The sequence below is a fragment of the Nilaparvata lugens genome, chromosome X (genome assembly GCF_014356525.2).
Source record: "Nilaparvata lugens isolate BPH chromosome X, ASM1435652v1, whole genome shotgun sequence".
Taxonomy (NCBI): Eukaryota; Metazoa; Arthropoda; class Insecta; order Hemiptera; family Delphacidae; genus Nilaparvata; species Nilaparvata lugens.
The window spans coordinates 35,067,696-35,139,784 of NC_052518.1; the positions used below are offsets into that span (position 1 = coordinate 35,067,696).

The 72,089-nt window shown below is 35.1% G+C and overlaps 2 protein-coding genes and 1 long non-coding RNA gene across 4 annotated transcripts in view; 2 read left to right on the top strand and 1 right to left on the bottom strand.

Annotated features, from left to right (window-relative positions):
* Positions 1-18,413: 18,413 nt before the first annotated feature.
* On the bottom strand, positions 18,414-27,407 carry LOC120354980. The gene is made up of 2 exons (XM_039443198.1): positions 27,208-27,407; positions 18,414-19,476 (listed from the first exon to the last, which is right to left on the bottom strand). The coding sequence occupies exons 1-2, from the start codon at positions 27,376-27,378 to the stop codon at positions 18,706-18,708; spliced, it is 942 nt and encodes a 313-aa protein (XP_039299132.1). The 5' UTR covers positions 27,379-27,407; the 3' UTR covers positions 18,414-18,705.
* A 12,838-nt stretch (positions 27,408-40,245) lies between these two features.
* LOC111052829 lies at positions 40,246-46,852 on the top strand. Of its 2 annotated transcripts, none has more exons than XR_005573353.1 (3): positions 40,246-40,462; positions 41,977-42,064; positions 45,526-46,852. It is a non-coding gene; the product is annotated as an uncharacterized LOC111052829 (long non-coding RNA). The 2 variants fall into 2 exon arrangements; XR_005573354.1 differs by having other exon boundaries at positions 40,250-40,462; positions 45,562-46,852.
* Positions 46,853-61,814: 14,962 nt separating this feature from the next.
* Positions 61,815-72,089, top strand: part of LOC111052827 — a 10,457-nt gene continuing 182 nt past the window's right edge. The window contains exons 1-2 of the mRNA XM_022339628.2: positions 61,815-67,975; positions 71,733-72,089. The exon at positions 71,733-72,089 is cut by the window's right edge and continues 182 nt beyond it. Coding sequence (XP_022195320.2) covers positions 62,309-66,535 — 4,227 coding nt within the window. The 5' untranslated portion in view covers positions 61,815-62,308 and the 3' untranslated portion in view covers positions 66,536-67,975; positions 71,733-72,089. The remainder of the gene's footprint in view (positions 67,976-71,732) is intronic.

Here is a 72,089-nt window from a genome sequence, read left to right on the forward strand (position 1 = left end):
ATTGTTTGCATTTGCAGGAAGTACGAAAAATGCTCAAAATGTACACTTCAAGGTCACACATAGGCCACAATGAATTTTTTTTTGATTTTTTTTCAATAGCATATTCGGTTTTGACTCAATGAACTTTAAAGCTTCCACCAAAAAAAACTTGAATTTTTTTTTGTTCAAACAGCCTTAACAAGAGAGAACAAATTAGTAAATTTATGGATTATTATCTGTGGAAAGTCACTCCTGGAGTCTTCTTTGAACTTCTGTTTGTACATCAAGTGCACAAAAGGTTACCGTTTTCATCAAAACTTTTATTTTATTAATTAAAAATCAGTATTGATCGAGCAGTCGTAGCAAGTAGACGTAGTTTCTGTTTTAGTGAGAATAGTTGAAATAGTGTATGCAATAGTTAAAGTGCTGAGTTCAGTGTTTTAATTGTTGTGCGCGAGTTCAGTGCCCTGCGCCGAAAAATCAGTTCAGTGCTGAATTATCATCTAGTCCAGCTAAGGAATGTAAAGAATGTGAGGAATGTCGACTCCCAAAAGATTGCCAACTTTCCTTGTGCCAGAGTCAACTTACACCGGCTAAGAGCGTTGATTCAGCGTCAATGACTGTCAACGTCAACGTCAACAGTTCCCCAAAATCGTTTCTAAAAACGAACCAACTGAAAACCGCAACAGAGCAGTTTTTGTACAATGCATGGAAAGAAGTCACTTGTCAACAGAGTGAAGAGAGAGAAAGAATGAATAAGCTGGAAAAGGAGTTGGAGAGTGCACGGTTGGAGATCAATCAGCTGAGAGAGATGTTTTCTTCAGCATCTTCAACAACACAGAAGATTCAATCATCAGCTTCAAATACAATGCAACCAGCATCGTTTATAAGTAGCAATAAAAGTTATTCACCACCGAATTGGGAGGAAGAAGAAAAAATGGTGGCATCAGAGACTGTATGGATTCTCCCTAAACAAAAGAAGAGAAAAATCCGTGACTTACTAGAAAAAATAAGGCCTGCCACTGAGTCTACAAGTATGAAACCGACAGAAAAGAAAAACAAGCCTCCACCAGTCATATTAAGCAATGTTCAAGAGTATTCGAAGATTAAAGAGGCATTGAAATCGAAAAATCTCAATTTCAGTGCCAACATGATGAACAACAACCAGCTAAAATTGAATGTTGAAACTGAACAAGAATACAGAGATTTAACTAAGATGTTAAATGAAGCTAAATATGAATGGCACACGTACGAAAACAAACAAACTCGTCCAATTCATGTCATGGCTAAAGAGCTTCATCCATCATGCGATCCAGAGGATATAAAGAACGATCTTCTAAGCAGAGGCTTTCAAAGAATCAGTGCTGTCAACAAAATGAAAAAAGTGAAGAAGGATGGAAAAGAACACATTATCAGAATCCCAATGTTCATGTTAACATTCAAGAATACTGAAGATACAAAAAAAATATATGAAATTAAACATATTTGCTATATGAAAGTGAAAATTGAATCAATTGGAAGCAATAAAATGATTCTGCAGTGTAAACGTTGTCAGCGGTTTGGTCATACTCAGGCATACTGTCAACATGAACCTGTGTGTGTGAAGTGTGCTGGAAAACACTGGACCATTTCATGTACCAAGGCTAAAGAAACCCCTGCCAAATGTTTCAATTGTGCTAAGGCTCACCCAGCTAACTACAGAGACTGTCTTATCGCTAAAGAACTTCAGAGAAGAAGAACTGAAAAAGACAACATAGTTAGAAGAAGTAGCGGAGTACAACCCAACAGAGGAAATTCAGTTCTAGAGAGTACACTGGAGAAATATCCTATTCTCAAGTAACAAAACCCACTCCAAGCCTACAACAGGAGAGTCAACCAAAGCAGCAACAACAGCAACAACAACCAGTTGATGTTAATAAGGTTTTGCAGGAAATTTTAAACAGTTTAAACATTCTTTCTGGACGACTTGACAGCTTGGAAGGGAAGAGTAAGAGTATCGAGAAGAAAACTAAAAAATGAATATTACAAGCCAACAAGATATTAGGATTGCCACCTGGAATGCCAATGGAATAAATAATATCAATGATAATAGAAAACAAGAAATAGAAATATTTCTAAAGACCCGAAATATAGATGTGTGCCTTATCTCTGGAACACATTCAACTGAGCAGACTCACTTCAAAATCAATGGATATAATGTTTACGAAACTATTCATCCTCAAAATCAAGCAAGAGGTGGAAGTGCTGTAATAGTGAAGGAGAGTATTAAACACTATGAAGACTCCAGTATTCAAAGTAATGAAATACAGCTAACTGTAGTTGGAATGGAGTCTATCAACCAGAAAATACTTGTTGGAGCTGCATATTTCCCACCACGTTACAATTTAAAGAAAAATGACCAATATCACAATCCCCTCCAATCAGAAAACCAGATGGTACTTGGGCAAGAAATAACAGAGAAAAGGCGGATATATTTGCTAATCATCTGGAAGAATTCAAACGAAGAAATCATCTAGAAATCATCTAGTGAAATCTTTCAGCCAAACAACATTCAATCTGAAATTGATCCTGAAGAAGATATAATAGATGATTTAGATACAGAGATTGATCTAGTTTCTATGAATGAGGTTCAAGAAGAAATAAAAAATAATCTGAATACAAAAAAAGCACCTGCGTTTGATCTGATTACAGGTGAAATCTTGAAGAAACTTCCAAGGAAAGGTATCATCATGCTAACATATTTATTCAATGCATCACTCCGATTACAGCATTTTCCTTCAATTTGGAAGGTGGCAGAAATCATTATGCTGCAAAAGCCTGGAAAATGTCCTCAAGAAGCAAAATCGTACCGCCCAATATCTCTTCTACCTGTAATTTCAAAGCTTTTTGAGAAATTGCTAATGAAGAGATTGGCTCCCATCATAAGTAGCATGAATCTGATACCAGCCCATCAATTTGGTTTCAGGCAGAAGCACTCAACCCTGGACCAAGTACATAGAATCAAAATGTAATAGAGAATTCATTAGAGAAAAAATGTTCCTTGATGTGGCACAGGCATTTGACAAAGTGTGGCATGAAGGACTGATCAATAAACTTCATAAAATTCTTCCCACTCCACTTGTAAAACTTTTAAAATCATACATCACTAACAGATTGTTCAGAGTAAAGCAAGGTGATAACGTCTCTGAATTAAAGGAAATAAGGGCTGGAGTTCCACAAGGTAGTGTTCTTGGACCAGTTATTTATGTGCTGTACACAAGCGATCTTCCTGAATTGGATGCAGTGACAATTGCTACTTTTGCTGATGATACTGCAATACTGGCAGAAGGGGAAACAGTACAAGAAGCAGCCACAAAACTACAGAATGCTAGCAACAAATTCAGTGACTGGACAAAGAAATGGAGAATCCGATTGAATGAGATGAAGTCCATTCATATCAACTTCACAAACAAAAATATCAATGATCTGATTCATATAAATCTAAATGAGAATGTAGTACCACACAGCAACACAGCAAAATACCTTGGAATGACTCTTGATGCCAAGTTGAAATGGGAAGAGCATATCAAGATGAAAAGGAGTGAGCTGGGACTCAAATACAGTAAAATCTATTGGCTGTTGGGCAGACAATCACAACTCTCATTGGACAACAAAATATTGATTTATAAACAAATTCTAAAACCTGTCTGGACGTATGGAATTCAGCTTTGGGGCTGCTCTAGAACATCTAACATCAATCAGATTCAAACATTCCAAAACAAAGTACTGCGGAACATGGTGAATGCGCCCTTGTACATAAGGAACAGCGATTTGCACCGAGATCTACACATCCCCTATGTGACCAGTGAAATAAGACGATTGGCAGCCCATCATGAGTCACGTCTTCATCAACACGACAACACCGAAGTCATCCAACTCCTAGACAGCACTGAACTCACAAGGAGGTTGAAGAGAACAAAGCCCTTCGAGTTGGTATAGTGCTAGTAAAGAGAAAAAAAGTATAAATTTAATAAATGTGTAGCGAAAGAATTTAAAGTAGAAGAATTATAGATTAGAACTGTAGGCTTGACTGGAAGACTTTAGCAATAAAAATTAATATTTTAGGATAAGAAATAAGAGAACAAAATTATTGGTTAGTCCTAGTGACTAGTTTTAATGGAAGTAATAAAAAAAAAATTAAAAATCAATTAAATGAACACATTAGCACAGATTTCAATGCTATGACTGCAGTGCAATGTTTTGGTCAAACCAAGATGGCCGAAAAAATGCGCAAGCAAGAATGCGCGGAGACAGCCAAACTTTGTTTTGCCTACTTCACAAACGGGGCCGCGGAATTGGAAATATCTGGAACTCAAAATATCAATGTTTATCAATATCAAATATCAGTATCTTATGCTATAAGGCCCTTATCCTATAAATGTCCTATGCTTGAAAACTGTTGCTGGGTGGAACGCCGAATATTTGTCAGACAATGGAATTGGAAATATCCGGAACTCAAAATATGTTGCTAGGCGGAATTGGGAGTATCTGGAACTCAAATTATTTGTTTGTCAGATGGCGGAATTGGAAATATCTGGAACTCAAAATATCAGTGCCAAAGTGGGAGTACTGGTAATGTGTTTGTTATTGAGAAATGGTTCAAGTCTGACTTATTTTCTAGAATGATATGGACTAATTAGCCCATTCAGGGTAATTTATAGCTCATTATATATTAATTTTGGACGTGAATATTGGACTTGAACTTTAAACAGTAGAAACAACTTGGCTGATCTTTTTGGACTTTTTTTTATTATCAAAATTTGGGAATAGAATACTTTTGGACCTGGTCTGTCGTTCTTTTTCAATTATATTCATATGATTTGCGATTGCACCAAAAAATAAATGGAAGTAATATGATATTTTCCAGATAATATAATATTTTCTAATGGAATATAATACATAGATATTTATTATTTTTTTAGGAAATTTAATATGTTATCAATATAATAGCATTACGTTTATAGGTTATGTTATGAATAATAATAATAATGTAAGTGCAACGTACATTTGCATTTTGCAACAGAAACAGCTTCCAGTGCCTACTAAAGATCTACATGGCCAGAACATAGAGCTGATCAGCTGTTCAAAAGCGTACACTTCAACCCGTGTTTACATTGAAATCCCTATGTCGAGTGGAATTTTTCATTAATAAACACTAATAATTCAACTGATAACTACTTTTTCGAAAAAAGGGTTCTTATTTTATTCCACCAATACAATTTTTGTCCTTCATCATGAATTTCAAGGGTAGTAATCATTGAGTTCTCTTAATATTCTTAGTTATTGGTTAACCAATTTGTAGGTTAGCCTTGTTTTAAATTAGCTTTTTCAAATTGAAACACGTATTTCAATTATTGTCAAAAAATATAGTGTAAAGTTGAGTTGCTTGAGCTTTGAATTAGGTCTACCTATTGTTTTTTTTTTCAATTTTGATTACAGTATTGCTCAATTTCTACGAGAGGAATTACAATCACGGCTTTTGTAGTATGCTAATATTTGTAGCTTTATTAGATTTAAGGAATTTTTAGATAAAACATAATTTTTTTGAAAAGGTAAATAGGTAGGCTATCACTCATTTTATTATATAAGTCACTATTGGAATAAGAATTCTTCTCAAATCATAACAAGAATTGCTTGAAATAGAAAACTTTTGCAGTGTTGGTTATCTTTAGTATTAAAACAGAACATACAGTACGGTATTTCTAACAATATTATTATAAACGAAAATAATATGATCAATGATTATACTGCTAGCTTACTCAGTAAAGGATTTTAATATTCAGCCTGATCCAGTAACTTACATATCATTTTTATCTAATCTGTTTCTACTCTTAACAGAGTTTGACACAATTTGAAATTTGACGATTCCCCGATCCAAGACCATGAGGAATACATCTTACTCATCGGAAGTAAGTACCGGTAAGTAGTGTTCTTTATGGGTTATGGCTGATCGATACAGAGTAAATAATAATTTGTTGTAGAGTGAGATATCAGAGTTCTTGTATTTATATCATATGTAAGACCATGTCATAACATGAAAAATCTATGTATATTCTTCAATAGTGCTAATGAACCAAAGATTTATTCTTGGTCACAAAAGTAATAATATGAATAATATTCTGAAACATGAGAATAAGGGTATGATCACATTGAATGGGTATGTGCAAATTTTCGTCGAATCATGCATGACCCGGAAAACAAAATTTGAAAAATGCTATTGAAAGATGTTGTTCACACTGAACGCAACCAAGTGCATGCTTACAGTGTGAGTGTTCCTCTTGCTCTTTTCAGATATTGTACGTTTCTCATCTGCAAGCTTGGTTATGCATAATTAAGCGCGCTCTTGCACAAATTATATTAATATTTATGATGGTCTCTTCCAACATGCAAAGGCTAGAGTCCCCCAGCTGAGTTAAGATTATCTGCTAAATGGCAGGGGTATCATTATAGCGCAATTAATAATCCAATTCAGTGTTGCTATAAATTTGTCATTTCATTCCTTGAACTGTTATTTCATATTATGCTAAAAAATTGTATAAAATTTGAACATTTTCTGCTCATTAGGTTTTGAAAATGCTGATAAAACACAGATAAACACGGGAAACGCCAATATCTAGCACACCTTCTAGGCCATGCAATAGCTTACATAACTAATACTAACATACCTGAAATTTTGTACCAAACGTAAGAATTCTCTAAAAGCTAAGAAAATGCTGGTAAGAGCAAAAAAATCGCCTATTCTGGGCGATATAGAAGTCAATAAGGATTAGCTATTTTGAATTTCTAGACCCTATAACTGAACTTGTATTCAACATTTTTCTGTCAATTCTTGAAAAAGCGCATACTGTATTGGCCATCTTTGAATTTTTTTTCAATTACGGTCTCAGTCACTACACCTCCGTCTTTACAGAGGTAGTGTCTTAGTGCGCCTCTAGAAGGTTGAACATTAACTATATTTCATTTTGATAACTTTAAAGTGAAAAAACACTCATATTCTTTTGGTGTGGCGACTACCGTTTCGAGTTTCTGTTCGGCTTGAGAATGTACAACACACCAGCACTAAACGGTCGTTGTTACACCAAAAGAATGTGTTTCTTCAGTTTAAAGTTATCAAAATACAATATACTTTGTAATAATATTGGTAAAAAATATGGATAATCAACAACAAATCAACTGAAACACGACTTTCTTACTTATCCGGGTGAGTAAATAGATTAATGGGTAAAAGAATGAGTGTCATTTTACTTCTACCTAATATATATTAATATAAAATATAATGTCAAAAAACTGATATGTTTATACTTCATTCAGTTTTGAAGCTCTGCTATTCGAATTACAGCACAATCTTTAATAACTTTTGCTTTATTAATTAGCCACAGTTGTGGGATCAGAGGAAACACAGACCGTAATTCAAAACACTACTAGCAGTTATATATATATATTGTAATATTTATCCTACACGATTCAAAATCAACACTTTTTTACTTGAAAGTTTTGAAAAAATAATGAATTTAGTCTTAAACTCCAGAATAGAGTTGAGCGCACCCGTAAATACATTGTACTTAAATCCGTTTAAAAAGAAACTAATTTAGATTATCAACAATGTTTTTATAATTTATTGTTGATCAATAACATGATAATTCTTATTCATAAACCATGACTCGGCTAAACTTAATACTTTTGTAAAAGAAGTAAGTTTGAATTTGAATAAGCTATCTTGAAACATGTAACCTACAAATTGGTTAACCAATAACTAAAAATATTAATATAATTCAATGATTACTACCCTTGAAATTTATGATGTAGGTTAAAATTTGAATTGGAAAAATGAAATAACAAGTCATTATTTCAAAAAAGTGATATCAGTTGAATTATTAACGTTTATTCACGAAAAATTCCATTTAACATAGGGTTTTCAATGTAAACACGGGTTGAAGTGCGAGTCGCCTAAGAAACGCGAATTTCACTAGCAGACTTTGGTAGCGGAAACAGTGATAAGACAGAGCTACCAACTAAACCTGGTAACCGCTACTGTAGCGGATGGATAGCGGTTCTTGTTAGCTGTTACCTTTTTATCACTTCCTATTCCTACTTAACCGCGAATTTTTAATTTCAATTACGAGTTTCATACATTGCGAGTTATATTAATTTACTAGGAATAAATTTGTTTGATGGATGAATTACGAGACTAAAATTTTGATAAAATATGCTGTTACGACCATGCTGAAATGAACAAAAAATATGATTTGACTGACAAAATTGATCTTTTGATAATTATTGAGATTTAGTTTTTCAAATGCCAGGTTCGATTATTATTTTTCAATAAGCTACAAAACTTAGCCTACTTCATCAAATAAAATTGAATGATGGTGGCTAATTCCTAGATAAATAATATCCTTCCTTATTTATCCAGCATATTGTTGAATTGAAAATTAGAAAGATCTAAGCAAGTCTAAGCAGCTTATCACCAAATAAAATTGAATGATGGTGGCTAATTCCTAGATAAATAATATCCTTCCTTATTTATCCAGAATATTGTTGAATTGAAAATTAGAAAGATCTAAGCAAGTAGATAAATAACATTACATTTTAAAAATAATAATTGCAATATGGAAACAAAGTTACCATATATATTCACTTCTCCTTATATGGCCATCAAAATTGATAGAATGAATGAAAATTCTTAAGTAATTTATTGAAATGTTTGATTATAATATTGATTAATTTTTCAATTACAGTAACTTAATTAATTGAAAATGACAAAGAAAAATAGTCAATTCATGTCCTGGTAAATTGATGAAACTTTTTGAAAGCTATATAGGTAACTTACTTGCAATGAGAATTTTTATTTCATTCCGTTTTCAGTAATATTATGAGGATTTTTTTCATTAATATTACTGCCAAGCAGGGCTAGATTCAAACCGGTGCACAACAGAGCGGAACACTATTAGTACCTACCTAGGCATATATTCAGCAGTTTAATTTTATCCCAATTAATACATTTAAGAGAATTTAAATCCTATTCTAATCCTGTAAATGTTATGTTTGCTGTCTTTCAACTAAAACTGAAACATGAAAATGAATCGTCATCATGATGATACCTCCCTTGCGTTCGCTACCTTTCAGCCTGCCGCTCTGCTCTGCTCCCCACGCCACGCATCAACCAAATGAGTGGTTGACCCACCCGCCACCAGGGTGCGCCTCAGTCGCCGCCACCCATTCCTGCGGTTCTATTGGCCGAGCACCGCCGGCCAATAGCATCGCAGGTGAACTCGGGGACTGTGAATAAAAGGGGGCTACTCAGCTACCCTCGATAGCACTTGCTCACTAGCAGCCTTCCACTGAAGAGCCAGAAGAGACCACCAGCCGAGACCACTACCAGAGACCACTACCAGCCGAGACTACTACCGAGACCAGGAGCAGAGCAGCGAGCAGGCCAATGAGGGAACCACGGCGAGACTAACCGCAACCTGAGGTGTCTTCCTTGTCTACTACCCAGCCGATGCCTAGGAGGAACTGAGCCGGCCGCCGAATCCAGAAGAGGAGGGCCCTACATCGGCTTCGCCAGGTGGAGGAGAGGCTGAGGCTGTACACCGCCGCGCCAGCTGCGCCCCAAGACTTAGCGCCCCAGCCTAACAACTGGCGCGCGGTTCTGGATGCGCGGGTTGGGTGCCGAACCGACATCGGAGTGTGTGCAGCGGAAGCCTACGACCCTGCCTGCCCGGGGTTTGACCGAAGGCCCCTTCTAAACGAGGAAGTGGTCGAGGAGGTCCTCCTGGCGGAGATTCGGCACGACCTCTGGCTAGTAGATCACCCGGTCAGCCCTCTCCGTAGCCCGGGTCAACCAGAGTGGAGACTGCGAACCATTGACTTGAGCCCCTGCCGGCCTGCTCTCGCACCAGACGGACCTGCCCGGGACCCTCGCGCGGCGTGGTATCGCGCCAGTCGACGACTACTAAACATCTAGCCTGCCTTGGTCCCTTTTCAGGGCCACCAGCAACAAACTTGACCCTTTCAGGGCCACCAAAAGCCATTTTTCTCAGACAGTGGTAACAAACCCCTCGCTCGACCCGACTGACTAGCCCAATTGATGAACGAGCCACACCTTCCGCCATATCAATGATATAAAATACTATTGACCTAATGCTGATGATTTTTATTTAAACCTGACACAGGAAAAATTTCGTTTGAATAGTAATCAAAATTGATACAAATTGACCAATTTTATTAGATAAAGAAAAAAATTTCCTGGGGGAAGACTACAGTATACTCCCTTTCACATGGGAGGCATTCCATACCCTCCCGGAGCATAGCTCCGGTACTTTCTTGTGTCAAGTATCAAATAATTAACTATGCTTTTTTAGATTTCTATTTAAAAAAAATATTATGCACATAATTATACAGCCTACCTGTAAGGGCCTGCAATATAGAATGCAGTTATTATATAAGATATTATATCTTATCGCTCAAAACGATGAAAGATTCACAGCTGCTACCGTACTCCTTTAAACCAGTAACCGCACTTGAACTGGCTCTGCTTAATAATCGAACCCCACCTTGGAATAATATTATATCATATCCATCAAAAATATTGATAATTATATTATATCCTTTCCATGTCCACATCATCATTTCACATACTGTACCTGCTCTTTTGAGGAACACATTCAGTAAAAAACTTCCACAAAAAATTGGAAAAAAAGACTATCATAAAATTTTTTAATTCTTAATAACGTATAATTCATTTGCGCTCTTTATTTATTGTTTAAAAAATTATATTTTGGTTTTTTATATCGACATCTTCTTTACTAATTGAATAAAATCTCAATGCCCATTGCAACTTCAAATTCAAAATAATTAATCACAGTTATATCTATGCAATATGCAAGTGTAAATAAGACAAAAAAACTCACATCCCTTAAAATAAGAGTGCCGTCTCTGGTGGATGTGCTGCCACATTTCCACTTGTTCGTCAAGTAAATTTAAGGGCTCATTTCCAAGCTCGGGATTTAGCTAAGTTCTAGACTTTAAACAGCTGGAGCCAGAAAATTGGCTTTCCGAAAAAGGGCGTATTCGTAGTTTTTATGGTAATCTTCATTTTCTCATTTCTATAATTATCGGAGACGTTTATTGCCTTGACGAAATGATACATTTCTGAATAATCCAAAATAGATAGCTGAAACTTTACACTATTTTCTCTTTATTTTATTTTGTGTTAAATTTTATAGTTTTTCAAAATTTAATTTAAACGTGGACTACGACGACGCCCCATTTTGGAAAGCCAATTTTCTGACTCCAGTTGTTTAAATTCTAGAACTTAGCTAAATCCCAAGCTCAGAAACTGGCCCTAATATTTTATATTTTCAAATCACTCCAATAATTATTCCAGTCCGTTCATTCCATTCAGCTGTATGTATGAGTGAATTAACGAAGTTGATAAATTGTGACCCATTAAAAAAATATGATTCCACCTCTTGGCAGGATATAATTAGCAACGTCCCGTCCGAATCCCTCCTCACAGGGATAATAAACCGATTTTCAGTAGCCGCTACCAGGTCTAGTAGACGCCAAAAGTGGATTTAAATAATAACAATAGAGTACTTAAAGTGAGAAAACGGAAAAAATGACATGAATTCAATAATTATAATAATAATGCTGTTTAATTCATAAATAGTAAAAATAGACTCAATTAAAATTTTACGATATAATTCTAAACAAAAACACTTATTTTAGAGGCAAAATAATCAAATTGTTAAAAAAGATCACCATTACACTACTTCAACAAACAGAGTGCCCAAATATTAGATTTTATCAACTTGTAGGTTATACAATTCAAGAGATTTAGGTTATTACAGAATGACCCAAAAAGAATGGTCGGCTTTTAAGTGATTATAACTTGAATAATTCCCAACATACATTTTATTTCTATATATTATGAGCTTGTTCAATTGTCTAATTTCAGAAAACGTCATAATTAACAAAATTGCTTCAAAGTCGTCGACGTTCCATTAGGTGGCGTGATTATCTTTTGGCCTTTGTTTGCCGCTCTTTCTTTACAGTATCACGTATGTTAATTATGACGTTTTCTGAAATTTTACAATTGAACAAACACAGAAAACTAAACGTAAATATAAATATAGAAATAAAAAATATATTTCTAAATATAGAAAACTAAATGTATGTTGGAAATTATTCAAGTTATAGTAATTTAAAAACCGACCATCCTTTTTGGGTCATTCTGTATCTTACAGCAACACAAAACAAGTAAAAACACAACGTTCACATTACACATATAAGGAACTAATTTTATCATCGGAAGAAACATAAATTATCAGCCATACTAAATTGGGATATTTATTGGGAACAATATTTTCAATAAGTCAAAATCACACTGATTATCCAGAAGCGAAATGCTAGTTGCAATTCAATACAGAAGTGGAATTAGTGTTAATCTAGCTCTAGAAGATCCACATTTACACGTGACATTTTGAATGAATAACGAAAAAACACATAGAAAAAACTGGTTATTTATCTAGTAATCAGTCTGCTACTATTTACATTTTATATTACATACTACTATATTCATTTCATTTACATTCATGACAGACTGGCACACTGTCAAACGAGAGAAGGAGGTCATTTCAAGCATCTTTTGAAATGAAATGTTAGTAGCAGACAGATTACTAAATAAATAACCATGTTTTTCAATGTGTTTCGTTATTCATTCAAAAAAGTGTTGATTTAAGTTTCATTACTTTACCTATCATTTCTTTACAAACTAAAACTTCAATCAGCCGCCATTTTTGGTAGAATTATCATAGAACATTTTTATTGATGCCATCTTTCTAGTTTTAAAATGATGTAGCACACAATGGGTGTTAACAATATTAGAGTTACAACCCCTAAGTCACCCCCTTCCTTATGAGGGGTTGAAATTCAGTTGTACGTCAAAAGGTAGAGTATTCGTCCAATAACTTATCCTGAAAGTTACAGTATTATAACTACAACAGTCTCCAACTTATTGAAGGGTTCCCATACATTATGACTTACTCTGTATAAATACATTTTCAACTCAACTAGCTTAACTATATGGTATGTGTAGAATAATAGTTTCTTCGTGTAGACACCTCTCCAGCCGCTTCCAGTAGAATGAAATTATCAATTTGAAAAACAACTTCCTCACTTTACCAAAAGCGGCCCAGAGAGCCTTGTTTGTCAGCTATCTTGTTAACAATAAGCTAATACAAAAGTGGTAAGTCTTTTTTCCTATTACATGAATATTAATTTCATTTATTGACTGATGGAAATATCGGTATGGATCGCTAACGATTTTTCATCACTGTATAAAAAAAAATTATTAGAATAAATTTATGTTTAAGTAACTTGAAAGTAAAGCAACTATGAGACATAATTATAGGACCGGCTTCCGAGCTCGAGATTTAGCTTAGTTCTAGACTTTAAACAGCTGGAGTCAGAAAATTGGCTTTCCGAAATAGAGCGTAGTCATGGTTTTTAAGATATTTATTTTCTCATTTCTAAAATGTTGGTAACGTTTTTTCTTGACTAAATGAAGCATTCCTAAATAATTAAAATAGCTGAAACTTTACACAATTTACTCGTTATTTTATTTTGTGTTCAACTTTCTAGTTTTTCGAAGTTTAATTTAAACGTGGACTACGACAAGGCCCCGTTTCAGAAAGCCAGTTTTCTGACTCCAGCTGTTTAAAGTCTAGAACTTAGCTAAATCCCGAGCTCGGAAACCGTCCCTTAAAATATTTTTATGGTAAACTTCATTCGCATTGATCTGGCAAAAACCCATGCACAATTCTGGGTGATTCACAACCGGACAAAGATAATTCAAGAAACATAAATTCGGGTTGACCGTCACCTTTTCAAGTAATTCATCTAGCACTTCAATCTCAAGGGTTTACTATAAAATGAGGATTATTGACAAATCGGATATGTTATCAATTGACTTATTATAGCATGGTGATCCAAGTCTGAGCAGAAGTAATCTATGATGGAGCCTGGTTTATGATGATGGTGATGGAAATTTGATTAAGAGATGACATCACTAGATGGTGATGTTCTAGGTTGTGTGGTATAATAGCAAGTTCCGTTGAAGCGGCGACAAACCAGTTCAACTGAAACAGGAGAAAAAGCAAGTAGAAACAACAGCAGAATACCAAGGAATAATAAGCTTTTAATGAAATTTGTTATTACTTCATTACAAGGCATATAAGTGATGGAATTATTAAATATTGAATATGAAATATTAATATATGAAATTTCTTGTAACCGGTGGAGGGTTTTATAAGCCTCTTCAACTCGCACCGTACATAAAATTATGTAGCCGAGAATCTCTCTATACGATGACTTAGTTAATTTTCCAAAATATGAAATATATAAAAATACATGTGGTTCGATAGACATTATACTACTGCTGCGCGAGGTATATCGAGGGGATGTTTCTTCTCTTCAATAATATTTGCTAAAATTATACTGCTATGAAATATCTTTTGAATCCTTGATTGGTTTGGGAGCTTATAGTGGGTTCGTTCATTCAAATGCACAGATTATTATCATTATTCAATTGTCACCTAGTTTAGCAACTAGCAACTACGAGCCAGGAACTACAATGGAAAATATTAATAAAATTTAACTTCAGGCTTATTAAACTAATCAAAACTAATAAATAAAATCATGTCACATTTCAAATTTTCAAACAAAACAAAGTTATTCAGCAATCAATTCAGGTCAAGAAGGCATATTCAATTTTTAATTTCAATACTTGGGTACTTGCTAACTTGCTGCAACTACTGTAGGTTTGGGCCTCGGTCATTCTATGAATTTTGAGCTATATAAGAAAACAACAAGAGTTTGGCACTAACCATTTTAACAATATTCAAACTTGGACTCTTCAGAAACACTCAAATACGATTTAAGAAAACTCACTATATTTGAACTCACAGGCACAAATAATTTCCTGATTCTTCTCCTACTAACTCTATTAAATTTGATTTCCTATTTATATAGATAAAAATTACTGATAACTGAAATTTGTCAATTTGTCCCTCTGAATGGGAAATTGAACCATTCAGAGGACCGAGGCTCGCACACCGTTACACGATGTTTCTCTGGTTACATCTCAATTCGGACTGTGGCCTTTTCACTGAAAATTATTCCCCTTCCACTAGCGTTGAGCATAACTTTCAGTGGAAAAGCCAAAGCTGCAAAAAAATCAACGTTTGTACAATTCCCAAATACAGAAGCTTTTTCGACATGAAATTGAAATTGTATTTGAAAAATGCTCGAAAATTGCTTTAATTTCGACAACTAAGCAACAAGTTAGCAAATTCAATAAAAACATGGTCAATTCTCACACTAAAAGCTCAAGGTTCAACACAAGGTAAAAATCAAAGTTCATTCAGTTCAATAACCTGCAAAAGAATATAAGATACACAGAAAAAACAACTACAATAAAATCCACTCAATATCACACTATTACATTTTTCAACAATATAAGTATGAAATATTCACAATACAGACAATTAAAACTTACAAAACTACAATATGAGATATCCAAAAACTGTATAAAGATTTCCCTTTTGACACTGCCAACTGAATGAAATTTTGTAAGTTGTGATTACAGTAGGAAAGAAATTCTTGTTAGGATGTAGTAAGCTTAATGAGCTCACCCATCATCTTTCGTTTATCATCACTGCTCATATATTTTCTATGATATGCACAACCATTCTATAGTGAGGTCCACGTTATAATGGCAGTGGATAAAGATAGCAAAACAACATTGCCGATCCTCTGTCTTGTCAATGCCTTCTATAGACGGTAGCTAATTATTGATATAATATTAACTGTCAATTCTTGTTTAAAATATTCAATTTTATTTTATTAAGCACAAAATTATATTTTCCAATGATTTCATACTGAATTTTAATGATGAAGATGAAATATTTTGTGAATTTATTATTAATTCAACATTGTTAAAAGACGATCTGGCAACAGAGCAAAGCGAGAAAAAGAGCGCTATCTGTTTTGTTGAATGATAGACAAGGATAGCAATACCATTGCTAATCAAATACTGCCATTAAAACGTGGACCTCACTATAGGAAGTTGAGTGGTCGCTGAAGAGAATGAATTATTATTGTTTGTAAGCAGGATTATACCAGGGTCATCTTTTTCAACCTCCGATCTCATATCATAAGACACAGACGAGCGATAGGGGGGCAACTTTCACAGAGCTGAACAGTTTAATATCATTCCCACCAAACGCCCTGTGATCGATGCGGCCGGATCGTCAATTTTTGTCGAGTTATAGAACCACATACATGGCCGCCTAACTTGAGTCTGCTGCTAAGTGCTAGTTACGTAGCGTTATTAGTTTTTGCAAGCAAAATGCAAAAGTTCAGCATAAATCTAAAAAATATTTTCATAATGTGTGGTTACCGGAAATCAGATGCATTTATTTTGAGTACCAAGTACTCAATGAAGTAATGTGAGTAATCAAAGTATCGTTTGTATTGAATACGGTAAGTATTGAGGGATAATGGCTGCATCAAGTAGACGCTTAATACCAACATAACGATATCACTGAAGAGAGAAAGAAACCGAGAATTAACGGGCCGTTCATAAGATTTAGAGCCAAGCCATATGAGACGTTTTTCAGACGAGTCGACAGGGCAGGAAGCTCTCAGATTGACTGATTGGGTAGGCGTTCGGAAATCAGCTGATTATTAGCCAATCGGTGCTCATTCCAAAAGTGTGCTCATTCCATTGTCCTAAAAAAGCACATTTAATGGGTGGGGCTGGCCTCACCCACTCAACCGAATGCTTTCGAAATGATGCCAAAAATGTGCTCTTAGAATATGCACTTTTAAAAAAATGTGCTCATTCCCTTGTCCTAAAAAAATACCCTGAAAAGGGGCCAGCTTCAAGCCAGCCTCACCCACTCAAGCGAATGATTTGAGAGTGGTACCAAAAAAATGTGCTTTGAAAAAAATGTGCTGAACACCCTCACTGTGAAACCGAGTTTATTAATGACGAGGGGGGTGGTGGTGAACAGTCTGAGCTTAATATCATGGCTACTAGTGAAGCAAATCTTAAGAACAAGGTATCAAATGAATGTGCTCGTTATGCATTTTCAGAATATGAAGTTTTTCAAAAATGTGCTCATCTCCATTAAATTGAAATTGGACGAATTTCTAAAGTTGTTTGGCGGGGGGCGTCGTGGTGAACATTCTGATCCTTATATCATGGCTTCTCATTAATTACTGATGTAATTAATGAGTTCTATAAAGCTTTACCACATTGTTGGAGAGTATATTTGTTGAACCTTCTAAATAAGGTTTTCAATAGTCAAATAATACCACATGAGTGGTGCAAGATACTAATGTTGTACTACACAAAAAAGGAGATCCCAATGAGCCTAGCAACTATAGAATTATTACCCTAATTAATACAATTGTGAAAATTCTTACAACAATAGTTGAGATCCGTTTGTCGTTGTGGGCGGAAAATAGCGGTGCTCTTCCAGAAGGACAAAGTGAGTTTAGAAAAGATCGAGGCTGCATTGATAACATCTTCGTCTTACACTCAATACTATTTCAAAATGTAGAATTCCGACATAAGACTTGTAATGGAATTGATAAATTGATGGTTGAACTAATTTGATTTATGATGTAATTTAAAATTTGTAACAAAATAATTAATATTGATTGTATTCAACAAGAATTACAGGTCCTAACTCTCTAGGAGTTGGATACAGAAATTAATAAAAGATAATGCTGTTATATTATAATTGAAAAATAAGATGTACTGATCAAATAAATGAGGGGTTAAATATCGCTTGGCTAACGAGAGGTTAAATTTGGATCTTACTCTTTATCTCATGAGAAAGGTTTTAATTGTAAAATAATTAAATGTAGAATGAATAATATAATTTTTATTGATAATTTAAAAAGAATTATTTTCAAAAGATAAAATATGATTTCAAATAATATTGACAAGATATACCCTCAGATAAAAATAATATAATTAATTTGGCACTTACTCTACCCAAATGGGAGACCCTCTCAGTAGGGAGAAGTCGGGCTGAAAGTCAAAATTACCGCAAGCTAAAATTATTATTATTATTATTCACAATATTATTCTAATTGGATATTTATATGTAACATAACTTTCAATGAATACCTTAAATCTATGTGAGTGCCAATTCATAAGCTAAATGCAAGTGATATAAATTACATTATAGTGAACTAATTCATAAAAATCAAACTTAACACATCAATCAACTTCAAATCAACAATTCAATACATTCATATCTGAATAAGAATTGAATGGAAAAATTTCAATTATATTGATGAATAAAATTAAACCTACAAAATCTACGAAAGTAATAAAATTGAATCATAATGCAAAAATTAAACATCAAGTCCGAATAGTATTCGAGTAAGCAAAATAATATTGTGGAACCCTTGAAAATAAGAATAATAATAATAATTGAAATAGTTTATCTTCTAATCTGGGAAAATATTTGAATCGATAGCATAAAAGAGTAAATGGATACAATAATAGTGAATAAGTAATTATTATTTGCATAGTTTCCTATATCCTAACCCATTATTTTAATGATTTCATTACATACTACTTTACTAAAACACAATATATTCTTAAAGCTCCTGTGGGTAGTCCACAATTGGAGTACGTTTCGGGACTCTCAGTTGATTTGCTTTCTTCTTAATATAATTTTGAAGACATAAATACAAGAATATAACAGTTATCAGTGTTTGCCAGACAATAATAATATAAATGATCAGTTTATTGTTCACCCCTAACAAATCAAAGTTATTTGGCATTTCAACATGATGGAAAATGTCTTCTGAGAATGAGTTGTGCTCTTCAAATTTTGAAAAATTCAAGTGCCAATTTTCATTTAAGATTTCTGAAAGGTTTAAGTACTGAGGCAGAGTCTCATGTTTAAAAATTGGGATGCTCAATTTAGATAAATTTGTCCACATGTGAGGAATTAAGTTATTAATAGCTGGAGAAGGATGGGAACGGGAGTCGCAAGGATAAAGAGTGCTTATCAGTACGTCGCCGTTGTCGTCTTGAAGTTCGCAGTTGCAAGGGATGTGGAGTGATAGGGTTCCTGGACTGTTGCTTGGGACCTCAGTTGTTGAGTTTTTACAGCGAATTGTCGTCTTTTTGCCGGTGTTGTGGAATAGGAAGGTGTCTTCTCGTAGGCGAGTGATTAGGGTTTGATTGTCAGTTGCTTTACAATCAAATTTGCAGACTTCTCGTAGCTCCGATACGTCTGCTTCTGATGTTAGAAGGTGGAGACAAGTGGCTTGGGTGGCGGAGTTCGACATCTTTTTCCTCGGAATCAAGCAGAGGCCTTTCTGCTTGAACTGGCAATCGTCTTCTTCGTCATCTGACAGGATTTGCAGTTTATTTTCTTCTCTAAGTATCAGGTGATGTTGGGAGGTCAAACGGCAGGTATGACCATTCCAATGAAGCGGGATAGATTGCAGGTGGAATAATGAAATAGTTGAATTTTTCTTCTTTATTGGTATTTTGAGGTAACCAATAGTTCGTTGTCGGATTTTCTGCAGGATGTTAGTTTCAAGTTTCGAATTTTATCGTTGTCTTTTGTTGATATGGTGAAGTTTCTCTTGTTTATTTTCTTTTCGAGTTCTTGAAGTCGATTGTTTAGGTCTTCTTTTGAAATGACGTGATGAGAAAGTTGTTGATTGTAGCATCTCATGTCGATTTCATTGTAGTTGTTAGATAGAGTCATCATATACATGAAAATAGTAGTCCTCAGTTGTGTTTTCAGTACATCGGTTGTAGTATTCCCTTTCTGAAACTTATTCTGTTGGGTGAATGATTCTTGCCAAAGAATAAGGTCATGCTTCATGTTGTTCAATACTTTCTTCACGTTCTCTGCCATGCCGTTCATCTTGCGTGTGTTGTCTATCAATTCGACATGTTCAGCGTGAACGAAGTCTTGAAGATTACTGAGATGAGAAGTGATGTCGGTTTCGGTTTTCACGTATGCGCCCAATTCTTCGTCGGTAGCTACTCCGCAACACCAGTTTAGGACCGCCCCGATCGTATCGATAGAGCGTTCGCGGCGTGGTAGTCGATTTTCGCTCTCAGCTGGAGTGTTGTCGTCATCGCTGCCAATGTAAATGCCGTCTTGTAGTTGTAGAAGTTGCAGCTCCGTTCGATGAATCTGATCAAATACTGCACACTCCGATGGGGAAGGGAAAGGACATGAGTCAATTTTTAAAGGAGTACTCAGAAGGTTCCTCATAACAAATAAAGGATTTGACCTAGTAATACTGAATGTTATTGGAACTGTGGACTCGTAAAATACTAAATTGTGAATTTCTTTAAATAGATCTCCGTGAAAAAGGAGAAATTTCTTGAGGCAATACCGTACAACATATTTCTACAAATGCTAAGGAACAAAGTATTATGGTATTCATTTTAAAAATATTATATCAGTTAGTACTCTATATTAATCTATCAATGAACAGTTCGTATAAGATATCAATTTTATAAACAATAATTACTAGTAAAAACCCCAAAAACCCTACAAATAGATTATGTAAATGGTCAAATTAATAGCTATTTCTTATATTCCAATCGTAATCACCTACTGGAATTGATTATTTCATTAACATCAATACAGATAATATTTTTATTAAAATATACGTTTTCACATAAATAATCTTATAAATAAATAAATTATTATATCAAGAATCATCCGTTTCTGAAAAAGAGAAACATTTTATTACATACGAGTCAAGAAAATAATATTCAAGCATAAATCGTATTTGATGATTTTCAAATAGCATTCATTCATAAACAAAAACGTGAGAACAATTCACATCTTTTAATAATGAATCATCGTTAGAATGTCTAGTAAAATTGTCTATCAGAGCTCAATTATATTTCATTGTTTCATCGAAGTAGAAATCCAATTGATTAATTGATTGATTGAAAACTGCATACTATTGTGATTTGAGAATCATCTCGATATCTAGTCGTGAGAAAATGGATTTGATCGCTTCACAAGTCAATACTGATCTCGCAAACAAAATTCTCTAAAAATTCAGTTGTAAGCATGATATTGTTTTTCAATGATTTGGAAAATAAATAAATTACATGAATGTTTCATCTCGATTTCTTCTCATCAATTGTCTTTTAAATTAATGAAAGGCAAAGATTTAGGATGAGCGAGGTATAATTGCTAGCATAAAGAAAAGTGCTGGAATAAAGAATACAGTTAGACAATAAAACAATAAACACTTAATTGATGGGATCTCGTATGAAATATTTTTTCAATTTATCTACATGAAAAGCTACATTTTTATAAGTACCTCGTAGCGGAAAAAATATCTCATAGACTTCATCTGTTACTTTCTTTACTACTTCATATGGGCCTGAATATTTTTTGACTAATTTCCTAGACTGTCCTTGTCTTACATCAGGATCGTGGACCATAACTAAATCTCCTGGTTCAAAAATGCAATCTGTTCTATTCCTATCGTAATAGTATTTCTGTTTTTCTTGTGCATCTGATAAGATTGATGGTATCTGTTCTCGCACTTCTTTAAGATTTGCTAATCTCGCGTCTAAATGATAAGTGACGTCGTCATTTTCGGGAAAGATTTTCAAATCTAAAGGAGTAGTGGCTTCAAAACCGTGCAATAAGAAAAAAGGTGTATATTTCAAAGAGCATTGTTTCGAAGTATTGTATGCGAATAAAACTTTCGGCAGCATTTGTACCCACAATTTCCTATTATCGGCTACGTAAGCTGTTAGCATCTCTTGAATTGTCCGGTTGGCTCTTTCGGCCAGACCTTGACTTTGGTGGTGACTTGATGATCCTAATATGTGTTTGATTCCAAGCTCAACCATAAGGTCATCGACTTTTTTATTTACAAAATGTGTACCTCTATCGGATCGAATTTCTTTTGGAACGCCAAATCGGTTTATTAATTTCCATAAGCATTTAGTGGTATTATTTGCGTCGGCGTGTTTACAAGGTTCGGCTAAAATATATCGGGTCGTTAAGTCAACAATCGTTAGAATGTATGAATAGCCCATTGAGCTCTCTAACGGACCGATGTAGTCCATCATGATACTTGAGAAAGGCTTACTATCACACTTGATGGGCATTAAGAAACCTTGAGGCTTTGTAGTAGGGGTTTTTCTCTCTTGGCAATTTTTACATGATCTTACATAATTCGCAATGTTTTCATACATATTTTCCCAATAATATTTCGATGATATTTTCTCATGGGCTTTATAAATGCCGGTATGTCCACCTGTTAAGGAATCATCATGGAATGTTTCAAGGATTTTATTGATAAGAGATCGGGGTACGAGAAGTTTCAATTGATTGGTATGCCCATCAAATTTCTTCAGATAGACAATGTATTTTTCGATCGTGTATTTTCTCGCCTTTCTAATCGTAGCTGTATCACTATGATTAGGGTTTCGTATTGCATCATATATTTTTCTTATACTCTCATCATTTTTCTGTAAAGTCTTTATGTCTATTTCTTCTATTTCGAATATATTGTAGTTTTCGTCCTTTGTGAGATCAGTTATATACTTCTCTAGTGGATATCTACTCAGGGCATCAGGTACGTGCATTTGGGCTCCTGGTTTATATTTCAAATCGAACGTGAACTCCGTTAATTTCATAAGTAACTTACTGACTCGAATACTGGGGTTTTTCCAAGTTTTATAGTATTGCAAACTAGCATGATCTGTGTAGATTGTAAATAATCGGCCAATTAAGTATTGTCTGAAATAATTTACACAATACACTATTGATAGAAGTTCAATCTCTCCTACTGCCCAATTTTCTTCATGTTTTGTCAGTTTTCTGGAAACAAAAGCTACTGGATGTAATTTTCCATTGTCATCTGGCTGCGAGATAATGCCCCCTATTCCAACTCGAGAAGCATCTGTGTGTACCACTACCTCCTTATCATTATTAAAATGATGAAGTACGGGTTGTGATAAAAGTTTGCTTTTTATTTCCGAGAATGCGTTCTGCTGATCTTCTTCCCAAGTGATTGGTTTATTCTCGTTATTTTTAGATATCAGATTTGTTAAGGGTATTGCAATTATAGCGTAGTTTTGAATGAATTTTCGGTAAAATCCACTAAGACCAAGAAATGCTCTGACATCTTTGACAGTTTTGGGTATAGGGTATTTTTCGATAGCTTCCAAGGTTTCGGAAGCGGGTTGTATCCCTTCCTTGGAGACAGTGTGTCCAAGTACTTTAATTTTTCGGTAGAAGAAGTGACATTTAGATGTATTCAATTTTAGTCCTACGTCTTGCAATCTTTTCAAGGTTTTCTCGAGCTGTTGATATTGCTTATCAAATGATTCTCCATAGCTAATGATATCGTCCAAGTAAATCAAAACTCCTCTATACAAATAATCATTGAATACTTGGTTGATTGCTCGTTGGAAAGCATTTGGAGATGTTCTAAGACCAAAAGGTAGTCTTTTGAACGTGTACAGCCCTTTATGAGTTGCAAATGCTACATATTTTCGACAATCTTCGTGTAATGGCTGTTGGAAAAATGCTTGTCTGATATCTAGGGTGGAAAAGTAATCCGAATTGTCAAGAGAATCAAAAATTGTTTGAAGAAGGGGAAGGGGATATCTATCCGGTAATATTTTCTCGTTCAACATTTTATAGTCTACAACCAATCTGAATCCACCGTCTTTTTTAGTAACTAAAAATGCGGGAGAAGCATAATGACTCTGGGTTTCACAAACTATTCCTGCTTTTATCAATAACTCTACTTGTCTGTCTATTTCTGTTCTTTGAGCGATAGGTAATCTGTACGGTGACTTAGCAATGGGTGTGTAATCTGTAAGTTTGAACTTGTATTCGGGTAATTTCACTTCCTTGAAATCAATTTCGTTTGTTGAAAATAGGTGTTTGTATTTATTGATGAGTCTTTTCGCTTTGGAATTTTGCTCTGGTGTAAGATCTTCATTAATATCTATTTCACAACCTCCTCCATCGAATAGTACAGAGTCTACTAATGAAACAGATTCGTCGTAATTACAAACTTCTCCTTCAATTTCACCAATAATAGTTTCATGCAACAATCTTATATCTTGCCTTCCTAGATTCAAAATTCTAATTTCACTCATGTTTGTTTCAAAATCATCCTCATTCCAAAGCACATGCAATTTTTTATTATGTAATAACGATTCATTTGGAGTAAAATGGGATACTTTGAGCAATTTTTGTGTTAGATTGACTTTGACATTCACGTCTTTTCAAGCGGGGATTATTGTTTCAAGAGCACATTTGACGAAATTTACGGGATTGGGTATGCAGACTTCTTTTGTAATATTTGTTTCAGAATCGTTGTGTAATCTATTTAATGTACAAATCCACTCTTTATCCATGTCTAATTCGACTATTTTACCATTATCGTTCATTGAAATGATGTTATTCTCATAATCTAATTTCATTTTATATTTTGAGAAGAAGGAATTTCCAACAATAATATCGGCCTGTAAGTCTTCAGAAATTACTAAATTTACTTCGAATTTCCTGTCATGTATTTGAATTTCACTCGAGATCATTCCTGTGATCGGCATTAATGAACCATTAGCTACCGATAAAGCAATACTACTATTTTTCAAATGTTTTAGATCATCGCTACTTAAAAGATTTTTTTGAACTATGTTTACGTTCGTACCGGTGTCAATGGTAATTGATACATCTTTTCCTTTGAATTTTCCATTAATAGTAAGTACTGGGACTTGAATTCTTCTCTCTTTAGTCAATGATCCATTCATTCCAAGTTCGTGCTGAGCATGCATTTCGGAAGACAATAGCTGTTTGAAGTTGGTTTCACTTTCTATTTCGTTAGAGCAATTGTTTTCACTTTCATTTGAGTATAACTGATTATTATTGGCATTGAGAAAAAACTGCCTGACAAATTCTATCGCTTTGGATTGTTCATCTTTCATTGATACAGAATATATTATATTACATGTGATTTCTTCTTTATCAATTGAATTTGAAGAATAATTATCAAATGGAAATTCAGCGCTTTGTTTTTCAAATCCGGATCCCAAGTTCATATCCGATTCGTCTAGGCTCGGGATCCTGTATTCGAGTTTTTTGATAAGAAAAAACAATCATCTTTCCAGTGATTATTCCTCTTACAGTATGTACAGAATCTAGTCCTATTAGGGTTGATTGGTGTCCTGTAATTGACTGATGTTGATTGTGTGTAATTATTGTTTGTATAAGGTTGTCTCCCCATATTTGTGAAGTTCTGTGCTCTCTGTTTAATGATTGTATTCTTGATGGCGTTTTTCCTAATTGCTTAAAAATTGTCAAAATAATTCCTCTTTTCAAGAAAGGTTCTGCAAGTGAGTATAATAATTTTAGACCGATTTCTATTATTCCAGTTATTTCTAAAATCTTTGAGGTAATTTTGTATTGTCAGATTGTTGAGTTTTTTGAAAATAACTCATTGTTCTCCGATAGTCAATTTGGGTTCAGACCTAATAGAAGCACAAATACAGCTATATCTGAATTCATGGAAAACTGTATCTATTCTATTGATGAGAAGTGTAATCTACTAGGCAGCTTCTATGACATGAGCCGAGCTTTTGATACAATATCTCATCCCATCTTATTACAAAAGCTCAAATTCTATGGTTTTGATGACATGTCAACCAATTTAATTGCCTCTTACTTGAGTGATAGATTCCAATCTGTTTTTTATGATGGCTGTTTTTCTAATTATTTAAAAGTGTTATCAGGTGTTCCACAGGGTTCCACACTAGGTCCTATCCTCTTCATTATATATGTTAATGATCTTCCTGCAGCAATCAGTTGTAAAAATGTAAAACCATTCATGTTTGCTGATGATTTAGCTGTTCAAATAAAAAATAATGGTCTTTCTGGTAGCTTACATACGGTTAATGAAATAATTGAAGATTGGACAGCTTCTAATTCATTGTGTCTTAATAAGGACAAAACTCAACTTTTGGAATTTGGATTCAGATTGCAACCTGACAATGCAAAGTTTCTCGGTATTACAGTTCAAAGCAATTTAAAATGGGGCTTACACATCAAAATATTATGTGGCAAACTGTCGAAGGGAATTTTTATGTTAAATAGATTAAAGTTCATTGTTGATAAGAGTGTTTTAATTTCAGTGTATTTTGCTTATCTTCATTCCCATTTGTATTATGGTGTTGTTGCCTGGGGTAATGATACGAATGTAAATAAACTATTTGTGTTACAGAAACGAGCAGTAAGGGTCATTGCTAATGTGAATAGCCGTTTTCACTGTGTAGATTTATTTAAAAAATTCAAGATTTTGACAGTACCAGCTATTTACATTCTTGAATGTCTTATGTATGTAAAAATTAATTTAGCAAGTATTTCTGTAAATAGCAACGTTCACAATCATTACACTAGAAATTCTGAATCGCTTAGAGTGAACCAGTGCAATTATGCAAATACATTGAACTGTTTTAAGGAGTTCGGTATAAGAGCTTATAATAAGCTTCCTGCACATTTAAAAGAGCTAGAAGTTGGTAATTTTAAAAGAGCCATGAAAAAGATGTTAATAGAAATATGTCCATATAGAAAAGAGGAGTTTCTAATTTGAGGGTATTTTGTTTGATGTTTGTATGCTTGTGATTGAATTTTTATTTCTATGAATGTAAATACTTTTTATTTACCATGTTAAATTTATTATGACGATGCTATGCATTTGTATATAAATGTTTTCGCAATAAAGAAATCTTGAATCTTGAATCTTGAATCTTTGGAAATTGTTCTGATTTGTTTCGTGTGGGAAGACGTTTCCGCTCCTATTTCCAAACTGTCTATTAGGATTAGGATTATGTGATTGTGTGTTTCTGTCGCGACCATTGTAATTATTATTGTTTGAATAAGGTTGTCTTTGGAAGTTGTTCTGATTTGTTTCGTGTGGGGAAAAGTTTCCGCTCCTATTTCCAAACTGTCTATTAGGATTGGTATTTTGTGATTGACCTACATTTCTACTCAAATTTTTCACAACAATACTCAGATCGTTCAATTTCTTTTCTAAAGTATCTACTACATTTATTTTTTGTACAGGCTGTTCGATTGAAGCATTATGCATTCCTAACTTTTTGTCTAGAAGGAAGCGAGATCTTTCATATTTGGCGAGATTTTTCTCTAAATCTTCAACTGATGCATTGTCCATGAAAGCAACATGTTGCAATGCTCCTACGTCTAAGCCTCTCAAAACATATCCTACTATTCTTTTCTCTGACATTTGAGGCTCAAGGATGGGACAAAGTTTTATTATATCTGCTGTGTATTCTGTGTATGTTTCTGTTTTCGAGTTTTTGTCTGGTTGTCTCTTCATGAACAGGGTCTACAAGTTTACTTTTTAAGTGGCCTACTGCATCAAGAAATGTCGCGTTTTCATTTTTATCCGAAAATATGTCGAAAATTGCCAATGCTGTTTTCTTGAGGTAGAGGGGTAAATACAAGATTTTATCATCCTCATCCCACTTATTTATTTTTGCTGCCCTATTGAAGGTTTTCAACCACTCGTTGAAGTCTTCACTCTTTGTACCCCCATAGCTTTCGGGTTTCGCAAAGGGTCTTTTATCATTCCCTGCCATATTATTTTCTGGAATTGGGATTTTTGCTAAGTTATCGGGAGCTACTGTGTCGTAGATGGGTTCTTGATTTCTGCCTAGCTTGCCTACTATTCGCTCGTAATCGGCTAGCATAGGGAAGATAATACGATCGCGTTGAGACAGGGACCCTAACTTAAGTAATCGACTTAGAGCATCTCTAGCTCCTGAATCGTGGTCCACATAAATACAAACTTTTTTTGCCAAGTCAACAGCGAATCTCAAGTATTCAATACTAACAGATTGAGGGATGTGAATACCTAACTGTTTGCCTAGCTCTAATAATTCTGATTTATCCAGAGATTTTACTTTTAAATCAATAGGTAAACGTAATAATGAAACCTCGAATTCACTAGGTGATTGTTCAGAGTCACTAGAACTAGAGCTACTCATCTCAATATAAAAATAATAACAATTATCATATTTACCCTGTACGTTGAGAGAATAGAGGACATAATTATACGAGATCAAACACAGAATATAATAATTATGATAATGACCTGAAATGAAAATGTCAATAGATAATTTGAAGGCTAATCTTGTCAATTAATAATCTCTTTCTCATGAGAACGACGCCCAACACCATGTAATGGAATTGATAAATTGATGGTTGAACTAATTTGATTTATGATGTAATTTAAAATTTGTAACAAAATAATTAATATTGATTGTATTCAACAAGAATTACAGGTCCTAACTCTCTAGGAGTTGGATACAGAAATTAATAAAAGATAATGCTGTTATATTATAATTGAAAAATAAGATGTACTGATCAAATAAATGAGGGGTTAAATATCTCTTGGCTAACGAGAGGTTAAATTTGGATCTTACTCTTTATCTCATGAGAAAGGTTTTAATTGTAAAATAATTAAATTTAGAATGAATAATATAATTTTTATTGATAATTTAAAAAGAATTATTTTCAAAAGATAAAATATGATTTCAAATAATATTGACAAGATATACCCTCAGATAAAAATAATATAATTAATTTGGCACTTACTCTACCCAAATGGGAGACCCTCTCAGTAGGGAGAAGTCGGGCTGGTTGATCTGCTGTAGATGTTTCCAGGTCCCGTCCTTACCACCGACTGCTCGCTTCTCATTTTTTCCATAATTTTACTTGTCATGAATTTTCACCGTCGTCAGCAATTTATCTATTCATTGTGAAAATTCATGGCAAATAATAAAAATTATGTAGTTCTATTACATCCCCGGGTCCCCCTAAACTTCGGCCCGAAGTTATCGAAAAAACGGCATCTCTCTAAGTTAATTTTTACACATTTCAATAAAATTTCAAAAATTAAAGTCAAAATTACCGCAAGCTAGAATTATTATTATTATTATTCACAATATTATTCTAATTGGATATTTATATGTAACATAACTTTCAATGAATACCTTAAATCTATGTGAGTGCCAATTCATAAGCTAAATGCAAGTGATATAAATTACATTATAGTGAACTAATTCATAAAAATCAAACTTAACACATCAATCAACTTCAAATCAACAATTCAATACATTCATATCTGAATAAGAATTGAATGGAAAAATTTCAATTATATTGATGAATAAAATTAAACCTACAAAATCTACGAAAGTAATAAAATTGAATGTGGTACAATTTGGGAAGGGTGGAAGTGAGTGGTAAGATTATAAGATTCCTTAGTCAGCTTTACAGACAGGCAGAGCTGGTCCATATGAATGTATCTATCCCAGTAGGTAGAGGCGTTTTACAGGGGGATTCTATCAGTTCACTTCTCTTCTCTTTGTATATTTCAGACATAGAACATTACTTTAGAGAGAAAGGTTTATCTGGCATACCTATAGATGATTCCACTGATATTCTAATTCTCTTGTACGCGGATGACATTGTCATCCTTGCAGACAGTCCTTCCGACATGAGAAACAAAATAAAATGCTAGGAGGATTACTGTGAGAGTCTGAAATTGAGGGTCAACATTTCCAAGACCAAGATAATTCCATTTCATAAAGGAAGGTTGAGAAAAAACAGACCCTTCTATTATAAGGGCGATGAAATAGAGGTCTGCAATAGATATAAATACTTGGGCTTGGAGTTTAGCTCTTCAAGTCGTTTCAATGTACACTGCTCATCTATAATATCCAAATCCAAAGGTGTCAGCGAAGTAATGCTACAGGTTTTGAGAAACCCTCGTTCGGATTTATGGGATAGCAAAATAAAACTGTTTGAAGCAGTAGTCCTTCCGACGGCGGTGTATGGGGCGGAAGTATGGGGCTTGGCCTGTGCTGAGCAAGTAGAGAAAGTTCAACTCTGGTTTTTCTAAAGACTTTTGTTTTTAAGCTCACGTACACCGAGCTGAGTATTACGTTTGGAGACAGGAAGAGTAAAAATAGTTAATTTGATCATCTTCAACATTTTAACATGGTTGATAAAAATATTAAACATGCCAGAAGACAGGCACCCAAAGATTTGCCTTAGAAAACTTATAATTTTGTCAGGAAGTCATTTCTATCAAAACAGAAATAGTCTCAACTGGGTGAATTTGGCGAAGAATCAATTAGATTCCGCCTTTTTCAATACTGATTTGAACCAACAAGGAAATTTGGTAGCATCACTTAGTAGGATGAAATGGGATATTGTAAGTAGGCATGGTTTAGCATTGTACGAAGCAGACAAACAGGAAGCATTTAATTCAATTTCTTTCCCATTTTGGAAGGTTTTAAATCCCAATTTTGTTCTTGGCGACCAGCTTAGAATGAGGACACCATTTAAATATATAAGATGTTTTACACAGCTACGAACGGCTTCGAAGTTTGGGTTTTACCTTTATCTAGAGAACCATGGAATTTACATAGATAGTACTGTGTACTGCCCGCTTTGTAACATGCGGGAGGACGAAACACCCACTCATGTTCTTGTACGCTGCCCGATGTATGTAGAAATCAAATCAAATCAAATCGTTTATTGCACAAAAATATATACAGAATACAACTGAAAGGAAATTGACAACTTTGTGCTACACGTCGGCAAAAGAAAACTTGTACGCCGACGTGGAGTCTTAATATAACTTATTCACTTATACATTAATATTAATATATAAAATGATCCTACAATATTATAATATAGGCTAACAGTAATTAACATTCAACCAACTAAATATTCCATTCTAAGAAATAACAATAAATTAAAGATATACATAAAGCTGGATTTAAGATTCATACAACATCAATCAATATTAAACCAAATCATTAATTGAATAAAAATAATTTTCTTTCACCCAGGTATGGAAATCTTTTATTTTAGGCTTCTTTAACAACCATCCTCTTGGAACTTTATTATAGAGTTTATTTCTCAAATATGAAATACTTCTACGGGATAGGGTGCTATCAACTCTTTCAATTGTGATTAAGTTTTGAGCGACTTGTCTAGTTACTCTTTGGAAATTTTGAATATTTTTTAATTTGAGCACATGTTTCTTAATAGTCTTTAAAATGAACAATTGTCTTATAGTGAACAGATTGGAATTTTGAAACAATGTGACACTTGGGAAATCTCTCGGATACCTCATTATTGTTTTGATAACTAACTTTTGTAAAACAAATAGAGGTTTTAAAGTTGAATCAAAAGTTCCTCCCCATATAGAATTACCATACTGAACTAAGGATTGGAATAGAGCAAAATAAACAGATTTTAGTAATTTTAGACTCAAAATACTTCTAAGCATGTACATTTTTAAATTGACCACCCTTAATTTTCTACAAAGGTAGCTAATCTGAGGTGACCAGCGTAGATGCTTATCAACAAAAATACCAAGATACTTGTAATTGTTTACACTCTCAATAACCTCATTGCAAGAATCACATGGATACCTGTTACAAGCATTATTCAAACAAAGCCTGTTCATATCTAGATCTCCTCTTGTTGTTGGACTGAAGGTCATACATTTTGTTTTACCAAGATTTAGTCTCAAATAATTACATTTTAGCCACTGAGAAACCTTATAGTAACCCACTTTTGTTTGCTTGATAACATCTTCCCAGGAACCTTCTTGGAAGATAAGTGCTGTGTCATCAGCAAAACAAATTGTCTTAGACCCAACTGAGTCCAGTATACTAGGCAGGTTATTAACATAGATCAAAAATAAAACTGGTCCCAATACAGTCCCTTGAGGTAGACCCCATGTCACATCTCTAATCTCACTATTACTACCACCACAGCTAACGATTTGGCTTCTACCCCTTAGATAACTTTCAAAGAAATCTAACTCTATTCCTTGAATACCAATATTAGATAGTTTCTGGATCATTTTATCATGTGGTACTGTGTCAAAAGCCTTGGCCAGGTCCAGAAACATTACCAAGGTTTTTTTATTTGTTTTGAAACCATTGTATATTGTCTCAGTTAAGGACTCCAATGCATCCTCTGTGCTTCTACCCTGTTGGAAACCAAACTGCCTCTTATCAAGGATTTTATTAACATCTAGATATTCAACTAATCTTTTCTTTACCAATTTTTCGAAAATTTTAGAAATAGAACTTAGCAAGCTAATTGGTCTATAATTTTGAGGTATTTCTTTACTCCCCCCCTTGTAAAGGAATAACTTTTGCATGCTTGAAATGCAAGGGAAAGTATCCAGATGAAAAACAACAATTGAAAATTTCTGAAAGAGGTTTAGAGATTGTGTCAGTTAATAGTTTTAGCACGCTGTTGGATATGTTATCCCATCCAGGTGCCTTATTATCATTCAAACTTTTGATTACTTCCTTGATTTCTGTTTCAGTAACAAAATTGAAATTAAATGCATTTTCAATATCTATTGTTTGTTCCAAATATTGATCTTCATTCTGTCCATGTATATCAATTTCCTGCGCTTGATTTATACCTACATTCACAAAATAGTCATTCAAAGCATTAAGATCTTGATTTACATGTAATTGTGAATTCTTATTTACCCCAATAATTGCTTGATTTATCACAGACCATATCTTCTTAGGGTCACCTTGAGCTTTATTTATTTCTGATTGATAATATAAATCTTTTGCTTTTCTAATTTGATCTACTATTCTATTTCTGTAAGACAGGAATTTCCTTCTCAGCTCTACATTAAATGGTTCATTTTTCAATCTTTTATATAATCTATCTCTTATAGTTATGGACATTAGAATTCCATTGGACATCCAAGGTTTCAAATGTTTTTTAGTTAAATTAACCTTTTTAATAACTGTTGCTCTACTGATGCACGTTTTTACATTATTTACAAATTCATTTACTAATGTTTCAATACTTCTATTCGCGTCAATCTCCCAATTCATTAAAGCACTCTCCTCTAACAACTTTTCTTTATTAACATTCCTCACTTCAATAAACTTACATGGCTTACTAGATCGAGAACAAACATCTTTTTTAATTGATGCGTGAAGAGCAGTCGCATAATGATCAGTAATTGACATTTCTAATACAGCAGTTTTTAATGAGTCATTATGTTTGGATTTAGAAAAAATATGGTCTAAACAAGTATTTGAAGCAGGACGAGTTTTTCTATTGAAGAAGGACTCAAACCCAAAATAAGACAACAGTTTCTGAATAAATATGTAGCAAACATAGTTAATTATGAAGATAAAGCTCTAGTTCTCCTTTCAAATGTAGCACCAGATAAAATAAGATATATTTACAAATATATTACTAATGCGATTAATGTGCGAAATTAAATCATAGAGACTACGAGATGATCTTTTATTTATTTATTTTTTTTAATATCATTGTAATTGTTCATTAATAATCACAAATATTGTTGGAACTGAAGGGTTGTTTTACAGGTTGTTTATAAAGTTGTAGTAAAAGTTGTTGGTGCTTTTGAGGAGCAGGCTACTGTTTTTATCTTTTGTTGTAACGTCTAGTCAATATTCAATATCTGAAAGATAGTGTATTGTTTTACTAGTACAGCTTTTTATGTCACGGTGACATGTAAAATTACTCCCCCATATACAATCAATGATATTTTAATAGCTTTAAATCTGTGTTCTTGTTATTTTTAAGGAGTCTACATCAAACTATTTCATTTCAATAGTGTTATCCAGAATTCGAAGAGGAGTTGATCAATTGTGTTGATGTTGTAATTGTAATTTATGTATTGTTAGTGTACAACTCTTTGTATGGGGCATGGCCCTTATGACAAATAAAGCTTATTTATTTATATCATGGCTTCTAGTAGAACAAATCTTATGAAAAAGGTATCAAACAAATGTGCTTGGTATGAATTTTCAGAATATGCAGTTTATAAAAAATGTACTCAAATTATCTTATCCTCGAAATTTATAGACTGATGTATAGCCGCCAGCTGTAAAATATAAACACGACCTGAAAGATAAAGAAACCTTAAGGGTTTGAAAGGTGAAATAACTGAATATAACATGGTATATCATTCTAAATATAAGTATATCAGAATTTTCAAAGTTAATCATTATTTTACAGTTTTAAGTAATTAGTAAGTGTTATTTTTAATTCAATTTGGTTTGTAAACAATCTAAATTGGAACTTTTCTGTTTTCAAATGTTTGGACTGGAAATTGGACCTGAATTCAAGTGTATGGAACAAACCTACTTTTTGGACTATTTATAGTGTATGAATCAAAATTCGGGGAAGAAACAGTTTTGGGCTGTGCATATTAATCCTTCCCCAATCATTTTAAAGAATTGTGTCTTGTTTATCAATAAATAAATAACGTGCGAAGCTCGGTGCCCTGATATTGAGTTATAATAGCTGCAATATTAGGACAATAGTGAACTCCTCATTATTTCTAGTGTATCAAGATCTTGATCAAAAAATTTCAAGTCGACTAAGATACAATTAGCCATAGTAGATAATAAAAATCTGTTGTGAGTTTGAGATTTCCGAATTTTGTAGGTTCCAACTTTATGAAATTTAAATAGAAAATGAATACCTAACGTAAGTCAATGAGTAGATAGAATTTTTTTTTAAACTTATAAAATTTGAAACAGAAACTGAGTAATCTCAATGTAACTGGAAGAGCTCTCCAATGGTTGGAGGACTACCTCTCAAACAGAACTCAATATGTCGAGTTAGACCATCACAAAGAAAACAGCATTATCCAGTATAAATCCTCACCCAGAGCAGTAAACAGAGTTGTGCCCCAAGGGTCTATACTCGGACCTCTCTTATTCCTTATATATATATAAACGACCTCCCGTATGAAATAGATAGCAGAAACAAGTGCATACTGTTTGCAGATGATACTAATATACTTGTACCACATAAAAATCAGGAGCCAAATGTAACAGTCGAAGCACTGAAAGAAGCCACTCAAAAATGCAATAGACTGGACCTCACTATAAATAAACAGAAAACAGTACACATAAAATTCCAACCTACAAACAATAGCCTGGAAGTTTCCCCAAATAGCCAAACCTCACATACAAGATTCTTGGGAATCATCATCGACCAGAACCTAACATGGCAGCCCCACATTGAACAACTAAGTAAGAAGTTATCGTCTGCAATCTATGTAATTCGACGCCTGACAAGTATAACAGGTGAAAAGACAGCAATAACTGCATATCATGCCCAGTTCGCTTCACACATGAGATATGGCATAGTGGCCTGGGGCTCAGCATCACAAATACATCTCAACAAAATACTAATACTACAAAAGAGAGCACTTAGAACTATTCTTGGAATGAACATAACAGAGCACTGTAGACGTATAGACCACTCTTCAAAAAATACAAACTACTCACAGTGATCTCTCTGTACATCCTGGAAGCAACGATTCTGGCAAGGAAAGCTAAACCACAACAGCGGGGCGACAAGCATGGATACAGAACAAGGAATTCCAAAAACATAGGTACCTTCCACAACACCGACTGAAAAAATATAAAAGCTCACCAGCCTATGCGGGAGCCTACTTCTATAACCTGCTACCAGCTACCTTGAAGGCCCTGGAAGACGAAAGGCCTTCTCTGCTGCATTGAAGCATTATCTGACAGCCAGGCCGTATTATGCGCTGTCAGAGTACATCCGGGACCATACCTATCAGCATCTGGCAGGACGTGCGGCTGACAACATTCACTGACCTCCTCAAGCATGAGGAAATACTGACAATTCCCCGGTCACCGACTGTGGCGAAAACTGAACAAGTAACAAGTAAGTAAGGATCCGACACGAACAATTATTTCGATCAACTGCAATTTAAGATGGCGGCTAAAATGGCGAAAATGTTTTAAAAAACAGGGTTTTTCGCATTTCGCGATCAAGTTTATACCAAAAATAGTCATCGATAAGCTCTATCAACTGCCACAAGTCCCATATCTGTAGCAATTTCAGGAGCTCCGCTCCATCTATGCTAAGTTTGATTCCCAATTATCAGGCTTCAGATAAAATTTCAAATGGAAAAGATTGAGAATTAAAATCTCTACAATATTAATGTTCAGTAACATTTTCACCTAAAATTGAAAATAAGCTTGAAATTCGAGAAAATGTGATTATTCAATTGCAAACTGTTGATTCTATTAAATCATTCACTATGAAGAGATAGCAGACCTCGTGTGTCTCCAGCGTTATTGTCCTGTCCCCAGCTGGCTCAGATCTTTGGATAGTAGACTTGAGATGCGCGTGAACACTAGCGTCATGTGATCAATAATTTTCATAACAGCAAAGAAAAGTTGTGTGAGTGCGCCACACCAGATTTTTACATTTGTTATAGCCTACACTGAATCTTATAATATTCAACGTGACATTTGCAGCTTGCGTAATAATGGTGATGTTCAATGGAAAACAAATTAGACCTTTACCTTAGATCTTGTTATGGGTGAATGGAGCATCTGCACTAGATGCAACGCCAACTCTTTCACGATGGAACTTAGCCGGAATATTCTTGCACTCCATTCTATAAAGAAGAATAATTCAAGTTTAGAAGTTGTTAATCAATTGGTTTCTACAATTGCTCACTAAAGGCGCAATCCCTTAGCGACGGCTCTAGCCGCGCAGAGGAAAAAAGTTGTGGGGAATAGCACTTTGGGAAGTAAATTGGAATAAAATGATTTTATAGCTTCTGACACTCAAGTTAGTTAGGTTTGGTATGGGTTGTGTAGGTTTAAAATCCATACAGTACCGTACTGATCAATGTTTATCACAAATGTCGATGTATATTATTTTATTGCAGTGTATGAGCTTTTCTAGAAGTGACGTGAGTTTTAAATTAGTATGAACAAACCAGATGATTTTTTGATGATCTTTCCAAGCGATCAATTGATTACTGTAGATTCATACATTTGGAAAAAGGTGTACCGTATTTTATTGCCATTTGGAAAGATACCGTATTCATCTGAAGAAGAACTACCTATTTAAATCATAAAGATTTATTGACAGACACCCACATAGTGCACTTTCTCAGAAATTTCAAGCAATAGAAAGATTATAATTAAGCAGGATACAGGCCTAGTTTACTAAAGCACAGTTCCAAGTAGAATGTAGTTTATGTTACTCTTCATGCTCAAGTTACTCGTGTAAAAATAGTAATAATATTTGTTGTATGAAGTGCGACTTGACTTTAATTTCATATCAATTGTTTGTTTTATTCTGATTTGTATATTCAGATTGATCATTTAGTGTATAAATTGAAATGGACATACCTTACCTACATAATATTTGGACAATTAGACAAAATTAGGAAATTGAAGAAGTTTTAGGCAATAGATGCTAGAGCACAAGATTTCTTTTTCTAGCCACGCCAATTATTTAACTACAAATTATTTATTAATTTTCATGTAAAACGGTTGTTGGCTAATTGGTGAATAAAATTTGATTGGATTTGAAAAATTAGCCTGTTTTTTCTTTAGCGACTATTGTATTGTTTGCTCTATCCAATAAATAAATAAGAGTTTTAAATAGATTAGCATCCTTGCACTCCAATTCTAACCTACAAATTTGACTAACCTTCCATTTACTTCAAATGGTTTTTATATATTATTATTAAAAATTACATCAATTCTATTCTTTACTTTTACTTCTCTATTGGAATATTTTGTCTTCTGAATAAAAGTTACATTTTATGGCCAACATTGGAGTCTTTCACCAAATCTCTATACGTAAATTCAATAGGTACCCAACTGAAAGCTTCAGTTGAAAATTGTAATCCTTGCTATCCAAATTCTACAAAATTTAATTGCTGGCACAATTTAAATAGGCCTAATTGAATCACGCAACATAAAAATTGAGCTTATCAGATAAACTTTAGCTTTACTGTATTTGTATTATAAACTAGCCTACCTTTAAAAAATTCATTTAAGAAAGAATAAGTGTAAAAATGAATATGTCAAATCTCAACAGACTGCATAAACATTCTATTATAGAAAATTAAAAGAAAACTAGCTTTACCATCAAGAACAGCTCAAGACTGGCTATTACAGCAATTATTGCAAGAGGATAATAAATTCTATATTCACTTTTTAATATTTTAGATAAGAAACTCAATTATCACTCATTCGAAAAACACTCAACAGTAGGCTATAATACTAAATAAAATTACATTTTCATCACATAATAAGGTCCTAACTAAACATAAGACTGGAAGGTAAAGGTCTGTAGTGCTTGTAGTTGTAGGCTAATATCATAGCCACCTCTAATACAAGGCCCCGGCCTACGATATTGCAACGTCGCAGTGTAGGCCTAGAATCTAATACATGATTGGTGAAAAAGATCAGCTGGTATTTTTAAAAATCTTTTTCACCAATCATGTATTAGATTCTAGGCCTACACTGCGACGTTGCAATATCGTAGGCCGCGGCCTTGTATTAGAGGTGGCTATGCTAATATTTATTCAAAACTTCCATACTAATAATTTGGAAATTGGAAATGGAACAGATACTACATTCTTATTGGAACAGTTTATTATCCTCCTTGGAACAGTTAAACGGTGTACACACGTACGTTTGCCTCGGGTGAGCATACGTGTATGGGCTTGCATTCGCACGTGTGGACACTGTTCGCTGAGGCATGTGGGCGAACCGGAACCCTGTCGGTATTTTGGCGTGCTCAAAGGCGCCTCGGGCGAGCATTGAATGTACGTGTGGACGCGTTTTTGCCATACGGGTGAGGCAAAACGTAAACATTGAAGGCGTCATAACCTAATTCCAATGAATTAGGTTAATGAATGACAAATCAAATTGTGATCCAATAACTAATTGTAAATTGTAGGATTTTTGTGATTTTGTAGGATATGTGGATTATCAAATATTCAAATAGAAATATGCATGGAGTATATAATTTTTATCATGATTAACAAACTTAGAACTGCATAATTTAAGTGAAAATAGCTTCTCTACAGGGTTCCTACAAAAAAGTATAGCTCACATATTATCTTACTGTGGCTATCAAATCATGTTGTGTTTGTTTTATGTTATCAATCAGAGTTGGTAATTGAAATTGTAATCTTCAATATGATATTATATGTTTTAGATAGCTGGGCTATCCATAGAGAGATTTATTCAAACTTTGAACTAGTACTCCTTAAAGGTAAATCTTGAAGCTGATTTCTTGGAGAATCTTGTTTTGTCATGTGTATGAGCAGAGTTAGTTTTAAATGGGCAGCAATTCAGTATTTGATTCAATTTGTGGCTAATTTCGTTAAAGGAGACTGTCAATTTTGTAGGACAGTGTTAAGTACTTTGATTAGTTCATCAAAACTTCTGGAATTATTGTAGAAATTTCCTTTTTTGAGATTCAGAATAGATATTGGAGACCAACAAATGAATCGCCTAATGCCAAGAATCTCAAAGTTAGGGCCAATCGTTCTTGTGAAGTTATTGCTTCCCTCATGATGGTATCATTTGTTTGGATAACTAGTTGAATTAGTTTCAGTATATAAACAAAATAATGTTTTGACATCCTAATAAAGTTTGAATTGACAATCTCATATCTTATGTCATGTAGCAATTTATTTCCTTACTTAAACCTACAATCGTTTAACCCACCAACATCGTTTGTTGAGTTTTATTTTCGATTTTATTATACAAGTCATATAAATAAATGATACAGCTGCATTTTGTAATAATTTATTATCTTCAATGATGGAATGACGCCATTGTTGTCATGTTGTGGAAAATTTACATCTATCATGTCTTCGTGTCGTCTGCAAATCAGATAGCTTTTTGAATGCCGAGGCATACGTGGAACGCGTCCACAAGGACGTACAGTGAATGCCGAGGCAGGTGTGCATACGGTTGTTCGCGCGAATCTGTACGGACGTGTGTACAAGGCTTTAACAGTATGATCGAGGTGGCAATGACAAAATCATATAAAAATATAACGGTTAATATTTTGACGGTTGAATAAATTTATTTGAGTGGACAAAATAAATTGAAGTTGAATGATTGATTATGTTAAGGATTTTGATATGAAATTTTTACAATGTGACACCAAAGTTCACCTTCGAATCTCGCTACAATTAGGCGCGCTCGTTGAAGGAGCGTGTACGCTTTTGAACAGCTGATCACCTGATGGTTCTAGCCTTGTAGGCTTGTAGTTTCGTAAGCAACGCAGCTTCTTTCTTCTTATGGAGTATTGTTTTACAGGCTAGTGGCTACTATTTTTTCATGTAATGTATTAAAATGTAATTATAATTAGGATTGGGATAATACAAAAATATACTTTTTGGTTAGTGATATCTATTACATTGTGACATAATTTGGTTCCTCAATAACTATCATCGTGAGGTAAGTTTAATGTGGACTAAGTTACTAAAGTTGAAAATATTATTTTAAAATAGCAAATTTAATTTATTAATAATAGGCTAGCAACTTTTATTAATTTCTTTGTTCTATCATTAGAATACTCGAATAATATTAGAAGTATGGGTACTGAATAGGCTAAATATATTTAGACCTTATTCCCTATTGTGAGATATTTTTATGAATTTAATCTTCTTTTAAATACTGTAGGTAGGTTACTGCATCATTTATTCAATAAATTGAAAAAAGGATTCGCTAACATAAGTGATTTACATGTAGGCCTACTGCAGTCAGGCTACTTGTTGGAAAATCCATTTAGAGAAATGATTCAAGATTAAGCTTAGAGTGGTTTAGCCAAATGTGGATTGTTTTATGAAATAAAGTTTTCCAGTGTTTTATAAAAAGTTTTCCACTAACCAAATTATAAACTGAATGAAATTCAACCAGACTCATTGAAGCCCTAGAGTTGATTGGATTGGTTGTTTGAAGATAATTTATAGCCTATAGGTACGGTACTCAGACTACTGTAATTTGTAACATCATAGAGAAACAATATCATAAAAAACTACCTCATGGTGTTTAATTTAATGGTTTAGTATAGGGCTTTTATGTTTTAAATTCCACTGTTAACTCAAGCCGCTAATATTCCTACGTTATTTTTGCTTTATGGTAACTCAATATAAATATAATAACTCTGGTACTATGAGGTCCACCTAATGGCAGCATTTGATAAACATTGGTGTTGCTATTCTTGTCTATCATTAGACAAATCAAATAGCTTTGGAAATTGAAATAGGTTTAGCGCTATCCTCATGTTGCTTCACATGATTGGTTTTTTACAATATAAAAATATAATTAATTAGACCTTACAAAAAGATTTAATTTAAATCATGAAAATTTATGAATCACTAATTGAATAATATTTTTTCTTGACAAATAAAATATTATTTATTATTATTAAATAGAATGTACATTTAATATTAGGTTACATCAGATATGTTATTCCAAATCAACTATTCACTATTATAGGAGCCAGTGGCAATACAGGAAATCGGCAACGCCGTTGTCCTATCTTTTCTACTGGCATTATAGCATTGACCTAACTATAAGCCTACTTGAGTGAATGAATTTATTTGCCAAAAACAAGATACAAACATAAACATTAAGGAAATGTTAATCAATTTTATTAGAAATTATAACAAAATGACATCCTTATTCATGATAATAGTATTAATAAATTAAGATTAAATTTATGCTCACATGCATGAGTACAGTAGGTGAGGCAAAAACACCGGTAGAAGGAAGATTCCTTGTTTGCCAGTGTGACTCGTAAAATCAGCTGTAATTAACCTGTACTCAAGTATCGCTGTATTTATTTACCCTCTTTGAATGAGTAGTTTTCATTTGATCACCAACTTTTTTTATGCCAATGTTAAATTCAATATTATGCAAAAGTTTTCCTTATAAATTAACTTGAACTTATTATTTCTATTTTACAGTGCCAAACTGATCAATTGCATCCTAATGGAACGTTCAAGATGTGATTCAGTAACTGATACGGTAGATGCAATCAATATTTTTGACCAAGTAAGTGAACAATTCACCATGAAATGGTATTTTTGCTTTTGCTCTAAATCAGTATGGGCTGGGACACACAGAGAACAATCTGCGGGAAGCGGTCAGAGTGGCCTTCATCTATATTTTAGATATTCATGTCTATAACCTGCTAAGACCTCTCTGATTCCTGTCCGCAGAACGCTGTGTGTGTGTCCAAGCCACAAAGTTTTACCTTATTTATAAATACTGTGCGCCACCCATTTGGAAAACATTTTACAGGTGACATTTTTGTACTGTTTCGATTTGGATACTATCAAAAACAACTTGAATATGGTAATTTTAAAAAATCGATTTAATTTGCTTAGAATTGATATTCTGAGAAATCAAATATGTAATGAGACAGGCAATACTTTCTTAATCACTTTATACTAGTTTCCATCCCTTTGGAAACGCTGCTGCATTGTGGTTGTCAGGCTAGTTTCACACTCATTCGGTTCGTTTCATTTTCGGCAAATTCCGATAAGTTTAAAACGGTAGTTCGGTTTGAATTCGGTACCGAATAGCAACCGCATAGCACCGAACGCCCCCTCGACACGAATAGGTTTTATCATATTCGAATTTGTTGCTAGGGAATCAGGAAAAAACAAAGTCTTCTACACACACTGGCCTTTTTTGTTTTTATTTTAACCTGATATCGTGATTATCTCTTTCAAAATTTTCCAAGTCAAAATCATATGGTCAATTCAATTCTGTTAGTTCACAGGAACATTTTTTTCTCAATGAATAGTTTGCCAAAAAAATATGAAAGATATAAATTAAAACTCAGGGAGAAATTTTTTTCCACGAATATTACATGATTTCATCAATGGAGAGAAGAGATGAAGTTTATATACCATGTGTCAAAACAAGGAACAAATTTTCAATTTAAAAAAATAATCTCTCTAAACATTCAAAATTAACATAATCAAAAAGAAACTTTTCAAATAATTCACAATTTTTAATTAACTTTTAGGGTCGGTTTCCGAGCTCGGGATTTAGCTAAGTTCTAGACTTTAACTGGCTTTAAACTCTGGAGTCGGAAAATTGGCTTTCCGAGTCAGAGCGTTGACGTAGTTGAGGACTTAGATCCTGGAGTTTGTAATTTCGCTTTCTGAGTGAAGGGCTTTTAAGTCCAGGACTTAAAACAGCGTGATTTTAAACCCTCGACTGGGGTAGGGTTTAAATTCAAGTTCTAGACTTAACTGAGCAAACACAATTCAGTTATTGTTTTGGAGTAGATAAAAAGCCAAATAAATGTCATGGAATACAGTTTTTTTTAAAAAAAAATACGTTTTCAAACTCAGTAGCCTAATGAAATTTGTATTCATAATCACTGGTTAGATCAATGATCAATAATAGCATAACGTAAAATGAAATGTTTATTCATTCACCTTTCAAAGGTTTTGCTTTGAATAGGCCTACAAAGAAATCGAAACGTATTTTTACTAAATAGTTCGGAGAGCATGCTCATTTGAATTGTCCCGCTGCAATCAGCTGTTTCCGTTTTGCTATAATGCCAACAATACAACAGCAAAATATTATGAATTTCCCTCATGTTTACTGCGTTAAAGTCCTGGACTCAAATAAGTCAAGAACTTGATAGACTCTGGAGTTTAGAAGATAAAATCGTGACTCAGAAAGTCAATTTAGACCCGAGAGCTTATTTTAGTCCTGGACTCTGTAAGTCCAGAACTTATAGATCTCGAGCTCGGAAACCGTCCCTAAGTCTAGAACTTGAATTTAAACCCTACCCCAGTCGAGGGTTTAAAATCACGCTGTTTTAAGTCCTGGACGATTTTTGATAAATCCTTGACTCGGAAAGAGGCGAGAATCTAATTTAAGTCCTGGACTTATAAGCCCTTCACTCACAAAGCGAAATAATAACCTCCAGGGTCTAACGTGATCTCTAAACTCCAGGGTCTATTTGAGTCCTCGACTACGTTAATGCTCTGACTCGGAAAATCAATTGACTACATCTGATTTTGAATCTGACTCCAGAGTTAAAAGCCAGTTAAAGTCTAGAACTTGGCTAAATCCCGAGCTCGGAAACCGGCCCTAAATTTTTGTTGTTCAAGAAATAACATCTTACAATTTAACACCAGCTGTTTTAAATATACCAGCATGAACTGTGAAAATCCAAACACAGCTGTTTTTGAGAAGAAAATACCTAATTAGAACCGTACGAATTAAAACATGACATGTATAAAAGCCTCATTCGTTTTCGGTAACGAACCGAACCGAATGCGTGTGAAGCGTCTAAGCCTCACTGTGCAGAATAAGCCTCGTCGACAGAGTGGTGGTCATGATGTGGGTCTGTCTACCCGCTAACTTTTCAGGGTCTTCTTCAACTTGTCCTCTTTCTATGCTTCGTACAGTAGCTGCAACCTTGTTCAATATTCTTTTGCTCAATAATTCAGGCCCATTCCTGGCCAAGGTTGAAGTCACTTCCACTACATGGATCAATTTTGCTTGTAGATCTTTTTATAGTGATGAGTTTCTTCATTTATTGTGATCATTTGTGGTTTCCATTCCACCATTAAGGCTGATTCCAGGATAAACATTGCAGGCAGAGTCAAAATGAGGCCACAAATGTTGAAATAGTGGTCTACAATGAGCAACTATCTTGAATAATGAATCCTCAAAGTTTCATGAATTTATTTGCTCCCAATTCAGCAATGGATCGGATCTCTTCCAAGATTTAAACTATATATCGCAAAAAGTAAAAATTATGAATTGAGTTTTCCCTTGTGATGTGCTTCATTTAGTGAGACCAATGGTATCCAAATCGGAATAGCCTTCTTTGAAAAATGTTACCATAAAATGTTTTGAAAAGCGTGATGCACAACCTTAAGTTATCATTCTTATCAAACATGCACCTGCCACTCCCACTGAACTGTTGACGTCTTGCTCAGGTGACTCCACTAAATATATTTATGATTACCGACTAGCTTAAACTAACTTATCGCCTAAGCACAAAGCAGGTTCAAAAACATCACATTCATGTTAGGTGTACTTCGTCTACTTGGGCCTACGTTTATTTATTATAATTTTGTACCAATTTTCACTTAGATAAGACTAAAACTACCATAATTTTATCTTTGATAGATTAACAATAACAATTTTAACATGTCTAGCTATTATGCTTATCAACACATAAAATATTTTGTAGGCAACATGAAAATAATTTAATATTTTATTTTTTCAAGTTTAATATTGATATTTAATGTGTTTTTAAGAGCATTCTAAAAGGGATATATAGAGAAATTGATGTTTTTCTAGCTCAAAAATGTAAACTTGAATCGTGAAATGTGAAGAAAATCATACATTGACAGCCTATCATTTGCATATGAGCATGTTCCTACTGCTGGCAGCAAATAATAGGATAATAATATATATTTTTTTAAATATTGAATGCTGGGATTCTAATATTAATCATAATTTTATTATTACAGATTGAATCCACAAAATAATTGAAGAAATGGTTTCAGATGATTACGAACAAGCGCAGCTATCTCTGGAGAGGTAATGCACCTACTGATATCCCGTGATAAGAACTTAGGAGAGATTTAGTGAAAACCTGGAGAATGGCCACTTAGCTCACAAATCTGAGCTGTTCACATCAAGCTGATATTTGTGACAGCCATTGTAGCTTTAATCATGTAAGTAAACACTTGATCCGACTATAATTTTCAATTATTTGTATCAATTAACTGCACCTGGTTCTACTCAGAATAACAGAGGCACAGGTTTCTTTCTTTAAACTACAACAGTACTATCACCGACAGGAGTCGAGTCGGAGCAGTGGTAGCAGACGGTCGTGTTTCGAGGTGCGCAGATAAGATAAATCGTTTCTTGTTTATGCCTTTAGAAATCTTTTTTCATCGTAGATCTTGTCTATAACCTAATAACTTACTTTATTAATTTATTCTTTCAATTAATACATAATAATCTTTCTAATAATAACTCATCAGTAATAAAATCGGTATTGCACCTCTTAAAGTCTACTAAAGTATTTAGTACTTGTCTCTCTACTTGAACTTATTAGTTGCGAATTCATTCATCAGTAACCATAATCAACCAACTTAGCTGTATTAAACTGTATTGAATCGTAAATTATCTCTTTATAAATTGTAGGTTTGAATTACTCTTACTCATAATATTAATATATCTTTTATCCATCCAGGAAATTGAATAAACTAAATTTTTATATTATCTGATCACCAATAAATATTTCACTGTATAAATTCATTACCGTATAATCGGATACATGCCATTAAACCGAAAATAAAATGAAAAATTAATAAAACAGGAGTTCTACTATTTTTCTCTTTGGGAGGCTGGTGGGAGTGTTTACCGCTACTCCTGGAAACAATTCGTCCACTAGCATCCGTCCTAATGGTCATTGAACACAACTTATTTGTACATCTATATGAGATTTGTCCCTTCTGGGATACGTAGCTTTTTCGAAATTTGAATTCGTCAACCCACATAAAACCATCCATTACACTAAAGTCTGCAGTCAGACTATTTCGTTCTGAATCAGTCATATTTTGATGAATAAAGCAAGTAAACAGCAAAACAAAAAAAAACTTAGATTAGCCAACATATTATCATGCAAGCAAGCTAACACATATTTATATTTTTAATACTAATATACTAATCTTGCATCCTATAAGCCTATATCAATTCTTACAGCTCGTCATGAAAAATTAATTCAGTAAGATTATTGTTATAGTTGAGCGTTAAATATTCCACTAGGTAATTGGTATCAAAGCATGTCACACTCAGCTTTATTCGACATTAAATATGTGTCTTAGTAACAGAGATAACAGATTATAAATATTACAGCTGTTTTATCATCACAATCTTCCCCCTTAATATCAATCGGCACTCGTGGGGTATGGGGCGAGCTGGCGAAGTGAGACTGTCGATTCTCTGCCGTCGTTGTGGCGAACAAACGCATATTCAGGGTTACTCTCGATTAATTCAACTTTTTCAACTTGCGATTCTTGTTTTGAGTTTTTTGTCATCTTCTTCAACCATACTGGTCCAGGTGTCAATAGCCAGGTTGGTAATGGTTTTCCATTACTTGAGTTTCTTGCATGTAAAAACATCCGCTCATGTGGTGTGCAGTTGGTGCTTGTGCATAATAGGGAACGAATAGAGTTAAGGGCATCGGGGAGAACTTGTTCCCAGTGACTGTTGTTCAAACCTCTCGATTTTAGGGCTAGCATCACACTTTTCCATATAACTCCATTGTACCGTTCGACTTGCCCATTACCGGCTGGATTATAGGGCGATGTTCTGCTGCTGGCAATTCCTTTTGATAGTAGGAAATTTTTCAAAGCTGATGACATAAACGATGTTCCTCTATCGGAATGTATGTAAGATGGTACACCAAAAAGAGAGAATAGTGATGTAAGGTGTTTTATTACTGTATTAGTAGTCATGTCAGGACAGGGGAAGGCAAATGGAATCTGGAATATTCGTCTATAAGAACTAAAATATACTTGTTCCTTGAACTTGATTGTAGTGGGCCTTTGAAATCCATATTAAGACGTTCAAATGGTCGAGTTGCTTTGATAAGGCGGCCAGTTCCTTTGGCATAGCGTGGTTTCATTTCAGAACATGTAATACATTTGGAACATACTTCTTTTACATCATCTATTGAATATGGTAAGTTCTTTGTTTTGGTCCAATGATGGAGTTGAGTAACTCCTGGATGACACAGGTCCTCATGAATTTTTATCAGTTTCTTTATATCTGTATGGCATCCGACAGTGGCACAGACTCTTGATAGTGTATCTGCTGGTATATTCTCTTTTCCAACTCTATAAATTATATTGAACTTATATTCTGATAATTCAAGGCGCCATCGTTGGATTTTGTCATTCTTGCTGGTTTGTTTATTACTAAACATGAATGAAACTGATTTCTGGTCTGTGATAAGTGTAAATTCTCGTCCAAGTAAGTAATGTCGCCATTTCCTGATTGATTCCACAATGGCATAAGCTTCTTTTTCCACTGCAGAGTGCCTAGTTTCAGATGTGGAAAGAGTTCTTGAGAAAAACGCCACTGGTCTCTCATTCTGTGTTAATACTGCTCCAATAGCGTAATCTGAGGCATCAGTTTCCAAAGTGAACGGGACTTTTTCATCAATGTGCACTAGAACTGCAGATCCTATTTCTTTCTTTAATGATTCAAATATATTTCTGCATTCTTCATTCAACGGGAAGTGAGTATTATGCACAAGTGGATGGATCTTTTTTGAAAATTCTTTTATCCATTTGGAGTAGTGTGCAAGCATTCCAAGGACATGCTTCAATTCTTTCTGATTTTTTGGAGCTGGTAAGTCAAGGAGTGGTTTCAATCGATCTGGATCGGGCTTAATCATACCCTGACCAATTTCGAATCCCAGAAAGGTTAAATTCTCCATAGATATTTTACACTTTTCTTCATTAATCGTGAGGCCATATTTTTCTGTTGCTCTCCAGAAATTTTCTAAATTTTCATCATGTTCTTCTTGGGTCCTTCCGCATACAATAATATCATCTAAATAGGCATAACATGATGTCAAATTTTCTTGTTCTATGATTTGATCAATCTCTTTCTGGAAAGCAGCTACTCCATTCGTGACTCCGAACGGAATTCTTTTGAATTGATACAGTTTGTGTCCAACTTCAAATGCGGTGAAATGCCTTTCCTCAGGCAAGATTGGTATCTGGTGATAGGCAGATTTCAGGTCAATAGATGAGAATATTTTATATTGCGCTACCTTATTGACTAATTCTTCCATTAGTGGTAGTGGATAGGCATCCAAATTCGTGAATTTGTTGATGGTCTGTGAATAGTCAATCACCATACGTTTCTTTTGGTTCTCTCTTGAAGTAACAAATGCTTGAGCTCTCCAAGAAGAATGACTATTTTCTATAATATCAGCATCTTTAAGCCGTTTGACTTCATTCATCATAAACAAGTAATCCTCTTCTGAATGTCGTCTCGATTTAGTTATTATAGGCCGACAGTCCGGTTGAAGATCACGAAACAATGAGACAGGTTCTACTGTAGCTTGGGCTAGAGCACACTTTTTAATTTCATAAGTAGGCCTTCTTGCGTCATTGTCTTCATTCAGTTGTAGTGCTGCTTTAGATCCACCGAAATCAAAAGTGATGGATGAAAAGTTCTTTAGAAAATCGTGTCCCAAAATTACACTAGCGCAACATTTGTTCAATACGATCAAAGGAAAATCATTATATTCTTTGTTCTGGAAATATATTTCACTCAAAGCGCACTCAGTTGTTTTAGTGTTGCAGGCACTTGAAGCAAATGTAATCAAATTGGAATATGGCATAGTTTTCATCTTCGATTGTACTACTAGTTTCTTATCTATAAAACTTGCTGTGCTCCCAGTGTCTAATAGTGCCAATGTATCTATTCCATTAACACGTATAGGAACAAGACATTTTGAGAGGTCAGTGCTGGTATTTGCTGCTGAAATTACTGTGGCAGATACCATTTGGTTTTTTTTATCGTTTCGTGCTCTGCATACTTTTGAAAAATGGCCTATTCGATTACAAGTTAGGCATGGTTGTCCTTTTGCTGGGCATTGGCTATTATAATTATTATAGCCACAAAATCTGCATTGAATCTTCTTTTGGTAAGAATTACGGACTAAAGTCGTTTTCTCGGTATTTTTATTCTCGTTTGCTAGGACTGTGTTAACATATTCTGAACTGGTTTCGTATTCTTTAGCAATGTTTTCAGCATTCTCTAACATTCGTGCTTGTGAGATAGCGTCTTGCAAAGTTAGCGATTTCATTTCGAAAAGATGTTGTCTGATTTTCGATGATTCTAATCCGGAGATGAACGCGTCTCGGATATATTCACTTTTGTTATCATCAGCCGTGACTGCTTGAAAGTTACATGGTAAACTTAGCCGTTTTAGTTTATTATAGAATTGATCAATTGATTCTCCATGGGTTTGTTTTGCTTTAGATAAGCAGTAACGTGCATGTACTACATTTTGAGGTTTTATAAAGCTTTCTTCAAGAGTTGTTATAGCTTCTTCAAATGATATACAATTGCAAATACTTTCAAAAATATTCGGTGACACATAATTGATCAAAACATTCAATTCATCCTTTTTCGGGATTGAACTGTTTTTTAAGAAGTTTAAAAATGTTACCTTCCAATGTCTCCACGTTTTCGGTGCTTCATCTGAATCTTGGTCAATCGATAAAACTGTTGGTTTCAGTATTTTTCCAAGCATTTGGTTTTGCGAATCGTTTTCTCCTTCACTGACTAAATCTTGACGTTTACTCGTTTTTCTTTTCGGACCCATTTATTTTATTTTCAATGTCGAATAAATTGTAATAGAATTGGACTCAACACGAGCTTTATTCGACATTAAATATGTGTCTTAGTAACAGAGATAACAGATTATAAATATTACAGCTGTTTTATCATCACTGACTAAATCTTGACGTTTACTCGTTTTTCTTTTCAGGTAACTCCAATAAGCCACCCAAATATCCTTAATAAGCAATAGAAGTTCTTATCGACTGTGTATGACTCATTAATATCCATGTTTTGTATAAATTTATGTGATAGGCCTACTGATATTAATGTTGATGTATCGTAATGTTTTTGCTCATGTATAATTGATAATAATACATTAAAAATAAATAAAATGTTGAATTATCATTGTTGGTTTTTATTGAACGAGCGTTAGCGAGTTCTCACTTTGCACTTAATGAGGGCCAAAGTCGTTGTCCGTCTGTTTGTATGCTCTGCAATAACTTTAGAAAGAATTGATCAATCAGCTTCAAATTTTAAACACGTATTCTTCAAACCTTTTTACAGGTCAAGTTTGTGGAACAACAAAATTTACTTACTCCATCCTCCTTTTTCAGGATATAACAAATGACATTAAAAGTGCATAAGAAAAAAAGTAGTTTTGATTTATCATTTAGTCAGCTGAAGAATTCATTGCATGCAATTACAACAGTTTCTCCATTCATTCATTCATAACATAAGTTGAAACTATTTGGAAGCTATGACACAGACATGCGTCTGCATGCGTTGACACCAAATGTGTGATGATTAAGGCCCGTTTTCCGAGCTCGGAATTTAGCTGAGTTCTAGACTTTAAACAGCTGGAGTTGGCTTTCCAGAACGGGGCGTAGTTGCAGTCCACGTTTAAATTAAATTTCAAAAAACTAGAAAATAAAATAAAAAGAAAATAGTGTTAAGTTTCAGCTATTTTGAATCATTTAGGAATGTTTCACTTCGTCAATAAAAAAAGTTTCCAATTATAGAAATGAGAAAATAAAGATAATCATAAAAACTACGACTACGTCCCGTTCCGGAAAGCCAATTTTCTGACTTCAGCTGTTTAAAGTCTAGAACTCAGCTAAATCCCGAGCTCGGAAACCGGTCCTAAATGATCATTTCATGATTTCAACTGGTTAATGTACAACATAATATTTACTAATTCTATTACATCAACAACTGATACGAGTTGAGATATCAATGTACGGCTTTCGCCATTCATTTTTTCTTGGAACTCTGTATCGAAATCATGTATCACATGAACACCTTCTCATTAAAACAAATGAATTTGAATTATATGAGGGACAAAGATGTTGAAGCGAAAGAGTTATTTTTGAAGAGTAATTTTCCATTTCAAATAGGATCCCCAATGAAACCCACTGTCAAATTATTCTTGTAAAATAAATATTTAGCTGTTTCCATAATTTTCAACAACTCAGTATAATTGAAAGCTGCGGGTTTTTAAGATTACAATACAACAGTTCTTGAGCGAGTTCTCCAACCCAGGGGGTCACTAGTTATTCATCAAAAGCAGTTCTTTTTAATTAAAACTGATTTGCTCATTGCATTATTGAATAATAAGCATAGTTGTTTTTTTTTTCAAGCAAAAATGTATTTACTTGATGCTACATCGATAAAGGCGAACGCACACAGCAGCAGACTGCGGAAAAATCGCTCCTCAGACATCTGTCTGTCTGAATATTGGCCGGGACACACATAACCGCACCGAGCCCGCGCCGACGTACGGCCGAGTGTCAGATGTACTACGGCGAGTAAGAAAAAGGATTCCAAACGTGTAGGGACACATACTACCGCACCGCGCCAGCACCGTCACCGTGTTTGTTGCCCGCGCCGTCACCGCGGGCTAGTTCAGACTAGTTCAGATTACTTTTCGACGGTGAAGGTGCGGCCTCGTTTAAGGCTGTTCGGTACACTTTTTATTATTTAAATTGGATAATCTTTTTCAATATAATTGTTAAGATCATTATAAGAGTGAGAAAAAGTGGCAACTGACATTTTCAAGTGGTCTAATAAACAGTTATGGGTTGTCGAAGTGCTAACTTTCCAGATTCCGTTTTCTTTCCAGATCATAAACGGTTTCGACTATATTATTAGAACTTCTCTTGAAAATTCAAAAAAATTATTCTTTCCAAACTAAAACATTTTATTCCCCATTTCGTTCATAAATAAAAAAGTAACATTTTTTGCAAATTCGATAACTTGTTTATTTTGGCATTAATCGCGAAAAAACGCATATTAGAACAAAGCCAATGATATACTGAATGTATAAAAAAAACTCCAATGGAAAATTCGAAACCGTTTATGATCTGGAGAGAAAACTGAGTTTAGCACTTCAACAACCCATAACTCGCTCATTAGACCACTCAAAAATTTCATTTGCCACTTTTTCTCACTCTTATAATGATCTTAACAATTAGGCTATATTGAAAAAGATTATCCGATTTAAATAATAAGAAGTGTACCGAACAGCCTTAATATAGAGAGTGAAAAACTTATTGAAGAGATACAGAATTTATCAGTTTTGTACGATCAAAGTGATGAGAAATATGGTTGAACGGAAAAATAAGTTAAAGTAAAAGTAGAACCAAATAAGTTAAGCCAAAGTTATAACAGACATAATATAATAAATAATTAAACAACAAAAAGTGTAAAATAAGGAACCCGTGACTGTGTCTTGAATTTTAAATTTAAAACAAATTACGTGTAGATGCAGAAGGCAGAAGATAACAATATTTTATTGCTGATATATATTTCTGATACATGTACTGTTAGGCACTGAAATATTTATACCAGCACTATGATTCTCATTTTCTGTGTCTACAGGTACGGTAATTAGTTTAAAATTGAAATTATAAATTCAATTCGGATGTAACAAGATTTTAATATGGTTTTATTATCGACATTAGTTTAACACATTCAGAAATCAGACCGCAGTAGCACTACAGAACTGAGACACTGCTGTCGCCCGGATATGTGTACTCTCCAACCGCCATTACCGTGTCGTGGGCTTAGCTCGGCCGTACGTCGGCGCGGGCTCGGTGCGGTTATATATGTCCCGGCGTTGAGTCTGCACTCAGGTGTTTGCTTTTTTCTATGACTGTCTGCTGTTCCGTGCGTTTGCCTTAACACATGGCAAGATGAAATACAAAAGGTTGCAAACAAGTTTGGTTATCATTGTACTATAAATATCGGGGACCAAGCTTCGCTCTGGAGTATAAAAGCATAAAAATTTATTACGAAAGAAGAAATTAAAATAACATACAGAATATGTTCTATCTAATCACAGTAAATTGAGATTAATTCCCAGAGGAATGCAGAAATTTCCCTCACAAAGGCCCAGTTGCACAAAAGCCGGTTAAATTTTAATCCTGATTAACTTCACGTCAACCAAATCAGAGAAGATCATTTCAAAAAGATGGATCTACTGGAATTAATTAGGATTGAAAATAGCCTGACCTTTTTGCAACTGGCACTAAGTACCTGATTGAATGATTACAAAAGTTCAACAGCTGAGTCATAGTTTTGACACAGTCCCACACACATGAACTCGCTCACTCACTAACTTCCATCACCAACAGACGACGAAATAATATTATTATCAGCTGTTTTTCTAAGGATGAATAATAATTATCCTTTCAATGTCCTCCAGCGAGTTTTCCCTGGGATGAGACCTAGTGCAATCGAATCTTTATATTATAAGCCTACTATCTTATGAATTTCGTGAGAATCGTTAGAGTCGTTTTCGAGATCCGGTGAAGTACAAACATAAGACATCCAAGCATCTAAACATATGAACAGAAGTTGCTGTATAGGATTATTATGATATCTGGGCATGAAATTTACATCATGTACCACACTCTGAATAAAACAAGTTGAGACTTGACTAAATATCTTTATTGCTAATTTGTGCAAAATATTTCAATATTCTTGCGCAAGTCCTTAGGACTGGATATAATTGATTTAGAAAACTGCACTGGTGATATGAAATAAGAAAATATAATTTTAAAATTAGTCATATGGGCTTTCATGGAAGATTTTACACAATTCGACAACACGGATATTTTTTTTGAAGAATCAATTTTATTCAGAGTAGATATGCGCAGGAATCAATTCTGCCAATAATTGAGCAGAAGAAAGAGCTTGTGTCGAAAATCGATTTCAGGCTTCTTAGAAAACGATTTTTTAAATGTTCGATATATCACACAAAATGGTATTGATGTGGTTTTTTAGGACCTGGTATTCTCAACTATTATTTTCTTATAATAGTCCTACAGTATTGTATTATTTTTTTAGCACAGGCATTCATATGCAGACCATTTTCAAAAAGCTTGGTGTACCAGTACTTTTTATTACCGTACTTGATACTGGTGCATTTGAGTACATTAGGTTCTTTTTTTGTAATATTCATTTTGTTTTGGAAATAAATTGATTTATCTAAAAAAAAGACAGCAAATTATATAATACCATGATATATAATAGACTGAACCCAAAATTGTCTCTCTCAAATTTTAATAGATTGAATGTTTTGAAATAAATAAGGTTATGATTTCACATTGCTAAAATTTAGTCCAACTCTATAAAAAAATATAAACTAAGAATTTTGAATTTCCAAAGTTCCATGGAACCGGTGACTTATATTGGAAATGGAATAAAAAAAATTACAAATGAAGTTTATTAGTTTACATTGAATTCAAATTATCTTTGTAATTGAAAGATTCATGTTGAAAGTAAGCTTACCGGTACCTACATCAAATTTTTACCTAGAAAACAATATATTTTTAATTAATATAATGTGAAGTACCGTATTGTTATGAAATGATAACCTAATGCATATGACTGTGCTGATATTTCAGCAAAGTTTGTGTTGTGGCCATTCTTGAATTGTAGCGCTGTTCCGTGCGGTGCTGCCTCCTGGCGGTGGATTATCGAAAACTGTCGTCAGCCTAGGTTTTTTCTTCTCAGTCGGAAAAGAAAAGCAGACTGAGTCAGGAGTGTACAAGGCGAGACCGTTCCGGCTCACTTTATTTGTTATTTGTTATTTGTCTGGCTGGACATTATATGTCAATAATTGATTGAAGTGTTTAATGAATGTCGTGAATATTTGGGAGAAGCAAGGAACAGTGAAATTAATATTGCCAAGCAGCTTGTAATCATCGCCAGGCCACAGTATATGAGTATCAGAAAGGTATTTCCTTTCCCAAAGGTATTTATCCTTCTCATTTCTATATTCCATCCTGTATTTCGATTCCAATACCTTATAATTGATATAATCTGGCACATATGAAAATTACGACTGGTGAGTCGATTATCTATACTAATTTGAGACTTTCAATAGCTTTGTTCACAGTAAATATTTCTTTTAATTCCAGCTTGGCAAGTATTTTCATTAAATACAATAATAATTTAGATACAGTCCTCTCACTCTACAAAACATTTTTGGTCCTCACGAACCTAATTATCATTGAATCAGTGAATTTATTGAATTTGAAACTTGCTTTTTCCATTTATTATTTGTATTTAGATGTTGGAATCTCTATTTCAATACACGAGTTTTTTGTAATTGTCGGTACACGCTCAAAACAGGTTCAGGCTCAAGGTCGAATTGAATGACCTCATTATCTTCTTATCTCTGTCGAGCGTTCGACTTTATCGATCGATTATCAGCGAATATTATTGTAGTTATTGTTTTATAGCTTTGTACTTGAATGAGTCTGCTTTTCACTCGACTGATTGGAGGCAAAGAAACATCGATTTGGATGTTCTTTTATTGTTCCTATTTTGCCTTTCGTTTTTTGTTGTTGTGTATTTTTGTCATTTTGTATAGTATTTGTTTTTTATGTCATTTCGTTGGTTAATATGACAGACAAGGTAGAAAAGACTTTGAAAGTCTTGCAAGCAAGAAAACAACATTTATTCTTACAAATTCAGCGTTTGTATGACTTGTCAAAAGGCATTGAGGATAAAAAGGTTGCCGATCAAGAGTTGAAAATTGAGTTGAAAGAGGATTATGTTCCTGAATTCACAGATGCTCATCTCGATTTAGTGGCTTTCATTAAACAGGCATTGAAAAAATTAAATCAATCAGCTGAAACTGAAGTTGTATTAAATCCCACAGTTTCAGCAGTTACTCAATCGAATCCTGATCTTAATTTGCCGCATATAGAATTGCCGACTTTCGACGGGAACCAATTGAAATGGGCCAGTTTCTATGAGTTGTTCAAGGTTTTAGTCCATGATAACGAATCTTTGACCAATCAACAGCGGATACAGTATTTATTCTCACGATTAAGTGGTGAAGCGGCTAATCTTATTCAGCATGTATCGCCCATTGGGGCCAATTACCAAAATATATGGATGTCATTGGTTACTCGTTATCAGGACACGAGATCTCAGACCGAAGCCTATTTGAAACAGATTTTTGAATTCGAGGCTCTTAAAGTCGAAAGTAGGTGTGGTCTGACTGCAATTCTTGATCAATTTTGTGTGCCAATCTCGGCTTTGAAACGTTTGCGGGGAGTCAATCTTACAGATATTATTTTCTTGTATCACGCATTGAAGCTGTTAGATCCTGTAACTAGGCATGCATTTGAGGCGGCAGTAATAGATAAAGATGTTCCATCTTATGAGGACTTGGTCTCTTTTATACAAAAACAGGTTAAATCTTTGCCATTTGATGATAATAAATTGTTGAATTTGTCAAGTAATTCCGTTGTAAAAAAGACTCAGTCTACTTCCAAAAATTTCAAAACTCACTCTCATTCGAGTTCAAAGGTGTTTGTTACTCATTCACCCAGCCATGAATTGTCAACTGATCTCAATAAAGCTGAGAGAGGTGTGAGCTGTCTGCGTTGTTCAAAAAAGGGTCATAAATTTGTTGATTGCATTTTATTCCTGAAACAGACTCCTAGAGAAAGATACGCTTTTGTGAAGGAAATTTCGTATTGCTTTCGTTGTCTGGAGGATACTCATTCGAGTAGAGCTTGTAAGAGTAATAAAACGTGTTCTTTATGCAACCAGATGCACCACACATTGTTACATTTCGGGTTGAATGAGTCTAAAAGTTGTGTAGAGTCTGCGAGTGTTGAGAAAAATCTTTCTGTCACCTGTTATTCTGCTACTAATGGTAGTAATAGCATTGTCGTTTTGTCTACTGCTAGGGTGTTAGTGAAAAGTTCATCTGGTGGATTACATGAACTTCGTGTTTTGTTGGATAGCGGTTCTCAATCACATTTTATTACATCCAGTGCTTGTAAAAAATTGAATCTTCCAATTAGTAAATTGAATACTGTTGTTCACGGTTTTGGAGGAAAGGAGACGGTTGTACGTGGACGTATATGCTTCTCGTTTCAATCTAGAATTGATTCAGGTATTTGTTTCTCCGTCGAGTCTTTCGTGGTAGAGAGTATTGTTGAACGGTTGCCCTCTTGTGAAATAGATAGGTCTAAATTGTCTCATTTGAGTGGATTACAATTGGCTGATGAACAATTCTATTCACCGAATACAATTGATATGATTATTGGTGCTGAATTGTTACCTCATTTGCTGAAGTCTGATCGTGTGGTGGGAAAGGTGAATGAGATTACAGCTATAGACAGTCTTTTGGGTTATATCCTCATGGGAAGAGCTCCGGTTTTGTCGTCGTCGTGTGATACGAGCAGTCAGGTTGTGTGCAATCTTTCATTGGATAAAATGGTTCAAAAATTTTGGGAATTGGAAGAGTGCCATGCCTCAACACGGCCGCTAAAGCCTGAAGAAGTCGATTGTGAGAATAACTACGTTTCATCTGTTTGTCGTACTGAATCGGGGAGGTTTATCGTTTCATTGTCATGGTTGAAACCCCCTGATAATTTGGGTGACTCGTATAATTCTGCCAAACGACGTTTTTTGAATTTGGAAAGACGTTTGGAGTTGGATTCTACATCATGTGTTGCCTATCACGAAATATTGAAAGACTATTTGAAACAGGGACACATGTCATTGATAACCGATCAGTCTGATAAGAGTGGTTATCACATCCCACATCATGCAATTGTTAAAGCAAGCAGCTCCACAACGCCAATTCGTATTGTGTTTGATGCTAGTGCTAAGACCACCACATCGTTATCGTTAAATGAAATATTGCATGTTGGATCGAAATTGCAAACGGATATTTTTGTTGTGTTACTCAATTTTCGATTATTTCAAATAGCGTTGATAGCTGACATACGTCAGATGTATTGTCAAATCGTGATGGAAGAATCATGTCGAAGATACCAGCGTATTCTATGGAGATTTTCTATCAAGGATCCAATTGAAATTTATGAGTTGAATTGTGTCGTGTTTGGAGTGTCTTCATCGCCGTATTTGGCCTTACGTACAGTACACCGCTTGGTAGAAGAAGAAGGTGATAATTTCCCTGCTGCATCCACACGCATACCGAGTGATATGTTTGTCGACGATCTTGTCACTTCAGCACCTTCTTTATCAGACGCTAACGATATTTATAGTCAGACCAAGGAGCTATTCAAGCGAGGTGGCTTCGAATTAACAAAGTGGGCATCCAATTCGGCTGAATTGATGGAATATATGCACGAGAATGACACATCAATTGTAGCTAAAAATTTTGATTTTGAAAATTCGTTATCAATTCTAGGTTTGAGGTGGCAACCAGTTGTCGATTCGTTTCACTTTGTTGTCAATCATACTGGAGAGATAGCGACCAAACGTAAGATACTCTCAGCAGTTGCTCGAATTTACGATCCAATGGGGTTTCTTGCTCCTCTCATGTTACTATTGAAGTGTCTGATCAAACAATTGTGGCAATGCGGAGTTGGTTGGGATCAGACACCACCGTTATCAGTCACGAAACTCTGGGAAGTATGTCAAAATGAGTTTGGTTTATTATCAACTATCTCTATTCCTCGTCATCTCGGAGTGTATTTGAATACAAGAATTAGTTTAATTGGATTTTGTGACGCATCAGAACAAGCACTTGGAGCTGTCATTTATCTTAAGAGTCAATGTGATGATGGATCGCCACCAACTATCACTTTGCTGTGTGGAAAATCCAAAGTCGCTCCAAATAAATCAGTTTCCATTCCGCAACTGGAATTATGTGCTGCGCTATTATTGGCGGAGTTGTTGCATACTACCTATAACATCATTAGTGAAAGGTGTCGTGTGTCTCGTGTGATAGCCTTATCAGACTCAACGGTGGCTCTCTATTGGATTCAGGCCCCACCATCACGCTGGACCACTTTTGTTACGAATCGTGTATTGAAAATTCAAGATTGTAACGTGCAACAGTGGAAGCACGTTAGTGGCTCAGAGAATCCGTCAGATTGTTTGTCACGTGGTTTAACACCAGCCGAGCTTGTGAGTCATAAATTGTGGTGGAACGGCCCTACTTGGTTGGAAAAAGAGGAAAATAGTTGGCCAGTGAAAGTGGACTTTGTCGAAGTTGAAAATCCACCGGAAGCTAAAACTAATGTTCTCACAACCCTTCACACAGATGCGACTTGTGATAATGTGATATATTCATTGATTCAACGCTGTTCAAGCTACCAACGTTTGTTACGTGTAGTAATTGTGATTTTGAAATTTGTTCGTGTATTACCTAAACAGGGTGAGTCTGATTTGAATGTAGCTGAAATGTATCTATGTAGACTAGTACAGAAAATCCATTTTACTAATGAATTGTCTCAATTGAAAACAGGAAAGTGTTGTTCAGTTCGTATGCAGCGTTTGTCTCCATTCCTAGAGAATGAAGTGATTCGCGTCGGCGGTCGATTGTCAACAGCTAATCTTGGTTTTGATAATTGTCATCCAATCATCTTGCCGAAAAAGGACAATTTTGTCACGTTATTGGTGAATAATTTTCATGTGAAGAATTGTCACGCTGGGCCCCGTCTGCTGTTATCCTTAATCAGGCAAAAGTTTTGGATTCTGTCTGGTCGTCTTGTTGTTCGTAAATGTGTTTATCTTTGTAATAAATGTTTTCGGTGTAAACCAAAGATTTCACCCCCTAAAATGGGTAATTTACCGGCTAGTAGAGTAACGCAATTGAAACCTTTCGAGCATTGTGGAGTTGACTACGCTGGACCAATACGAGTTACTATGGCTAAACGACGTAATCCCGTCATTTTGAAGGCCTATATATGTCTGTTCGTATGCATGTCTACAAAAGCAGTACATATTGAACTCGTCTCTGATTTGTCTACTCCAGCATTCTTGGCTGCTTTTCAACGTTTTCTGTCTCGACGTGGGCCTTGTAGAGTAATCTACTCAGATTGTGGAACCAATTTTGTTGGCGCTCACGAGCAATTAGTTCAGCTTTCGAAATTTGTTAACTCTTCTACGTTCCAAACCAGTCTTATAGGTGATTTGTCCGATTATAGAATCGACTGGAAATTTATTCCGCCAGGAGCGCCCCATTTTGGTGGCATCTGGGAAGCGAACATAAAGGCAACAAAATCACATCTATTTCGTGTGATTGGTACTCAATTGTTAACGTACGAAGAGATGAATACCGTTTTAGTTCAGGTCGAAGCTGTACTGAACTCGAGACCACTGTGCTCTATGAGTGAAGATCCCAGTGAACCACTTGCATTAACACCAGCACATTTTCTCAAACTTACCCCATTGAAAGCTTTTCCAATGGAAGATGTTGTTGATTCTCCTGTCAATCGTCTTACTCGCTTTCAGCTGGTGAATCAACTAGTGCAATCCTTTTGGCGCAGGTGGCGAGTAGAATATCTTCATGAGCTTCAGGAACGAGGAAAATGGTGGAAATCGTCTACTCCACTTGAAGTAGGCACTGTTGTAATTGTGGATCAGCCGAACCTCCCTCCACTGCAGTGGCCACTAGGTATCGTGGAACAAGTTTTTCCAGGGACGGACGGCCAAGTGAGAGTGGCTCTGGTGCGTTTGAAGAATGGGTGTCTTAAACGACCAGTCACTAAACTTTTCCCACTACCCACTCAATAGTGGAGGGTGTAGTCGTGAATCTTGGTTTTTTTGTGTTCTTGGTTGTGGTTGCATGTTTGGATTTTTGTATTATATAATCGTCATTTTTGTCTTTGCCCTAGCTGAAAAATATCTTTTCAGGTGGGGGGGAATGTTGTGGCCATTCTTGAATTGTAGCGCTGTTCCGTGCGGTGCTGCCTCCTGGCGGTGGATTGTCGAAAACTGTCGTCAGCCTAGGTTTTTTCTTCTCAGTCGGAAAAGAAAAGCAGACTGAGTCAAGAGTGTACAAGCCATACCGTTCCGGCTCACTTTATTTGTTATTTGTTATTTGTTATTTGTCTGGCCGGACATTATATGTCAATAATTGATTGAAGTGTTTAATGAATGTCGTGAATATTTGGGAGAAGCAAGGAGCAGTGAAATTAATATTGCCAAGCAGCTTTTAATTCCAGCTTGGCAAGTATTTTCATTAAATACAATAATAATTTAGATACAGTCCTCTCACTCTACAAAACATTTTTGGTCCTCACGAACCTAATTATCATTGAATCAGTGAATTTATTGAATTTGAAACTTGCTTTTTCCATTTATTATTTGTATTTAGATGTTGGAATCTCTATTTCAATACACGAGTTTTTTGTAATTGTCGGTACACGCTCAAAACAGGTTCAGGCTCAAGGTCGAATTGAATGACCTCATTATCTTCTTATCTCTGTCGAGCGTTCGACTTTATCGATCGATTATCAGCGAATATTATTGTAGTTATTGTTTTATAGCTTTGTACTTGAATGAGTCTGCTTTTCACTCGACTGATTGGAGGCAAAGAAACATCGATTTGGATGTTCTTTTATTGTTCCTATTTTGCCTTTCGTTTTTTGTTGTTGTGTATTTTTGTCATTTTGTATAGTATTTGTTTTTTATGTCATTTCGTTGGTTAATATGACAGACAAGGTAGAAAAGACTTTGAAAGTCTTGCAAGCAAGAAAACAACATTTATTCTTACAAATTCAGCGTTTGTATGACTTGTCAAAAGGCATTGAGGATAAAAAGGTTGCCGATCAAGAGTTGAAAATTGAGTTGAAAGAGGATTATGTTCCTGAATTCACAGATGCTCATCTCGATTTAGTGGCTTTCATTAAACAGGCATTGAAAAAATTAAATCAATCAGCTGAAACTGAAGTTGTATTAAATCCCACAGTTTCAGCAGTTACTCAATCGAATCCTGATCTTAATTTGCCGCATATAGAATTGCCGACTTTCGACGGGAACCAATTGAAATGGGCCAGTTTCTATGAGTTGTTCAAGGTTTTAGTCCATGATAACGAATCTTTGACCAATCAACAGCGGATACAGTATTTATTCTCACGATTAAGTGGTGAAGCGGCTAATCTTATTCAGCATGTATCGCCCATTGGGGCCAATTACCAAAATATATGGATGTCATTGGTTACTCGTTATCAGGACACGAGATCTCAGACCGAAGCCTATTTGAAACAGATTTTTGAATTCGAGGCTCTTAAAGTCGAAAGTAGGTGTGGTCTGACTGCAATTCTTGATCAATTTTGTGTGCCAATCTCGGCTTTGAAACGTTTGCGGGGAGTCAATCTTACAGATATTATTTTCTTGTATCACGCATTGAAGCTGTTAGATCCTGTAACTAGGCATGCATTTGAGGCGGCAGTAATAGATAAAGATGTTCCATCTTATGAGGACTTGGTCTCTTTTATACAAAAACAGGTTAAATCTTTGCCATTTGATGATAATAAATTGTTGAATTTGTCAAGTAATTCCGTTGTAAAAAAGACTCAGTCTACTTCCAAAAATTTCAAAACTCACTCTCATTCGAGTTCAAAGGTGTTTGTTACTCATTCACCCAGCCATGAATTGTCAACTGATCTCAATAAAGCTGAGAGAGGTGTGAGCTGTCTGCGTTGTTCAAAAAAGGGTCATAAATTTGTTGATTGCATTTTATTCCTGAAACAGACTCCTAGAGAAAGATACGCTTTTGTGAAGGAAATTTCGTATTGCTTTCGTTGTCTGGAGGATACTCATTCGAGTAGAGCTTGTAAGAGTAATAAAACGTGTTCTTTATGCAACCAGATGCACCACACATTGTTACATTTCGGGTTGAATGAGTCTAAAAGTTGTGTAGAGTCTGCGAGTGTTGAGAAAAATCTTTCTGTCACCTGTTATTCTGCTACTAATGGTAGTAATAGCATTGTCGTTTTGTCTACTGCTAGGGTGTTAGTGAAAAGTTCATCTGGTGGATTACATGAACTTCGTGTTTTGTTGGATAGCGGTTCTCAATCGCATTTTATTACATCCAGTGCTTGTAAAAAATTGAATCTTCCAATTAGTAAATTGAATACTGTTGTTCACGGTTTTGGAGGAAAGGAGACGGTTGTACGTGGACGTACATGCTTCTCGTTTCAATCTAGAATTGATTCAGGTATTTGTTTCTCCGTCGAGTCTTTCGTGGTAGAGAGTATTGTTGAACGGTTGCCCTCTTGTGAAATAGATAGGTCTAAATTGTCTCATTTGAGTGGATTACAATTGGCTGATGAACAATTCTATTCACCGAATACAATTGATATGATTATTGGTGCTGAATTGTTACCTCATTTGCTGAAGTCTGATCGTGTGGTGGGAAAGGTGAATGAGATTACAGCTATAGACAGTCTTTTGGGTTATATCCTCATGGGAAGAGCTCCGGTTTTGTCGTCGTCGTGTGATACGAGCAGTCAGGTTGTGTGCAATCTTTCATTGGATAAAATGGTTCAAAAATTTTGGGAATTGGAAGAGTGCCATGCCTCAACACGGCCGCTAAAGCCTGAAGAAGTCGATTGTGAGAATAACTACGTTTCATCTGTTTGTCGTACTGAATCGGGGAGGTTTATCGTTTCATTGTCATGGTTGAAACCCCCTGATAATTTGGGTGACTCGTATAATTCTGCCAAACGACGTTTTTTGAATTTGGAAAGACGTTTGGAGTTGGATTCTACATCATGTGTTGCCTATCACGAAATATTGAAAGACTATTTGAAACAGGGACACATGTCATTGATAACCGATCAGTCTGATAAGAGTGGTTATCACATCCCACATCATGCAATTGTTAAAGCAAGCAGCTCCACAACGCCAATTCGTATTGTGTTTGATGCTAGTGCTAAGACCACCACATCGTTATCGTTAAATGAAATATTGCATGTTGGATCGAAATTGCAAACGGATATTTTTGTTGTGTTACTCAATTTTCGATTATCTCAAATAGCGTTGATAGCTGACATATGTCAGATGTATTGTCAAATCGTGATGGAAGAATCATGTCGAAGATACCAGCGTATTCTATGGAGATTTTCTATCAAGGATCCAATTGAAATTTATGAGTTGAATTGTGTCGTGTTTGGAGTGTCTTCATCGCCGTATTTGGCCTTACGTACAGTACACCGCTTGGTAGAAGAAGAAGGTGATAATTTCCCTGCTGCATCCACACGCATACCGAGTGATATGTTTGTCGACGATCTTGTCACTTCAGCCCCTTCTTTATCAGACGCTAACGAAATTTATAGTCAGACCAAGGAGCTATTCAAACGAGGTGGCTTCGAATTAACAAAGTGGGCATCCAATTCGGCTGAGTTGATGGAATATATGCACGAGAATGACACATCAATTGTATCTAAAAATTTTGATTTTGAAAATTCGTTATCAATTCTAGGTTTGAGGTGGCAACCAGTTGTCGATTCGTTTCACTTTGTTGTCAAACATACTGGAGAGATAGCGACCAAACGTAAGATACTCTCAGCAGTTGCTCGAATTTACGATCCAATGGGGTTTCTTGCTCCTCTCACGTTACTATTGAAGTGTCTGATCAAACAATTGTGGCAATGCGGAGTTGGTTGGGATCAGACACCACCGTTATCAGTCACAAAACGCTGGGAAGTATGTCAAAATGAGTTTAATTTATTATCAACTATCTCTATTCCTCGTCATCTCGGAGTGTATTTGAATACAAGAATTAGTTTAATTGGATTTTGTGACGAACAAGCACTTGGAGCTGTCATTTATCTTAAGAGTCAATGTGATGATGGATCGCCACCAACTATCACTTTGCTGTGTGGAAAATCCAAAGTCGCTCCAAATAAATCAGTTTCCATTCCACGACTGGAATTATGTGCTGCGCTATTATTGGTGGAGTTGTTTCATACTACCTATAACATCATTAGTGAAAGGTGTCGTGTGTCTCGTGTGATAGCCTTATCAGACTCAATGGTGGCTCTCTATTGGATTCAGGCCCCACCGTCACGCTGGACCACTTTTGTTTCGAATCGTGTATCGAAAATTCAAGATTGTAATGTGCAACAGTGGAAGCACGTTAGTGGCTCAGAGAATCCGTCAGATTGTTTGTCACGTGGTTTAACACCAGCCGAGCTTGTGAGTCATAAATTGTGGTGGAACGGCCCTACTTGGTTGGAAAAAGAGGAAAATAGTTGGCCAGTGAAAGTGGACTTTGTCGAAGTTGAAAATCCACCGGAAGCTAAAACTAATGTTCTCACAACCCTTCACACAGATGTGACTTGTGATAATGTGATATATTCATTGATTCAACGCTGTTCAAGCTACCAACATTTGTTACGTGTAGTAATTGTGATTTTGAAATTTGTTTGTGTATTACCTAAACAGGGTGAGTCTGATTTGAATGTAGCTGAAATGTATCTATGTAGACTAGTACAGAAAATCCATTTTACTAATGAATTGTCTCAATTGAAAACAGGAAAGTGTTGTTCAATTCGTATGCAGCGTTTGTCTCCATTCCTAGAGAATGAAGTAATTTGCGTCGGCGGTCGATTGTCAACAGCTAATCTTGGTTTTAATAATTGTCATCCAATCATCTTGCCGAAAAAGGACAATTTTGTCACGTTATTGGTGAATAATTTTCATGTGAAGAATTGTCATGCTGGGCCCCATCTGCTGTTATCCTTAATCAGGCAAAAGTTTTGGATTCTGTCTGGTCATCTTGTTGTTCGTAAATGTGTTTATCTTTGTAATAAATGTTTTCGGTGTAAACCAAAGATTTCACCCCCTAAAATGGGTAATTTACCGGCTAGTAGAGTAACGCAATTGAAACCTTTTGAGCATTGTGGAGTTGACTACGCTGGACCAATATGAGTTACTATGGCTAAATGACGTAATCCCGTCATTTTGAAGGCCTATATATGTCTGTTCGTATGCATGTCTACAAAAGCAGTACATATTGAACTCGTCTCTGATTTGTCTACTCCAGCATTCTTGGCTGCTTTTCAACGTTTTCTGTCTCGACGTGGGCCTTGTAGAGTAATCTACTCAGATTGTGGAACCAATTTTGTTGGCGCTCAAGAGCAATTAGTTCAGCTTTCAAAATTTGTCAACTCTTCTATGTTCCAAACCAGTCTTATAGGTGATTTGTCCGATTATAGAATCGACTGGAAATTTATTCCGCCAGGAGCGCCCCATTTTGGTGGCATCTGGGAAGTGAACATAAAGGCAACAAAATCACATCTATTTCGTGTGATTGGTACTCAATTGTTAACGTACGAAGAGATGAATACCGTTTTAGTTCAGCTCGAAGCTGTACTGAACTCGAGACCACTGTGCTCTATGAGTGAAGATCCCAGTGAACCACTTGCATTAACACCAGCACATTTTCTCAAACTTACCCCATTGAAAGCTTTTCCAATGGAAGATGTTGTTGATTCTCCTGTCAATCGTCTTACTCGCTTTCAGCTGGTGAATCAACTAGTGCAATCCTTTTGGTGCAGGTGGCGAGTAGAATATCTTCATGAGCTTCAGGAACGAGGAAAATGGTGGAAATCGTCTACTCCACTTAAATTAGGCACTGTTGTAATTGTGGATCAGCCGAACCTCCCTCCACTGCAGTGGCCACTAGGTATTGTGGAACAAGTTTTTCCAGGGACGGACGGCCAAGTGAGAGTGGCTCTGGTGCGTTTGAAGAATGGGTGTCTTAAACGACCAGTCACTAAACTTTTCCCACTACCCACTCAATAGTGGAGGGTGTAGTCGTAAATCTTGGTTTTTTTGTGTTCTTGGTTGTGGTTGCATGTTTGGATTTTGTATTATATAATCGTCATTTTTGTCTTTGCCCTAGCTGAAAAATATCTTTTCAGGTGGGGGAGAATGTTGTGGCCATTCTTGAATTGTAGCGCTGTTCCGTGCAGTGCTGCCTCCTGGCGGTGGATTATCGAAAACTGTCGTCAGCCTAGGTTTTTTCTTCTCAGTCGGAAAAGAAAAGCAGACTGAGTCAGGAGTGTACAAGGCGAGAACGTTCCGGCTCACTTTATTTGTTATTTGTTATTTGTCTGGCCGGACATTATATGTCAATAATTGATTGAAGTGTTTAATGAATGTCATGAATATTTGGGAGAAGCAAGGAACAGTGAAATTAATATTGCCAAGCAGCTTGTAATCATCGCCAGGCCACAGTATCAGAGTATCAGAAAGGTATTTCCTTTCCCAAAGGTATTTAGCCTTCTCATTTCTATATTCCATCCTGTTTTTCGATTCCAATACCTTATAATTGATATAATCTGGCACATATGAAAATTACGACTGGTGAGTCGATTATCTATACTAATTTGAGACTTTCCATAGCTTTGTTCACAGTAAATATTTCTTTTAATTCCAGCTTGGCAAGTATTTTCATTGAATACAATAATAATTTAGATACAGTCCTCTCACTCTACAAAACAGTTTGTCATTACCGTATAGAAAAATAGATTTTAAGATACCATTACAGTAACTTAGTTGAATGGTGAAATCAAACACAAAATTTAATTGTTTATAATCAGCATTCAACTAAGTTACTGTACTGTAGTGGTATCTTGAAATCTATTTTTCTATAATGACAATCTTTGCTGAAATATCAGCAAAGTCATGTGCATTAGGCTGTCATTTCATAACAATACGGTACTTCACTTTTTATTAATACAAAATATTGTTTATAATATTATTTCAGAGAAAATCAAGAGCCGGATACCATAATGTGATCGAATTCTGCAGGATAAAGTTTCTGAGTAATTGAACTGTCGTCGCTGTGAAAAATAGAATACGCTAGTTTAAAACTTCCCGCTCATTCCAGTCCACCCAATAGCGCTACTTCACGCTAACTTTTTATCCAATGAAAATTCAAATGTGCAAATATGTTATATTTGGACTGTCCTTTCAAGATTGTTATCACTAGAAACGTTTTAATTACTAATTGATAAGTAGGAAAATTATGCATATGTATTTCACTTTAAAATTGTGATTACAATTTCTATTCTAAAATTATGATTATAATTTCTATTCTTAAATTATTAATACTAGTAGGCTAATATAAAAATTATAATTAATCCATTCATGAGATTCTTGTTTCATCACAATGTGTTAGTTTCTTTTTGTAGGATTATGCCCACATAACCTCTTCAATTTTATGAGTAAACGAACCATCATCATCTAATCATCGCCTACCCTTAAAGTGCGTTTTCGTTTGTGTGTAAACTTCTGCAGTCGAAGACGTTAAGCATTGAGATACTCTCTAAAGGTGCATACAGACTTTCGCTCTGCTGTGCAACCGAACGTCACTCCAGCAGAGTGATTGATGATCGACCGGGGAGCAAGAGTGGTACGCGAGAAGAGCGTGTTATAACAGAGGTCGCGCTTGGCAAGCTTTGGAAGATTGAGTAGAGAGCGGGGGCGGAGCGATTGCGGTGCGATGGTGAAACGAGGGCGGTACGAGGGCGGAGCGTGCTCGGTGCGGGTTGGAGGCGCGTATATGTGTACGCAGCTTTAGAGATCTCTTTGTCTCAGATACAGAGTAATGACAGGCAAATGCCATAGTTATCACATAGTTATTAGTCCAGGCAATGCATGCTAAAAAAAGGGTATAGAGGGATAAAATTGGAAGACAATTTTTGACCCCGCAGTTCTGTTTAGGGTAGTGAGGAAGTTAACATATCAAAAGTCCCCACCTCTACCCTCTGTGCTAAGGGGGTGGGGGTGGTTCAAAGGTACCATTTTTTGGTTTCTCGCATACAACTCGAAAATTATGCATTTTCCAGACATGACTATTCTATAAGAAATTAAAGCTTACATAATTTCCTATAATATTGATCGCAAAACTTTTTCTATATCTCTTCCAATTTCCGAGATATCCGCTCTAAAAGATATGACATTTTTGAAAAAAAAACACATTTTCATTCAATTTTTTGCTGTTATAACTTTTTGAATATCGATGGGAAAAATCCATGCTGATCATGAGCTTATAGAGCATCAAATTCTTTTTAATTTGATGTATAATTCCACAAGTTTACGCACATCCCCACGACTGCTGCAGTAGCTTCAGTGTTGAGTGTGAGATCTTCAGTTATGCAAAAATAGACCAATTGATAGAGGAATTTGGAAAGAATGTTTTAAACATAACTTTTGACTTCGCAGCTTTGTTGAGACCAGTTGGGGGGTGAGCGTATATCTCGAAAACTGTTGGAGATATCACAAATCATCAAAGAACAAATATTGTAGAGAATTTATCAAGCTTCATTTCTGAATAGCTAGTCATATCGGTTGCAGTTAGCACAGGAGGTAGGGGTGGGGACTTTTGATATGTTTACCTCCTCACTACCCTAAACAGAACTGCAGGGTCAAGAATTGTCTTCCAAACTTTTCCCTCTATAACACTTCGTTGACTGGGCTATATTCAAAAATTCGAGAGTAGTTTCGACAAGCATTGTTGACATTCATATTGTCCAAATTTCAAGTGTGCTAAAATAGCTGATCAAATAACTTTTCATGATTTGTGTTTGTTATTTTTAAAAATCGAAACATTTCTAATAATATAAACATATTGCCATTTAAAAGTATAAACTCAACCTCCCACATTGAAACATAATTATTGAACATAATCTTTAAGGTTATGTAGACAAATTGAAATCCATCCAGTCTGAGATCCTCAGATCCTAGTGGTCGACAACGGCATTTACGCACAAACGAAAACCCAGCTTTATCCGTTAATCGGACAGAAAAATTTGCTCTCGCCTATTTTTTAGATTGAAAGATTCTGAATAAAATTAGATCATTCGGAACTGTCTATCTCTGATGAGTACTGAATTATGATTTTTCGGAAATGAGTGGAATTTAAAGAAAAAATAAGTTTTGATGAATTGTAGTTTTTAATCAACAATATCTTCCGATTGTTACAATTTAGATGTATAATTCAAAATCCTTCTGGGCGTATTTTTGTGCTCTATAATCTGAGTTCAGGTAGAGCGCTCTATTTCATATAGATTTCCAGGTAGCCTACACCTGACAACAATGCTCCTTGTATTGTGAAAAACACCTAATTTTTAGCTTCAACCATCATCTTACTTACTTACTTATGCCGGCGCTACAGTCCATGGAGAACCTTCGCCTCCTCCACAATTCGCCTCCAATCGTTTCTTGTCTGGGCTAACACTCTCCACTGCATCACTCCCATCACACGCAGGTCGTTCTCTACTTCTCTCAGCCAGCTCCTTCTCGGCCTTCCTCTTCTTCTTGCACTGTAGAAGACCTCTCGCATGAGCTTCTGCTGGGCTCTCTCCTGTGGCATCCTCTCTACATGCCCAAGCCAGCTTATTCTTCTTGACTTCACGAATCTGACTCAACCATCATCACTGACTAAATATTGTCGTCACATTGATATTTCGCACAATGATATAAGTTCATGAGATTATGTTCTATGAGAACCACCCGTTAGATGCTTTTCATTCCAGTATGCGCATAAGGACACCTCCTAAGCACTCCTCTGCGCATAAGGACACCTCAAGGATCAACATTTCAAACACTCATAACTTTCGCACAATGCTCGGATCTCATCGTACTACACTCTATTCTTTTCAGCGCTCTCTTTGATATCTGTAAAATACTTATTTGCAGTAGTGTAGCGTGTCTTCATGTGTTATTCACGTGAAGAAATGCAGATGATCGATAAAACTTCTTGAAACTGTAAATTCCAATTTATTTTTACAAATAATATAAAATGAAAATTAATTTGAACAGTTCAAAAGAAAGCTAAAAACTGTTTCATCTTTGCGTAACACCTGATTACTTTTTTATGGCAGATGCTAGGTACTGATTCCATCATTATCATCAATATTATCGTATTGCAGGTCAATATTGAAACATATTTCAGACCAGAAAACTAATTCATACTGATAATTATCATATGAACATAAACTAACAATCATTCAATGTCGTTTATTTTATTTATTATTGAAAATGGCTCTAATGAGTTGAAGCTAATCGTGATTTGATAAAATAAAAAGGTGCTTGATAACAGCTTCCATTGTTTCAGGCTATCTATGTGTACTTCCCTCATTGTTCTTCTTAACAATGGAGGCCTTCACCAGGGATACCGTTGCACATTGGACTATTTTTTCCTACTGTTGCTCATTGACTGTCACACATTGGACGTGACCTTTACGATAACTTTATGGAAAATTTGAAAAATGTCTCTTTCAGAGCGGTTTCCTAAAAAAATTCAAATTGTAACAACATTGATACTTATTTAACTAGGTGATTTAAGAGGTTTTATTGAAAAAAGCTGTAATCAAGGTCTTAAGCTGAATAAAAACACCGAATTGAACGTCAAGCACTTATTGTGATGCAATATATACGTTTAACATAGGGACTTCAGACGTTTAACATATCA

Bases quoted from the DNA above. Each gene is read 5' to 3' on its own strand.
- LOC120354980 (XM_039443198.1), bottom strand. From the start codon at position 27,378: ATGTCAGAGAAAAGAATAGTAGGATATGTTTTGAGAGGCTTAGACGTA. The intron at 19,477-27,207 runs ATCGAACAGCCT...AATAAACTGCAA, and splicing joins TAGGAATGCATAATGCTTCA to ATCCTGTCAGATGACGAAGA.